The sequence below is a fragment of the Raphanus sativus genome, chromosome 1 (assembly GCF_000801105.2).
Source record: "Raphanus sativus cultivar WK10039 chromosome 1, ASM80110v3, whole genome shotgun sequence".
Taxonomy (NCBI): domain Eukaryota; kingdom Viridiplantae; phylum Streptophyta; class Magnoliopsida; order Brassicales; family Brassicaceae; genus Raphanus; species Raphanus sativus.
Window position 1 is genome coordinate 13009014 of NC_079511.1, and position 70158 is coordinate 13079171.

At 33.7% G+C, this 70158-nt stretch overlaps 10 protein-coding genes and 1 long non-coding RNA gene across 11 annotated transcripts in view; 5 read left to right on the forward strand and 6 right to left on the reverse strand.

Moving 5' to 3' along the window:
* Window positions 1–2113: 2113 nt before the first annotated feature.
* On the forward strand, window positions 2114–2937 carry LOC130496968 (prolyl 4-hydroxylase 5-like). The gene is made up of 4 exons (XM_056989738.1): window positions 2114–2143; window positions 2243–2403; window positions 2491–2679; window positions 2788–2937. The coding sequence occupies exons 1-4, from the start codon at window positions 2114–2116 to the stop codon at window positions 2858–2860; spliced, it is 453 nt and encodes a 150-aa protein (XP_056845718.1). The 3' UTR covers window positions 2861–2937.
* A 1439-nt stretch (window positions 2938–4376) lies between these two features.
* On the reverse strand, window positions 4377–5948 carry LOC130499851 (uncharacterized). Its single transcript, XR_008938717.1, has 3 exons — window positions 5464–5948; window positions 5329–5384; window positions 4377–4954 (listed from the first exon to the last, which is right to left on the reverse strand). It is a non-coding gene; the product is annotated as an uncharacterized LOC130499851 (long non-coding RNA).
* Window positions 5949–6240: 292 nt separating this feature from the next.
* LOC108835554 (protein DUF642 L-GALACTONO-1,4-LACTONE-RESPONSIVE GENE 2) lies at window positions 6241–9521 on the reverse strand. The gene is made up of 4 exons (XM_018608790.2): window positions 9369–9521; window positions 9218–9337; window positions 7206–7730; window positions 6241–6962 (listed from the first exon to the last, which is right to left on the reverse strand). Exons 2-4 carry the CDS (start codon window positions 9318–9320, stop codon window positions 6373–6375), a joined length of 1218 nt encoding a protein of 405 aa, XP_018464292.1. The 5' UTR covers window positions 9321–9337; window positions 9369–9521; the 3' UTR covers window positions 6241–6372.
* Window positions 9522–12192: 2671 nt separating this feature from the next.
* On the reverse strand, window positions 12193–12702 carry LOC108845829 (uncharacterized). Its single transcript, XM_056989742.1, has one exon. The coding sequence runs from the start codon at window positions 12700–12702 to the stop codon at window positions 12193–12195; it is 510 nt and encodes a 169-aa protein (XP_056845722.1).
* Window positions 12703–21709: 9007 nt separating this feature from the next.
* Window positions 21710–23233, forward strand: LOC108806425 (prefoldin subunit 6). Its single transcript, XM_018578544.2, has 5 exons — window positions 21710–21859; window positions 22015–22085; window positions 22163–22287; window positions 22644–22704; window positions 22970–23233. The coding sequence occupies exons 1-5, from the start codon at window positions 21781–21783 to the stop codon at window positions 23024–23026; spliced, it is 393 nt and encodes a 130-aa protein (XP_018434046.1). The 5' UTR covers window positions 21710–21780; the 3' UTR covers window positions 23027–23233.
* Window positions 23234–23264: 31 nt separating this feature from the next.
* On the reverse strand, window positions 23265–26347 carry LOC108806417 (mannosyl-oligosaccharide 1,2-alpha-mannosidase MNS3). The gene is made up of 6 exons (XM_018578530.2): window positions 26007–26347; window positions 24684–25603; window positions 24338–24599; window positions 24069–24266; window positions 23839–23987; window positions 23265–23752 (listed from the first exon to the last, which is right to left on the reverse strand). The coding sequence occupies exons 1-6, from the start codon at window positions 26082–26084 to the stop codon at window positions 23506–23508; spliced, it is 1854 nt and encodes a 617-aa protein (XP_018434032.2). The 5' UTR covers window positions 26085–26347; the 3' UTR covers window positions 23265–23505.
* Window positions 26348–29414: 3067 nt separating this feature from the next.
* On the forward strand, window positions 29415–32089 carry LOC108806408 (nuclear intron maturase 1, mitochondrial). Its single transcript, XM_018578519.2, has 2 exons — window positions 29415–29977; window positions 30106–32089. Exons 1-2 carry the CDS (start codon window positions 29501–29503, stop codon window positions 31756–31758), a joined length of 2130 nt encoding a protein of 709 aa, XP_018434021.2. The 5' UTR covers window positions 29415–29500; the 3' UTR covers window positions 31759–32089.
* A 15084-nt stretch (window positions 32090–47173) lies between these two features.
* On the forward strand, window positions 47174–49372 carry LOC108862841 (gibberellin 2-beta-dioxygenase 2). Its single transcript, XM_018637100.2, has 3 exons — window positions 47174–47673; window positions 47848–48190; window positions 48949–49372. The coding sequence occupies exons 1-3, from the start codon at window positions 47267–47269 to the stop codon at window positions 49216–49218; spliced, it is 1020 nt and encodes a 339-aa protein (XP_018492602.1). The 5' UTR covers window positions 47174–47266; the 3' UTR covers window positions 49219–49372.
* Window positions 49373–50189: 817 nt separating this feature from the next.
* On the forward strand, window positions 50190–51747 carry LOC108857137 (uncharacterized). The gene is made up of 2 exons (XM_018631076.2): window positions 50190–50606; window positions 50683–51747. The coding sequence occupies exons 1-2, from the start codon at window positions 50394–50396 to the stop codon at window positions 51700–51702; spliced, it is 1233 nt and encodes a 410-aa protein (XP_018486578.2). The 5' UTR covers window positions 50190–50393; the 3' UTR covers window positions 51703–51747.
* A 1752-nt stretch (window positions 51748–53499) lies between these two features.
* On the reverse strand, window positions 53500–55031 carry LOC108840307 (uncharacterized). The gene is made up of 5 exons (XM_018613144.2): window positions 54849–55031; window positions 54383–54532; window positions 54053–54292; window positions 53920–53979; window positions 53500–53842 (listed from the first exon to the last, which is right to left on the reverse strand). The coding sequence occupies exons 1-5, from the start codon at window positions 54957–54959 to the stop codon at window positions 53741–53743; spliced, it is 663 nt and encodes a 220-aa protein (XP_018468646.1). The 5' UTR covers window positions 54960–55031; the 3' UTR covers window positions 53500–53740.
* Window positions 55032–68589: 13558 nt separating this feature from the next.
* LOC108851722 (glucan endo-1,3-beta-glucosidase 11) overlaps window positions 68590–70158 on the reverse strand; it is a 2172-nt gene continuing 603 nt past the window's right edge. Inside the window, exons 3-4 of the mRNA XM_018625187.2 lie at window positions 69394–70114; window positions 68590–68932 (exon numbers count right to left, since the gene is read on the reverse strand). Coding sequence (XP_018480689.1) covers window positions 68846–68932; window positions 69394–70114 — 808 coding nt within the window. The 3' untranslated portion in view covers window positions 68590–68845. The remainder of the gene's footprint in view (window positions 68933–69393; window positions 70115–70158) is intronic.

Sequence of the window (70158 nt, forward strand, 5' to 3'; positions counted from 1 at the left end):
GATCTGCTACTTTGTTTGCCTCCCTCTTGGTCCACTGGAAAAAAACAAGCTCTTCAGATTGTTGTGCCACCGTTTTATCTTCCTTATCCAATCTCCAAAATGTAATGTTTTGTTTCTCTCGCTCTGAAACTGTTTGAAACTTCGAATGTTGGTGACAGGCCGGTGGTATTAGCAAATGTGACCTTCTCAGAATCTTATTTTATTTTATGTGCAGTATATATTGTTCATAGAATCATAGGAACCCAAATCATGAGCTCCACAAACGCAGTTGTCCACAGACCAATATTTTTTTTTTGGGACAACAGGTCATACACCAATGTATGCTCCTCAATCTTACTTTCTCATCCCTGTCCAGTCCACAGAAAGTTAGAAACTATTTTGTATATACCCAAGTTCGAACATATTTGTCAACGTCAACAATCTCTGTGGATAGTTTGATGAGTAAGAAGCTCGTTGCCTTTTTATCCAGACAAAAGATATGATGGCTCACAGATAGCTCTCTGTACTTTCATCTATTTAGTTTCTCTCTTAACTTCATAATAGTTAAAACACACGTTTTATTTTGGATTTGCTTCTAAGCAACCAAGAAGAAAAACTCAAACCCTTGACGACCCCAAAATAAACAAAGAACTAAAAAAAATCTCAAAAATACAACAAAAAACTTTGATTTCTTTGAAACAGAAAATAATCCGCATTTGTAATGATGGAGATAGAATATGTCAACCTATACAAATCCATGATGAACAAACCAATCATCAATAAAGAGAAACTCAAAATCTAATCAAAACATGGAGTGCTAAACAGAAGTTGCAATAACAAGACTCGTTTAATAAAAACTACAGGGTCAATGATACTCGATACCAAAAAAGACAGCTTTTACTTTTTGGTTGGTCGGAAAAAAAAAATCTTTATGGTGCAGATATCAAAAGAGAAGCCGAGAAACAAACAATGTGAACCAAAACAAAATTGCAACAAAACAAAGGGAAGTGGAAGATGATTGAATCAGAAAGAAGCTCATTTGAAAAGTCATTCAGACTGAGTATCCGGAAGATTCGGCATAACAGAGTTAATAAACTGCTGCACCATGAAACATTCCAAGGGATACAACAGACTGATCATAAGTACCTGCTATATCTCATCATCTTCATCATCTGTATACTCCCACAATTAACAAAACAAAGCTACACTAAACCCTAACTCTGATCTCTAAGTCTCTTATCCCCCGAAGTTACAGATCTAAATATCTTCAATGTTCATGAAAGCTAAGAATTGCAAAAAGAACGAGGGATCCTAATTTATTAGCTATAAGAATCTACTCACGAGATCGCCGTGAGCACTGCGGAATATACAGTTAGGAAGTGTATTTGTGAATCGGAGACGAAGGCGGCGGTGGAAAGAGATTTAATTGACGAGCGGACAAGGATATAAACCATATTCTATATACCAAACCAAACCGAAACGTTCGTGATCTCCGGTACGATTATTTAATTGACGTTGGTCACGTGTTATGTACTTCATCCGTTTCGAATTATTTGTCGAAATTTTTTGTTTTAAAATAAGTGTCGTTTTCGGTTTTCAATGCAAAATTTATTGACAATATTTTCTACTCAATTTTTTTATTGGTTGATATGTGATTAGGTGTATTGGTAATAGTATTTTTATTTTGGAAATATGTAAAATTAAAGGGGAAATTTTATTTTTACACTTTCTTTAGTACCATTATTCAACTTTACCACTAGTCAATGGACATTTTCAAAAATACCATATTTATGAATGGGTAAATGACTAAAGTAACCCTAACCTAAAATCTAACTTTCTTCCAAATCATCCTCTGATTCAATCCCTGTGCTTCTCGACTTCCTCCGGCGCCGTCGATGATGCCTCCTCTTCCTCCATTTACTCGTTTACTCGGGAGGACTCGCGAATCTCGTCGTGCTCGCCGACCAGCTCAAACTCAATCAACTTCTCGTACCGCTACGACGTTTTAACAGAGACGTGTCCATGATGAGTCCATGACCTCTCTGCATTACGCCGCATCGATTGCCTCTTAAGCAAGTGCAAGAGCATCGATTCACTGCGGAAAGCTCACACGATCTTAACTAGGAATGGACTCATGTCTGACATCTCTCGTGCAACAAAGCTCGTAAGTTTTGTATGGAGCCTTTGGGTATACTAAAGACGCACGCTTGGTGTTCGATCAAATTCCTGAACCAGATTTCTATTTATTGAAAGTCATGCTCAGCTGTTATCACCAGAACAGAACATAGAGAGTTTCGAAGTCGTAAAGTTTCAAGTTCTTCACTACCAAGTTGGGCAGAAGTATGAGCCTCACTATGATTATTTCTTAGATGAGTTCAACACCAAGAACGGTGGACAACGTATAGCTACTGTACTTATGTACCTGTAAGTAACCAAAACATAAAAAAAATTTACTCTGACAAATTTCTTTATGTTTTTTTTCTTAAATCTTCTTTTGGACAAATACTTTAGCTTGGATGTTGATGACGGTGGCGAGACAGTGTTCCCTGCTGCGAAAGGAAACATTAGTGCAGTCCAATGGTGGAACGAGCTATCGAAATGTGGGAAAGAAGGACTCTATGTTCTACCAAAGAAGAGAGATGCTTTACTTTTCTGGAACATGAGGCATGATGCTTCTCTAGACCCTTTCAATTTGAACGCTGAAGAGATTCAACCACCACAAAAAAAAAACTCGCTTTTTCTTTCACTTAGAGTAACAATAATATCAGTGTCTCTAAACTTCAATATCCTTTGTTTTTGATTTTCAGATGGATGTCCAGTGGTGAAAGGAAACAATTGGTCATCCACGAAATGGTTCCACGTCCACGAGTTCAAAGTCTAAGAAAAAGAATACTACAATCTGAGGAGAGGTAATCTCTTAAATCTTGAACTATTTATTAACATTGCATCAAGTCTTTATCTTCAACTTCTTTAATATATTTGTAGGTTTTCACGACAGCTCAAGTTTGTGTATTGTTGTATTTTCCCTTTTGAAGTGAGAGATCGTTACTTAGGAAAAGAGAGGCCGTTTGTGTTCATGAGGATACAATTTTCTACTTTTTTTTCTTCTACACTATTTGAGACTTTTGTACACTTTACATGTTCAATCTGAGTTATATAGCTTCAATAACAAAACAGTTTATAAAGTTTGTAAATCATTTATAAAGTTCATAAATCATTTATAAAGTTCATAAATCATTTATAAATGTTTATAAATTATTTGTAAGAGTTTATAAATCATTTATAAAACCTTATAAAGAAGTTTATAAAGTCTATAACCATTTATAAGTGTTTATAAGAAAATCAGTTAGAAGGTCTTTAAATCATTTATAAGAGTTTATAATCATTAGAAAGAATTATAAGATAATTTATATGGTTTTTAAAATAATTTATAAGGTTTATAATATAAAGGTTTATAAATATCTCCACTTAGACGATTTATAAGGGTTTAAAGAGGTAAAATAAATCAGTTTGAAGAACTCTAAATTATTTAAAAAAATTATAACCATTTTGAAAGTCTAATAAAAAAATTTATAAAAGCTTATAAAATATTTTACAAGGATAAATACATAATTTATAAGGCTTTATAAAACATTCATAAAGTTTATGAAAATAATTTATATCCTCTAGTCCTTTGCTTACTGTTGGCTGTACCAACCAGAAACACTTCCATCCACAAAAACCAATTTTTATTTAATGACCAGTCTATAAAGTGAGAAGAGACTTCACTCACAAAACTTGTAAGAATAACATTCAATTTTCAGGAGAGTTTCTCCATTCTATTATTAGAGTTATATAGGTTTAGAAATCAAGTAAAAGAGTCAATAACCATTTAAAAAGACTTATGAAATAATTTATAATGGTTTGTATAATACTTTTTAAGGGTTTATAAGGGTATGTAAATAATTTATAAGAATTTATAAAAATAATTATAAAGTTTATAAACCATTATAAAAAATTATAAAACAATTTATAAAGGTGTATAAAATTATTTGTAAGAGTATATAAACCATTTATAAAGGCATATAAAACAAGTTATAAAATCTATAAACCATTTATAAATGTTTATAAGAATATAAGGGCTATGTAGACTATTAATAAGGGTTTATAAAAACGTCATGAAAGCTTATATTCAATTTATAAATATGTATATAACTATTTATAAAGGTTTGTAAAACCATTTATAAAATTTATAAGAGCTTATAAAACCTTGTATCAACAATCTATAAAGTTTATAAAACACATATAAATATTTATATAACTATTTATAAAGGTTTGTAAAATCAAACATGTAACTAATCAATGCTTTTGAATGCAAGACACAGAAACATTCATACCTTACTATACCATTCCTTATGTGGTAATACTACTAATAATAGGTAATAACGATTTGTGAGTTTGATTGCAGTTTAGTGGAAACAATTTCGTAATCAAAATTATAATTACAATCTCAGAAATGGAACTTTAAAGAGACTTCTGAAAAACGAAATCTGTCTTCGGAACAGGAGGAACCGACACGTTGTTAACAACCGGAGAGTCAGATTTCTGCTCTAGCAGTGATAGACCTTGACCTTTGGCAGCTGAAGGATTCGGAGGTAGAGATTTAGACACGGCAGGAGATGTTTCCACTTCACAGTTTTCTACTGCAACTTCATCAACAGGCACAGCCGCACTTACAACATCTTCCTTTCCCTTATCTGTCTTCAGAACCGGAGATACCGACACGTTGTTAACCACCCGAGAGTCGGATTTCTGCTCTAACGGTGATAGAACTTGACCTTTGGCAGCTGAAGGATCCGATGGTGGAGATGGCTCCACCAATGAAGGGTCTGATGATGCAGTCAAGTCAGGAGATATTTCCACCTCGCTGTTTTCTACTGCAACTTCAACAACAGGCACAACCACACTTGCAATATCTTCCTTGCCTATCTGGCTTCTGCAATGTGCCACATGAGAAAAAAAAGTCAAAGGCCACATCGTTGTTCTTAAAATTGTAACTATTCAGATTAATCGTAACCAAAAGTTAAACGGCTACAAGCCTACGATCACTACTCTTCCCATCTACTAGTAGTATCATCACTATACGAGTACCTATTAGATTCTTAAAAAGGCAGAAAAAAAACTTTCCTTCGTCTTGTTAACAAGAGATCACTAAAGCCAATTCTCAAGCCGCTTTGCCTAGTAACAAGTCATACGAACTACAACTACGAAACTTTTGATCCCTTGTTTACAACGCATAGGCCATAACATAGACTACACTGAAGTGAACTTGTAGATTCCATCAAACTTATTAGTGTTAAAGAAGAATACCTTCACCTCTCTTACATCTTGATCATTTGGCTCCACTGGTGAATTTTCTCGAACATCTGGTAAATCCAAAACATCATCTCGTCAAGACACGAATAAGAAAATCAACAAAGAAGCTTCGAAAACAAACCATTTTACCTTCAACTTGATCATTAGCTAGTATTTCTCGTGTCGCCTCGTCATGTACATCCTCCATATCATCACCGATAGTCCCAATTGATTCTTTGTCTCTGAGTTGACTTAATCCGTCACACAGATCCTTCTCAGGTTTTTCTTTCTCGCTCTTGACTGTCTCCTGCTTGCAGCTCCGTTGACACGCGAATCGGACCACCGCAAAATGAGTCCGCAGCTAGATGATGAATCTCCGGAAGAGGAAGAGATGAGTCTCCTCCATGGCTTGATGGTTCGAGCGGGGGGGGGGGGGGGGGATTTGCCGGATGAACGCCGTACGGTCTACTTTTACCGTCGTTGATTTCAGCAGTAATTGGATTTGGTCAGCAGAGTGTCTTTGATATCGTCTGAATTGGTCACCGGAGAGTCTTTGATATCGTCTAAATTGGTCACCGGAGAATGGTCGGTCTCATCGAAATTTTTTTTCACCGGAGTGTCTGTGCGATCGATGAGATTTGGAGAAGAGGACGATAGATCATATGTATGTCTATAAAAGGGTATAATAGTCTTTTTCTCTTTAAATTTTAATGGTAAAGTTGGTTAGTGTATTTTTGAAAAATGGTATCATGAAAATGGTATTAGTGACAATTTCTCAAAATTGAATGTTTTATTAATCTGTGTGAATAAGTTTAAAACGACAAGTAATATAAAACGATAATATAAAACAGAGGGAGTAGATAATTATGCAAAAAGAGCTCAAAAAGCTTAGGTTGAGAAGCTTCTTATTTTACATTAGAAAGTTGATTTTGCATAAAGGATAAATAATTTCGAATTTCTGGTATGCTTAACCGGTTCGATAAACATACAAAATCCCAGAAGAATTCTTGGTTTTGCAATAACATAGGTGAAAAACCGGGAAATCTAAACCCTGAGTTACTAAACCAAACCGATAACCAGAAGAACAAAAACCGAAACTCCAAACCCAAAACCAGCTCCGATTTTCTTCGACCCGGAGAACCAAACTCTGACGTCATCGATCACAGGTCCGCATAGAGAGCTCATATCATCAGTCCTCGTGTTGTAATAAACGCTGTAGAACGCAACTCTGGTTCGATCAGCCTTGGCCGTGAAATTCAAACCGACCTTTTCGAAAGTGGAGTTTGCTTGCGCCATGTAATGAAAGTTCTGCGCCTGATCTCCTGCGAATGCCATTATAGCCAATGGTTCCTTGCATTTATCACCTGCATGGCCAAGGGAGAAGGACAATAAGTAAGGCTTATCCGCTTTGGTCTCGACCATTTGAGAAATAATCCCTTCTTTCCCTGAGAGAAGCTCCACGGCTCGTTTGCCCCCTGGAACCGAGAAGTGATCTGAGTCCACGAACCGGACCGCCCGGTTTGATTCAACATTCCAACCCGGAAGAGAGGAAATTTCTTCGTCGAGATTTGTTGGAAGTAAGACACCAAGTGACGTGTTCCTGAACATCCATGGACCTTCTTCAAAATCTCCGTTTATAACAGCATTATCTGCAAATGTTCAAGTCGGGGAGTTATTGATCAATTGCATAACTTAGAGATCCATAATTAAAGAACATATAACTTTGGGTCTATTTTGGTAAAACTGAACAGTTTTAGAATGTTATTTTGCTACATTATGGTAAAAATGAACAATTTAAAACTTAGGTGACAAAATAGTAAATATAGATAAATTAAGGATTAATTTTGGTAAAAAGAGAGTTTTTTTTTATCAAAGAAAGAAAGAGTTTTTACCTTTGGGTTTATCAGGAGTGAAGAGCTTCTTGATAGCAATGTCATCTATAATGGGCCCACAAGTGGGGTCATCCTCCATGCCAGGGTTCTTGAAAACCAACCGAACATGATCCTCTTCTGCTTCAAACGCCCACGCGTATGGGTCCCACCCCTGGACGTTGTACAGCGTCTGCAAATCCACGTCCCGTGACGCCAACGTGTCACCCTCGTTTGCGTTCACTGATGCCACCGACACGTTTATGGACTCGAGCTGGGCGCACGTGCGAGCGGCGCTGAACGTGACGGAGTAGACAGAACCTTTCTCCACCGTCAGTTCTTGGCTGATCTCTGCGTCGTTGCCTAATCGTACGGCGTGACGGCCTTGTGGGACGATCAGGATCATCCCCCCTTGTTTCTGACCGGAGTTGACTAGCTCCACAGTGCCGTTGGATTTCCAGCTTGGGATCTCGCTGGGTCCGTCAACTACTCCGTCGTCAGTGAAGCCACTTGACGGTGACGTTTCGAAGTCGCCGTTTATCACCAAACCTAGGTAACAATTTATTACAGATAAATCAATAGTTAACTCAATGTTAACATTTTAATATCTGATCAGTACTATAGACAAAATCTGGCAAAATGCCAAACTATCACGTTCAAGTTTGTTTTTAAGTAAGCTAGCTGTTTGAAAAGAGACATCTTCTTGTCTTTCTCAAATTGATAGTTGATTCGACATAACACTTTAATTTGCTTGAGAGTTGATAATAGGGACGTGAAAATAAGGAGACGACACTGAGGCTCGAGACGTCTTTATACGGGTCCGACCATGGGGCCCATACCGTCTCGCTAAATGCTATGACTTAGTGGGACCACACTTGGGTCTACCTATTTTCAAGACTCTTTTGACTATATTACCAACATTTTTTTATGTCTATGCTCTACAAACAGTTCCAAGTTACTTACAGGTATTCTATTTTAAATAATGAAAGCAGAGACAAATGTAACTTTCGGTGGGAAAAAAAAAGAAAGCGTGTTGAAAAACTCAAACAAGTGTTGCGTGACTTGGGTCACTTAGATGTCGTTTTGTGTAGGACTCTTTGTCGTTTCAGCACTACAACCCATAAAGACCATCTTTTATTAGGCGGGAACCTTTCACCTTTTTTTTTTTGTAACTAGGGAACCTTTCACCTTTTCCTTATTGATTTTGCCACTTTCTCTCATGTCCCTTTTTTCATTTTTACAACTTGAAGTAGTAGCATTCAAGAACTTAAAGACTTGTCTATCAATTTTACCTACAACCTAAAAAACATGTTAATCAACTACCTATGATAAATCATATCTTTAAAATTTTAAAATCATCATTCTCTCTCTCTCGGACACAAGAATCAAAGAGTTTCCAAGAGAATTTATTTGTGGATGTGAACTTGAGTAAAACTTGTAAGCATATGAGTTAAAGGCTTGATGGAAGCGTAAGGGCTTCTTTCTAATTTCTTTGCCATCGCCGAAAGCGTGAATGATTTACTTTATTCTTAATTGACAACTAGACCCAGAAACTTTCGTTTTTTTTCTAATGGGACGGGTTGATTGTAAATTGACAGATTTCCCCCAGGAGTACCTAGCTATATATTAATACTATTTGCTTAATGGTGATTCTTCTAGATAGAATGCAAGTTGTTTACAGCTTTTACTCGACATCATAAGTTCTACTCCAACTTTTAAATCCCAACCAGTACAAAAACTTTTACTTAAAGCTAAGCAACAGTGAAGTAAACTGGGGTAGAACCCTAAAGCATAAACTCAATCCAGATATTACTACAACTTTTAGTTCAGTATCTCTATTTTACTTAATACACTGAAAGCAATCTCTTTTAGTTAATATACTCTGTTTTGGGAACAGAGAGATGGATTGGATTTGAGAAATGACAAATCGAATCTATTAAGTTAAATGAAAAGACTATTATTAGGAAACCCATCAACGATGTTGAAAGAACCACCACACAAAAGTTGAAGAAATAAAAGAGAAGTGAAAAGCGTACCATCCTCTACCAGAGGAGCCTTGTCGGTGGCGACGGCGAGGGAGAGACTAAGCAGAAGCATGAAAATGGAACTCCATTTGCATCTATTGTTGTTCGGAGCCATTGTCTCTCCGTTTCTACCTCTTCTTCTTTTTTTTTTTGGTAAAACTACCTCTTCTTCTTTCTCACCAATGTTCTCTTTTTTATCTCCCACTTCTTTCTCTTTCTATAAGTGTGAAACGGGAAAGTGTGTTTCTGTATGTTCTTTTCGGGCAGCGAGCAAAGACAGGGAAGGGTAGTGTCCTTTTATCCAAGATTCCGCACTCGTTGTCTTTCTTTCCCATTATTTTTTAATTTCACATTTAATTTCCTTTATTCAAAACTACTTACAGATATTTAGACAAAACTCCATGCACGCATAACTAAGAAAAAAGTTAAAGAAAACGGTAAGAAATGTTTATTTCTTTCTTTTAATTCTTTTAGTATCTAAGTAAACATGGTTAATTAACTAATTGTTATAAATTTAAGAGACATGGTGGAGTCATGGAACTAAAGCTTGGATAATTTTATTCACATTTGCTTCTCTTTTATTCTCACTTTCTCACTGGATGTGTGTAAGATGTGAGATTAAAGTGATAGATAGACTTTACTTTTGATCCAACTCTATTTCCTTTAGGCTGTGGAGTGAATTATTAGTTTGAAAATAAATGTCTTTTGGAATCTTCACTTACCACTATTTTAGATTGATCTATGGAAAGATAAATAGGAATTCAAACGAAAGGCATTGTGAATTGATATAGAAACCCAAAACCAATATTTTCTTTTCAACCTAACAATATAAATAGTTAAAAGCTCTAAAACTAACCTCTATTGTTTTCTGTATATACTCTCTAGTCTCTAATTGCTGTTCAAAAAGGAAAAATACACTCTAATTAATCGATTCGATGCTTAACTCACTATGAGAGCCCACCCTAACCAGTGCCTAAGGAAATCCCAACCAGTTGGTAACCAAAAGAAAGAAGTTAATATATATATTTATAATTTGCATCGTATTAATGAAGAATGGCCGGGTTGTCCATCTGCCAAGCCTTTGGCTGCACAGCTTGGTCAGGACGGGTTAACCAACGAAAAACCCATACCTGGATCAGATCAAGTCTATCTATAACCCTAACGATTTCTAACTTCATAAATGATCAAAATTTTGTCCACTTGTAGATTCGAATATCAAACTACTAACATCTTTAGTCAAATAAAAATTGCTAGCATCTAAACAAATAAATCTTGCTTTAACCTTCTAAATATTAATCCTTTGATCACTTCTACAAATCTAATCATATATTACAACCAATCCTTAATTTCATCTGATTGATAATACTTTTTTCACTTATGATACTTAGTTCTCACTATATTATAATATCAATGTGAACGCACGTAAACAAGAGCATGTTTATTGCAGGGTTCTTACGATGGGGTTCGTAACGTAATATGAAAATCATCTCTTAATTTTAATTAAGAAAACCTAAAAGTTAAGAGACGGTTCTTATATTACGCTAAGAACCCCACCCTAAGAATCTAGCAATAAACATGGCCTAAGGTCCATTTCAAACCGATCACATTAGATTGATATTATATTATATTTAGTAAATCACATAACTTTCCTGATTTCAGTTTAAACATCAGAAAATTATTAGTTAGGACAACTTTTATCAGGTTTATTCTGCAAATTCAAGATTTGAATAAATCCAAACAATTGAGATATGAATAAATTTTTAAAGATTTGTTACAAGTTTTATAGGTTTCGAAGAAATGTCGAAATTTTTTAAGAAATCTTTTAAATTTTAAATATTTATTTAAAATAATATTTATTTTTTCAACAGTTAATCTCTATAATATTATTTGAGAAGTCAGTTTCCTATGTGTCGCGCTCACGTTAACTCTCACGATGGTTGATTACATGGATACCTTTAATGAATTTAAATTATTACAGTTAAATATTTTTATTGACTTTTATTTAGTTTCCTTTTTAAAATTTTCCAAATAACATATATAACAAAAAGGAAACATTTATAAAGTTTAAAAGCAAATTAAAAAACGAAAATATATGCCTATATAATATGATTTCATTAAAAAGGAAAGTTCAAAATAAGTAATATTCCATTTAAAAAAATAAAATAAAATGTAATAAAATACTTTATTTATATCTATATTTTCTTAGTTGGAAAACATATATTTGTATATAATGTGATTCCATAAAATAAAATTTCACATAGATAATCTTGATATTAAAAAAATAATTATTATTTATTTTAAACATAATTTTAAACAATACAATTTCAAAATAATAGAAATCTTTTTATATATCTATCTATTTTCTTAGATGATTACATAAAATAATTAAGTAACATAAACAAATATATTTTAATTGACTAAAGATAGTTTATAATTAGTATTATTGAAATGTTTTATTTATTTTCATTATGTTTACCTTTTTTTTTTTGATAAAATGTTAAATTTATTGATCATCATTGAAAAGAATGTTTTATGTACAAAAGAACTTTGATCCTATGTATGAGTTCTAAACCATAGTTGCATAAGACCTCTCAGGCGAGGCTTCTTTGTGTAACCCGTAGACATGATCTTATTTCTCACAGTTTTGTCGATGATTTTAGCCAGTTGACCATGTTGCTTAGGCTTCTTTAGATGCTTCTTATCATTGCGCTCCCTCCAAATCATGTAGACAGTAGTTTGAAAAATTAGCCTCAGAAGAATGTAGTTGAGGTAACCGAAACTATGCGTTGTAAGGTACTGCAGAGTGGTTTCCCAATCCGGATCAGGGGGCCTCCCCAACAAGGTGCCTACTGTTTCAATCCAAAGCATATAGGTATAAGGACAGGCAAAAAACAAATGGTCTCTTGATTCAAGAGGTTCCCCACAAAACAGACATCCTTGTGTTTGACCCCAAGCACGCATTCTAGCACCAGTCGAAATTCTATTCTTCACGCCAGCCAGGTTATAAATGCAAACCGCGGCACTCTATATGAGAACCAGACCACTTTACTCCAGTCTTGGGAAGGGTAATGAGTACGAATTCTGTGCCATGTCTCTGAAGTGGAGAAATGTTTGCAGAAATCAGTATCATTTTTGCGCCACAAAACAGCATCTTGCGCTTGTCTATTCTCTGGCAGAGGATGATCTTCCACCAAGCTGATGAGCTCTCGCATATCTCTGTCTCGACATCGTCTAAAACCCCATCCTGCCTCATTCCGCACGTCACAAATTAGAGCAGACCTAGCAATGCCGAGTTTGAAGGTCCCTGACTCTCCTGCAATATCAATCAATCTACCTCTCGGATGCCACATGTCCGTCCAAAAGCGTGTAGTCTGACCATTATGAACCTCTGTACTTAAGAACTGTTTTGCCGTTTCTCTCAGTTTCAGTAGCTTCCTCCAAACCCAAGAACCCAGACCAGTGTCTCTGATATCCCAAAAGGATTCACTTCGAATCATATACTTGATGTTAGGAGTTTTGAGGCTCCTAAGTCAAATGATAGTATAGTGGAAGATGTTGTCGAACCAGATTTGAGGGATTTAAAATCAGAGAGAATGCAAGTATTTGCATAATCTAAGTGCAACCAGTGATTTGATGAATTCTAAACTAATGATTAAAGCTAATGCAAAACAGTAAAATGATACTCTTAAGCTATTGGAAAGGAGAACTCATGGGTATAGGGATTTAGACCTTGGGTGATCAGGTTTCGATCTAAGGAATGCAAATGATAAATCAAACTATCAACCTTAAGCCTAGACACAATTCTAAGCAAGTTCTATGTCTAGATGAATGCTCATTTGCTAACATATCTCAAACATCAAATGTCTTTGGTTGAATAACATGCAAGCAATCATTACTAACAAGTCTATTAGCTATCTTAGCATCTTTAACAACAAATGTCTTTGGCAAAGTACACTAAAAGCCTAGGAGAGTTGACTCAGACATTTCATCAAACACATGTCGGGTGAGAAATGCCTAGAGATCACCCTTTGAGTGGCCTACTCAAATAATGCATTAAGATCACTCTACTAGCAAGGAACAAGTATGATCTATACCTAAAACATCCTAGAACTAGCCTAATCACCCTTAATCACCCTAACCCATGAATCCAAAAGGTGATTACTCACTAATCTCCATGATTCCTCTTAAACCCATGATGGATTTCAGATTAATCATGTAGAGAAATAGATGAGAGATCACAAGAACAATAACAAATCAAGTCAAAAAGATATGTTTTTCTTGAGAGAGTTTGTGTTCTTCAATAGATAAAAGATGTTTTTCTGTTTTTTTTACAAAAGTATCAATATGATCTTCAGAAAACCTAATGGTTCCCTTTTGAAATGTCTAAAATGCCCTTTTAAAACATCAAAATTCGGACAAGTAAATGATGTGACCCGGGTAGGAGTCGATGTTGACAACCCGAGTCAGCCAACCAGAGTCGCCTCGCCGTCCAGCTTCTTCTCCGTGCGCGCGGGTAAGGGAACCCGAGTCAGCCAACCCGAGTCGCCTCGCCGTCCAACTTCTGCTCCATGCGCCCGGGTAAGGTATCCCGGGCACTCCAACCCGAGTCGACCAATGGTGAGGCCTGCACCCGGGTAAGCTATCCCGGGTCATTCTACCCAGGTCCGACTCATCCAACTTCATGTGTGGCTTGACTAAACTCCATTCTTCACCCCAATTTGGATCACAAAGTTCCCAAACATCTCCAGTCAATCCATAAGACACTCCAGCACCTGATAAAGACATATGAATGCACTATGGATCCTAAAGATGCCTAATACCTAATCTACATGATCATTATGAACAAGAAATGATGGTTAAAACCATGAAAGTATGCAAGATATCAATACTGCTTCACCCAGTCAACCCAAAGAGAGTGAGTCTCACTGAATACTCGCCATATTAAATTTAAGGAGAAAACCAAATATACCTCATTTATACTTCTAACACCCAAACCTCCCTCCTTCATTGGCCTGCATACTTCTTTCCAGGCTACTTTCGCTTTTGATGTATCATTTGGTGAACCACTCCAAAGGAATGCGGAACACATGCTGTCTATTTCATCCTTACACGCTTTTGGCAAACAGAAAGCTGAACACCAGAAGTTTGTTGTGCTAGCTATAACTGACTTGATAAGCATAAGACGCCCTGCAAATGACAATGACTTACTAGTCCAATTCTGAAACCGAGCTTTAATTTTAGCTAACAAAGGCTCATAGTCATTTCTGGTCATTTTTTTGTTGTGAGCGGTAGACCCAGGTACTTGATAGGGAGGCCTGAAATGGATAACCCTGCAGAGACAGCTTTTGCTTCCAACCTTTCTTTGTCAATCCCAGCCGCAAAAACCGTTGATTTCGCTACATTGATGCAGAGACCTGATATCTGAGCATACTTCTCAAAGACCTCAAGAACACCTTCTAGCAACGCAGCTGAGCCATTAGTAAACACCATTATGTCATCTGCAAAGCTGAGATGAGTGAGCTTGAGGGACATGCAGAGTGGATGATAGCCAATGCGTCTGTTGAGGACAGCAGAGTTCAAGAGCTTGGAGAGGACGTTACTGGCTATAACAAACAGGTACGGGGAGAGAGAGCAGTCCTGCCTAATACCTCTGGAGCTGGAGAAGAACCCTTCAAGCTCTCCATTAACCGAGACTGAAAAGGAAGCCGTATCAACGCAGCGCATTATCCAAGTAATAAACAAAGCTGGGTAACCCATAGTACGAAGAACAGCCTCAATAAAAGACCATTGCACTGTGTCGAAAGCCTTTGAAATATCAAGCTTTATGGCTGAGCGTGATGAAATCCCTGGCTTGTGGTAATCTTTGACTAGTTATGTGGCAAGGAGGACGTTTTCTAGTAGGAGGCAACCCTTGATGAAAGCACATTGGTTCAACTCGATAGCAGAAGGAAGAGTTGCTTTGAGCCTTCTCGTGATGATTTTAGATATTACTTTGTAAACGACGTTACAGCACGCAATGGGCCTGTAGTCGGACGTACGCTCCGCTTCTGCTGTCTTAGGTATCAGAGAAAGCAGAGTAGCATTGGTGCTCTTTGGCATGAGCCCAAAAAGAAAGGACTGTACTGCCACAATAAGATCTTTCCCCACTACTGACCACACCGCTTTATAGAACTCAACCGGGTAACCATCAGGGCCAGGTGCCTTATTTGTCGGCATAGAGAACAAAATTCTCTTAATCTCCTCTCCCTGTACGGGACTGAATAACTCCATTGCCGCTTCCTGAGGACATCTGTAGTCAATCACATCCTGAAGATACTCAGGGGAGACTTCCTCTAGATTGTTTGGCTTCTCATTGAGGAAAGTATCAAAGTGTTTCACCGCTTCTGCCTTGATTTCGTTCAAATCTGTGAGAATCCTACCATCGCTAGTAATGATTCTTCGAATGGCATTCTTGGAGTTTCGTGCTTTACAAACGTTGTGGTAGAAGCAGTTATTCCCGTCTCCAAGTCCCAACCACTTAACTCTTGACTTCTGATAATATAGCTGCTCTTCGATACCAGAGATATGGTGCCGGTGTTCCCAAGCTGTCGATACTTCCTCAAAAGCTTCTGTTGTTGGGAAATCTGTAGCTGCAGTTTGTTTTAGACAGAGATCTTGGTAGGCCAAATTCACCCTTGACGGCAAGTCTCCAAACATGTCCATGTTGATCTCTCGGAGAGCACTTTTCAGATTCTTCAGCTTGCTGTGAAATAGCTTCAGAGCAGATCGTGAATGAAATAACGGTTCCTGAGAGTTCCAAATATTACCCACCACTTCCAGGAACTGAGGATGGTTTATCACATGGGTGAAAAACTTGAAAGGCTTCCGGTTCGTTGGAGCCGACAGGCGTAGCTGCGTCCACATTCTGAGGTGATCAATAACTCCTCCAGCTTCGAAAATAGCAAAAGACACTGGAAATCTCGTGAGCCATTGGCCATTTACCAAGACTCTATCCAGTTTTTTGCTTATCGGGTTGTTGGGCTGGCTATTTGTCCAGGTGAAAATTGATCCTACTTGTGCAAGATCATCCAATCCACAGTTACGAATAGCATCCTGAAAATCTCTCATTGCATAATTTTCTCTTCTCATATCCATACCACGTGAGTGCTCACTTGCTGCGAGGATAACATTAAAATCTCCATGGACTATCCAAGGGTAATCGCTTCCTACCATCGTTGTTGCAACCAGCTCCATCTCTCGCCACAGCAATTTCCGATCAGTAGCCTGATTTGACCCATACACAAAAGACGCCAGCATAATCTCTCCCGTACTCTTAATCCTGACCCAACAAGTGATCATTTGAGCACTTGAGATAGCTGGTAAAATTTCGACATCATTTGTCCAGCAGACCCATATCCTTCCTGATGGATGATAGTCATAATTATTTAGACAGTTCCAGCCAGGGAATGTAGCATCAAACACCTTCTGAAAATTCTCCTTCTTCACTTTTGTCTCCAATAGACAACCAAAAGATAATCTAGCAGCTTGAATCCAGTACCTCACTACTCTTTGTTTGCGTGGCTTATTGAACCCACGCATGTTCCAAGCAAAGATTGACGACATTATTTCCTCTTAGAGGAAACTTTCTTGTTTGTGCTCGCCTTGACTGCATGATTAAAACTTTTGTTATTGATCAATTGTATCCTGGTTTGCTTCCCTCTAACTTTCTGACTGCTTTCTTGACCTGCGGTTTGTTTCAGTGCTTTCTTGACCCGCGGTTTGTTTCATATATTTACTTAAGTATAATATCTTTCAATGACAACAAAAAATATCAATAAATTATATTTTACTTATATAATATAATTTCTCAAATACAATCACAATTTTTACTGTTTATTTTTAAGAGATATTAGAAAATGAAAAATATATTTTCACAGTAAACATCTTTTGATTAAATAATTACAAAATATTTTAAATTAAAATAACACGATATACTTTAATAAGGTAGATATATTATATTTTATAATTATTAAAATTATATGTTTTTAATATTAAATTGCTTTTAACTTTGATGTTTTTATGTTTGTGGAACTTAACATAACCATAATCAAAATACGAAAGCAAATCTAAATTCAGATTTTTAAGATTGTTTAAAATAAATTTCAGTTTACCATTCAATAAATCTAGGGCATAAAACTATTTAGAATTTATAAAATATTTTAATTGCTGTAAACATTGATATGTGCTCATGAGCTTCCAAAATATATCAGTTACTTATGTATGTAACTTCATATTGACATTGATAAATATGTGAAAATACATGCACATTAACCGATAAATAAAAATAATTTGATATGACTTAACTATAATAAAATTAATTGTATTTCAGTTTGAATTTAAAGAAATATATGCAACTTAATATACTCACAATATGAGTAACTCGACTAATCCAACCTATATCTAATAGCATTGATTAAACTACCATAATAATTAATTTTTTAAATACAAATTATAGGATGATTCAAAATATATTAACAATGAAAATAAAATATTAACCAATTGGTACAATTTATTTCTTTTGTAAAATTTATATATGTAGGCATGAGACTTCGTAATATCATCGTTATATTAATTTATTTAATTTGGAATCCGATCCTTTAGTTTATCTTTAATTTCATTCTAAGCACAATATATCTTAATTTATAAATAATCATCCTAAAATATATTTACATATATAAGACAACCAACCAACCAACCAACATAAATGCAAATAAAAAAAATTAATCAAAATTTTAATATATTTAGAATAAAAATATTATAATTGAATTCAAAAAAATAAATGCTAACCAATATATCCAAATGATAACTAAATCGATGGAAAAACAACAAAACTAACTATCTATAACATATCTAAAATCGTATGTCTAATTAAAGTAATATAATTTTATTAATATAAATTATGCATACAATTATAAATTAATATAAAATTAAAAGTAAATAGCAATTAATTATTATAGTATATTTACTTTATAAATATTTATATCCGTGCATGAGCACGGGAAAATCACCTAGTTTTTTTTTTAAATGCGAAGTAAATTTTTTGTTTTTTTTGAAAGTTCCAAATAGGATCATAAAAGATGTTACTAACAAAATCCATACTTTCAATAAGTTAGAATCTGAAAAACTTATACAAATGACATTTAATTAAAAAAAGAAAATTTATACAAATGTCTAATCTAATAAATTTATATTTATATGGAATTACTAAATGTTGATCTCTATAATATTATTTGAGAAGTCAGTTATCTATGTGTCGCACTCACGTTAACTCTTACGGTGGTTGTTTACAATGATATCCTTAATGAATTTTAAATATTACATAAAATTACTATATTAAAATTGATTTTCTTTTTTAATAATTTCTGTTAATTAGAATTTCCTTTTTACTTAACATATATAATCTCTATAATATTATTTGAGAAGTCAGTTATCTATGTGTCGCACTCACGTTAACTCTTACGTTAGTTGTTTACAATGATATCCTTAATGAATTTTAAATATTACATAAAATTACAATATTAAAATTGATTTTCTTTTTAATAATTTTCTGTTAATTAGAATTTCCTTTTTACTTAACATATATAACTAAAACATTTATAAATTAAAAAAAGAATTTACAATAATATAATATATTTATATATAATGTGATTTAATAAAAAAGGAAATGCAACAAAATATTTTTGATATTAAGAAAAATGTCATTATTACAGTGATAACATTATTGAATAAAGTTTATTATTAAAATATCATTATTAATATTTTAGTTATATTTTAATATTTGTTTCCAAATCACTTTTTATCAAAAGGAAATATATAAAAAGAAAATTTCTTTAATAAATATACAACACTTTTAAACATGTAATTTAATTAAAAATGAATAAATGTCCTTTTATATAACTAAAAATAGGAATCTAATATAAAAGACAATATCTTTAATATAAATCTATCAATATCATTTTTTATATAATAAAATGATTTCTACGTAAATCAAAAAGGAATAAAATGAAAGTAATAATATCTTTCATAGAAATGTTTTTTAAAATATATTTAAAACTATAATTTAAGAAAAATCATTATTTTATATATATCAAAGAATATACAATCAAAAAGGAAATATATTAAATTTATAAATATATAACAGTTTCTTTTGTGATTATAATGAATTCCCTTTAAAATCTCAAATTCATAAAATAATATAAATTATTTTCATAAATCACGTAGGTTAAATCAGTTTTGTTATAACATTAGAATTTTTTTTTTATGAAATGTGGAATTTATTGATCAAGTAGAAATAATAGGCATTTTCAAAAGACTAATCAAGCCTAAGAAAAAAATTTACAAAGTTGTAAAGAATTGTTGAAACTCAAAAACTCTAGGAGGTGAGTTTGGTCACGTTAATTAAAAACATTTTAAGGATATAATTTTTAAACCTTTTTTTTATTTAGAAATTTGGTCACGTTAATTAAAAACATGTTAAGGATATAATTTAAAAAACCTTATTTATAAAATTTTCACGTTACTTAAACATTATAATTACTACTAAATTTTATTTAATTACTTTTAATTTCTAAATTAATATTTTCTTATATAATTAAAAATTTCAACTAAATAATATATGGATTTTCATATCTTTATATTAATAATAAACTAAATCTTTAAGTTGGAACCATCAAAATAAATATTTCAATATCTAAGATTCTACTATATTCACAAAACAATTATGTTTCTCTGTAAAAACACACTCATATTATTTTTGGTATAGAAATTCATTCATTTTTGAACACATAAAAGATAAAAAAATATCATAATGTAAACTGTATAAATGTAAGAAGACTTCAAATAACTTAGTTAACTAAACATTTTATCTTTATCGAAAAATATTTATAACATGTAATAGAGCCTGCCTGCTAAAGCTTTAGTATTTGTAATGTTTCTGTCTAAATCGATATTTCATTTTCAATGTAGTGCATGCAATTTTTATTTAGTGTTGCCTTCATAACCAAATATGTTATTTAAAAGAATTTTTTCTATAACACTAGGTAGTTTTAGTTGAATTTATGTTTATGTGTAACTTTTAAATGTAAACTTAAATTTTAAATAATGGAATTTTAAACTGATTTTAAACAATAATTTTAAATTTTATTTGTTTATAAATTGTATAAGTGATTTTGATAATAAAACAAAATAAAATTAACAATTGAAATAACCATACAAACAATAAAAACTAACCACACCAGATTAAAATCAAACTAAAATTTTAAAAACAAATATCATAACAAAACTAAATATTATGCAAAATCAAGTATATTAAAACATGAAAATTCAAAAACTCACAAGTAACATGTTTAACTAAACCAATATAAAATATGAAACTAATTAAACAAAAAATAAATATTAATAGTTATTACAATTAAGGTTTAGCAAAAATATTATTTTCGCATGTATATGCGGGTTAACCACCTAGTATTATATAATAAGAGGAGTTATTTTTGGGTTCATCCTCTATGGTGAACATCTAGGTTCACTAACCAATAAGAATCAGTTATTTCATAATTGATATTAAAAATAAAATATTGTCAAATTATATTATATTTTTAAAATAAAAAGTAAAAATATAAATAAAAAATAATAGTAGTTACAAAAAATAAAATTTTAAAAATATTTTTAACATCATAAAAAAATACTAAACCCTAAACCATTGGGTATACCCTAAATCCTTGGATAATCTTAAACTATAAACCCTAAACCCTAGTATATGAAAAAAATTAATATTTAACACCGTCATTAAAATACTAAACTTTAAACTCTAATCTCCAAACCCTAAATCTTTGGATAAATCATAAACTATTGGATAATCTTAAACTCTAAATCAAAACACTAAATTAAAATAATAAACTTTTAATCATAATCCCTAAACTCTTTTTTAAGATTAAGGATTTAATACTTTTAAGATTTAGTGTTTAATATTTTTAATTTAGGTTTTATGATTTATTCAAAGGTTTAGGGTTTATTCAAGAGTTTAGGATTTAGGTTTAGTGTTTTGATGGCGGCTTTAAAATATTATAAAAAATCTTTTTTGTATATGTTAATGTTTTTATTTATTTTTTAATCTTTTTATTTTAAAAATATAATATAACTTATAATATTTTGTTTTATTTTCTAAAAGATATCGATTGTGAAATAATTGATTCCTATACTATAAGGGGTGAACCACAGAGTAAGAGTCCAAGAGGGAACTTGAAATATGAATGAGCTACACTTGAATCATTATTCCAATAAGAGATATCGAACACAAATGACGTATTTTATTAGTTTGGAAAGAATTGGTTTATCTGTTTCGATCTGGTTTAGAACGGATAGAGCCGAACCGAAATCAGTTAAGAAAGCATTGCATATTGGGCCACTAAAGGTCCAAGTAAATTCCACAGGCCTTTTAGCCCTTATTAGAAAATTAAGACTAACGCCTCAACGACACAGCGCTTCGTTCTTCTCTAACCACGGTGTTGAGTGAGGACTAGAAATCTCAAACGGCGAAGATGAGTTCATCTATGGCTCTTCGAGATTTGCAGAGAGACCTAGAGTCCAAGGCCAATGATCTCGCCAAAATCCAGAAAGGTAGACTCTTTTCACCTTTCCTCGATGAGTTCGCCTTTTTTTTTTTTAATTTATGGAGGCGAGAAACCCTAGTTTTCTGTGATGGAGATTCGAAAGGCGACAACTTTTTAGATTTGATTGGTTTCTAAGTTTGGTTGGTAATGTTCATATTTCAGATATCGCAAAAGATCACCAGCTGAGGAAGAAGTATACGATCCAACTTGGTGAGAACGAGCTCGTGCTTAAGGTATATATATGATTGGTCTCTTTGTTCCCTCATTTACGTTCAGTGTTCTGTCTACTTACTGTTCTGTTTTATTACAGGAGTTGGATTTGCTAGAAGAAGAAGCAAACGTCTACAAGTTGATTGGTCCAGTGCTTGTGAAACAGGATCTAGCAGAAGCTAATGCGAATGTTCGCAAACGTATTGAGTACATCTCTGCTGAGTTGTAAGTTTCTTTCTTATGTATGGGACTGAAGCAAATGAAAGTTTGGTCTTTGTTCATTCAGCATGAGCAATATATGTTCAGTAGTCGAAAATTAAAGCACCTATTGCATTGTTATCTCAACTTGATTTAATTATAAAAAGATAACTTTTAGTTCTAGGTAAGCTACTAGTGAATGCTGTTGTGAACTTAAAGTAACGATGATGATATCAGTAGCCAAAAGAGCAAGGGAATAGTGTGATAATATGGATATGTTTATATGCAGTGTAGCACTTCTGTAAAAGCATGTCTTTTATTGTTGATCAAGTGTTTTAACTATATAGCGTCATGAACTCAAGCATAATGTATACTGTTCGCAGGAAACGGGTTGATGCATCTATCCAAGATAATGAAGGACAACAGAACAGCAAGAGAGAAGCAGTAAGACATCCCTCTGATAGATTATATAACTATTTGAATTCCTTTCAGCATTACTAAGCTCTAAAGGCACACTCAAGTAGACGTTTTCTGGGTCAGATTATACCTGTCATCGAAGAAAAGACTTAAACTTAGTTCGCTCATGTGTCTTGTTGACTGTACTTAGCACCATATAAGAATCTGTTATTTGAGAGTTAAGGGAACACAAATGAAACTTGTTCCTTTACTGAAACTGGTGATGATGATCTAACTGTTTTAATTCTTGCAGATGATGAAGCTACAACAACGGTTACAATCTATCCAGGCAGGAAAAGCAAAGGCTTGATTGTCCAAGTCCTTCACTCGTGCACGCCCCTGTCATAGTGGTTTCATATTCAGTTATTGAGTGTTCGTGTGATTTCAGTTTTGTGGTGATTAATGTCTCTGTATCCCTCATCTTCTTTTGTTGACAACTGCACTTGAATGTGTGTAAACTTATACAAATCTTCTCGCCCTTTTTCAAATTATGAATTTGGAGATTTACACCACAGTATCTTTCGGTGTGCTTAATTTGATTTGTTACATATTTCAAATCGTTTATATAAAAAGAAAACTAAACGTAACTCATTTCAGTGGTGTCTGATTACAATTCATCTCAAAGAAAAGAGATGACTTATCTTACATGGTATGTTGCTGTTTTTTGTTCTCTCAACGATCCAACACTTTTCTGCAATTGGTACTCTATTTCTATGCATAACTTTTCTCCAAACATTGTCATCAATTTGTGTGTCTCTGTTTTTGAAGCAGTCTTCAAAAGAAAACCTTTCAGGTATGTTTTATTGGAAGTGGATGAGCCTCGGTGTTGAAAACAAACTTATCCAATGGAATCACCGAGTCATCTCCAAAGAGCAAGTATAAGTACTTCAACGTTTCACCAAGGAAAAAAGTCTCCATCTTATCTCTCCTACGAGGAGGCACTTCCGTTACATCATCCAATGATGTGTACCCACCTGTCTTCACCTTTGTGTACTTCTCAAACGCTTCAAAGATCTGCCAACCTTGATCTCTGTATCTGCAGTTTTTTTTTTGAAAATGTGTCAGCAAATAGTCCTCAAGAACGCATATTATGAGAGAAAATGCTACGAGTAGTTTTCATACTTTGTGTCTTTAGTGATACGGTAGAGGACAAAGAGTGATTCAACAGTTTCAGGGCGCAGTAGATTATGTCGATCAGCCTGGTGTATGATTATGTCTTTTGCATACATTGAACTCTTATTCCCACCTTCAAGACCATCCTCAGAGTATTCCTGCCAAGAAGTTGATAAAACAAAGAAGAGAAAAGATTAGGACTGATGTTTTGGAAAAAAGGTACAAGCAGCAAAACTTACCCCTGTGTGGAAGTAAGCAATTTCTGGAGCAAGGCCAGTGGCAGTTACTTCATACATCTCAAAGCATGCTTTCCCTAGCTCTTCTGCAAGTTTCAAATTCTCCAAATCCTCAAAGGATAAAAGATTTTCCGCCAAGGCCTTCTCCTTTGTGAGTCCCTTGGTAGCACCAAGAGCAAGAGTACCAGGCAAGAAGCAAACCTACACACACAAAATATTGAACGAATCATTCCTCATGAAAATGGCATAATCCTAGGACAATGGGGACTTACCAGATGATCCATTTTTGGACTGAACTCTCCCTTTGACCCATAAGGTAACTCTCCTACAAAGACAAGACCGTTTGGAACTGATTTGCGCACAAGTAAATGCCTGACTCCTTTCATGGCCTCAGTGTACATATCATGCAAATATGTGAAATTACTGTTCAGTTTCCCTCCTTGCTGAAGCCACACCTTGATTAAATACTCATAGTAGCTATCCCCACGAGACCCCAACCTGATATTCTCACCAACAAATTCACCTGATTGAGGGCTGCACCAGGTAGAAACAACATGTCAGATCACAAGAGCTCAGGAAAACAAAGTCAACAAGTTGAAAGAGAGAAAAAGCAATCACCTGATGTAGATTGGAACAAGACCTTCTGTCTTTGGAAGTGTTTTTATATGAGCTAAGACCTTCATTGCCTCAGTACTATACTTCGGATCACCAGAAACAGCACTGAGGTAATTAAACTCAAGCTGTACAGAAGCAACTTCTGCTGTACTGCTCATTCCTCCTGGAGCTGGATGAGCGGTTGAGTCACGCAATATGACATCACTATAGGGAACTGAAGTAGGGCTGGAGCTGAAAGCTGAGAGTAGACGGTCAGCCAAATCCTTAGCAACATTTAGATAGACAGCTGGTTTTGGTCCGTTATGCGTCATGTTCACCGTACCCTGGTCTCCTCCACTCAGATGGTATGCACTTAGAAGCCCACCCAAAACACGTATTGTAGTTTCGAACAGATTAACCTGATCCTTTTGACTAATCCTCTCCAAGAGATGAGCCTCCACCCACGCTCCTGCCTCAGAAACGATGTTATCATGACCCATTATCATGGCCGTGTCAAGAGCATCAACCACAGTGGCACCAAGTCCTCCTAACCCATCCACACCTCTCTGGCTGATAGGCATGAGCTCGTCATAACCCATTGCATACTTTCTGTAGCCAGACCATGCGTAGTCAAAGGCATCCTTCACGCTTTGCTGTCTAACTGCCCATTTTGGGTCAGTATTGGAGCCGTTACCTCTTAACTGTCCTTCGTCAGGTGATAAGCGAGGTGGAAGCCTAGGCGGCTTTCTCAAAAGCTTCCCGAGCCTAAGACCCCCAACAAAAGTGACCTTTCCTTTTTCATTAGGAGCAGAGTCATTTGGACCCTTACTCATAAACAGTAGACATCCTATTCCAAATATTAGTATTAGTATTAGGAACTTCCCAGTGCTGCAGCTTGCGTAGTTGCGTTTTGTGCTGAGAGTAAGCATGCTTTGTGAAAGAACCTGTAGGCCGAACAAAAGAGGAGACGTTGTAAGAAAATGTCAAAAGAGAGCCTAACACATTGAGTGAAGATTATGTAAAACTAGAGACTTGTACAAATAAAACATGAACTAAGAAGATCAAAATGAGAATGGCTTTTGGTCAGACCGTCAAAAGTAAAAAAGGAGAAGCTTTTTACTTTAAATACTTGTCACCAAAAGTAAAAAAGATTGATGCTTGGGACATGATATGTTTGAACTAAGTTCTCTATCTTAAGCATACAAACTCTTACATCACACTGAGTTTCCAAACTAACAGCTTTAGCTAATTCCTACAGACACTAAATCTTATCTATAAAAAAAAGTAAATAACAAAGAAGAGAACTTTGGGCAGAACCCACATCACACAAAAGATCAAAGTCCCAACCTTTAAAGGAGATCGGTGTCTAAACTTGGCATTGTCGTAGTTAACATCTTTCACCGAATACGGTAGAGATTTCGACATGCTCAGATCAGATCCCTCTTCAAAATTGAAGATCGGTTTAGGTGCTGGTTCGATGTGCCGTCGATCTGAGACGGAAGCTTAACCGGCCGGAGACCAAGATGCGATTTTTTTCGTCTGGATCGAAAAGGGGGTTCGCAGCAGCTAAAGGAGAAGTCTGTCTGAAATCTTACGGCAATGCCTTCTTGAGAAGCATTGACCCAACACTAGCTTCCAATGTCTTTCCCCTCCTGTTTGTTTTTTCTTCGGTAAACATTAATTACTTCGCTCCGTTTCTAATTAGGATTGACATGATTTTTGTTTAACGCATTTATTACTACTAGAATCTAATATCGTACTATTTCTTAACAACTAAATGTATATATTTACTAATATTAAAATTTATAAAATATTTGAAGTAATTATTGTAATTGTGTAAAGTTAGAAAATTATTGGTTACTGGATTTTAATTTCTTTATAAATAAAATAGTATGTGATTATATTTACAATATATCTTGCCAAAATAAAATGTTGTTTGTGTATTGATTTATATATACACTAATTATCATTATGTATTATTTAATTTTATAGAGTTAATATACATAAGATTTTTAGTTTTTTTAAAGAAGTTTATATCAAAAATACAAAGACATCAATCTAACAGATATTAACGCATTTACAAGTATCAAGTAAAATATGTTTTTATAGTTTTAACTATTATAAAAATTTAAATTCTATAGTCATTTCTGAAAAATACATTAATAATACGTTTCTAACGTTCATCGTAGAGTTTTGATTTGTGACACTAGTAATTATGTTATTCAACAGGAAGTTTATCTTGTTTGTCTGCTTGGTACTACAACATCCAAGTAGTAAGTAAACTCTAAAACAAAACATATAACACAAAATTTCACATAACGAGAATGTCTTGTTTGTATGCTTGTAGCTATTTCACAATCTGGATCAAAACTTGTATATTATTACACTGAATCTGTAGCCTATCTCTTCTCTCACCTAACTCTCCCTAGATCTCAACGCGTTTTCAAGTCCGCCTCTGACGTTCGGTAACGCGTGAGCGCACGTCCGGCACCGGAGGGCCGCCTCTTTCTCCCTTTCGTCTCGTCTGCTCTTTGCTGTTCGCTGAGTCTCGTCTCTGCTCCGATATGCTCGTGTTTCTGCGGTAGAGTGTCTTTCTGATGTGAAGCCGCGCGCGAGGCTCTCTAATCCGGCGTCGACCCTGTTACTGGTGGTTGCACGGCGAAGTTCTGTTGACGTTATTGCAACGGATAATCGATTTTTAGGGCTCTGTGGTGCTGTCGATTTTCCCTTTTTCGATTGCTCCCGGAGTCACCGTCGCAGAGGATGGTTATGGGGGTCCTTTCTTCGAGTATCCGGCTTGTCGGGGTTCTTGCAGGTGAGGTCTTTCGGTGAGGTCTCTCCGGTGTCGGCGCGACTCAGCTCTCTCTTCCCGCAGTCAGGTGAGCTATGGTGCTATCTCAGATCGGAGGTGGGTTTTGGGCAGAGATACGCAGGTGGTGATGGTGCCTCTGCTCAGTTTCGACTCGTGTGAATGGATGAGGCGTTTGTAGCAAGCTGGTCGTCTATGGCTGTTTGTGAACTCCTTGTTCGGACACCTCACTTCGGCTCCCATCCTTTCGGCTTCTTTTCTAGCTTCCTTGCTATGGCGTATGCTCATTGCTTGGTTTGGTCTCGAGGTTTCATTGTTTGGCCTTTCTTCATTGACACCGAAGCGTGGTTTTCACAGGTTGGTTTTGACTTTTGGTTTTCAAAGGTCACAGATGGCGAGGCGGTGCTCGGGATGTCATTCCCACCTCAGTGTCTCCGTCTGGTCTAGCCGCTTCACGGGACCACCTTGGCTCTTAAAGTTATGGTGGTAGTGAGCTTGACATTCCATATAGGTGATGAGACTGGTTAGTTTTGGAGCGTCAGTGGTTCTAGTCCGTTTTTTGTTCAGGTTGGTCAGCGGCAGTAGTGAGCGCTTGCTCGTTTTGGGTTCGTTTCAAGCGTTGTGTGGCGTTCTATACAAGCTGGCTTTGGTGACATTCGCAAGGCTCTGGTAAGTATTTGAAACTGCCCCTACAGTCGTCTTGAGCTTCATTGACAGAGAAAGTTACAAGCTTCGTGGAATTCATTGGGAACTAGTTACTTCGGAGACGTCGAGGAAAATCCCGGCATCCGAAGAAATAAAGAGAACCTCGCTTTCCCAAGAACTACGTCAAAGATTGAGAACGGTAACCGATATCAAGGAAAACCGAAAAACAAACTAGCGGATTGTGCCGGTTTTAGTGGGCGGGCAAAGCTAAGATTGTAATAAGTTGGATATGATAATTTTGTTCAAACCAAGCTTGTAACCAAACCTTGATTCCCGATTTCTCGGATTGATTAATATATAAAATTAAAAAAAACTTGTATATTACATAAACGGAACATATAACAAATCCAAACACGCTAGGACAATGATGATCGATAAAGTGTATCATCAATGAACACCGTAGGACTACTTTACTACCTTATACATGAATAAGACTCACGAAACCACCGTATATGGATACTACTATATGGTTCAGCATTGTATATTTGTGGTTAAATCCTAGTGGTAGGTTAAAATCGTCTATCCAAATTTTGATTAACATAAGTTGAAATAGACCCAAAAAATGTTCTCACCATAATTTATAATATTTGTGATTTACTTCATTGTTATTTTTTGAAAAAAATATGACTATCCGAAAAATTTACAGATATTTCCGAATATTTATGGATAATATTCATTCTGTTCAATAAAAAATAATCTAGAAAAAAACTATACAAGAGTGTTTTCAAAAAGTATTTTTTACATAATATAAAACAAAAAGTAAAGATTAGTGAAATTATATGTTCCATAATTTTTAAAGTTATTTTATATAACATAAAATTTTAGAAAAAATATAATTTTATATAGACTTTATATTCATTTCTTAATTTAATACTTTATAATTTATTTTATTAAATAATAATTATATGTTAAAGTAATAAATATATAAAACTATACATCTAAGATACTATATTTAATTATAGATATATATCTCTTTACATAGAAGTCATAACATAGTAAATATTCGAGTCTATTTTTTTAGTATTTGTGATTTACTTCATTTTTAATGGATATTAACTTTTAATATTTGATTTGTTTCAATGATTTATAGATATTTAGATTTTTCGGATAGAATCAAAATGAGTATCAAATTGAATAAAAATTAACTGATAAAATGACTAGCCTTATTTTAAGGCTTTTATATAGGGTGTAAATTTTAATTTCAAAACCTAAGCCTCGAATTGTTATTAACAGAAAATATTGGGGTGAAAGTAGGAACATATTTATTTACAAAACAAAAAAGAAAGTCTCTCATGATTCACGCGTCCGTCTTCAGATAGACAGAGAGATGAGAAGACTGACACATCATTTCACCCCCCTGAGGAATATCGTCGAACACTTAAACTGCAAAACCTTCCTCAAACCAATCTCATCTCTCCCAAACCCCAAACCCGAATCACGACAACCCTCACCGACCCAAGACCCGTACTCCCTCCTCAAGCAAGACCAGGTCGAAATCTGCCTCTCCCTCTGGGTCAAATCCTTCTCCTCACCTCCCACCTCCACCTTCTCCAACCTCACAGGCTTCCTCTCCAAATTCGACCTATGGATCCTCGCCTACCAGCGAACCTGCGCCCACGTTACCGGAACCTTCCCTCCCCGCAACGCCATCCACTCCAACTCCCTCCGCTCCCTCCTCTCCCTCCAGCAATCCGTCGCCCGCGGCCCAGGCGGCAAGTTCCGCTGGAACGACAAGATGAACCAGCTCGTTAGGAGCCCTAACGATAAAGTCTCACTCTCGGCGAACGCCGCGTCGAAAGGGAAGGTGAGATTATTAGAGTTAGTTAACCGATTACATTGGTTTAGACTTGGTTTAAATGTCTGTTACAATTTAACCGGACTCAGCTTTCCGTAACGGAAATAACAGAAAGTTAGTTACATATTCTTTAACAGGTGAGGAGGATGATGGAGGCTGAAGAACCGATTTTTCAGGACCGTGTGGTTCACGAGGTTCTTCTGATGGTTTTGGAGCCTTTCTTCGAAGCTAGGTTTTCGAGTAAGAGTCATGGGTTTAGACCTGGGAGGAACCCTCACACTGTGATTAGAACCGTTAGGAGTAACTTCGCTGGGTACTTGTGGTTCATTAAAGGTGATGTTAGTGAGGCTTTGGACCGTGTTGATGTCGGTGTGATGATGGGTTGTCTTCAGAAAGTTGTTAAAGATAGGAAAGTCCTAAACTTGATCGAGTCTTCTTTGAGAATGGGTGATGATGGTAAGAGAGTGACGCGGGTTGTTGAGGAGAATGGTAACGATGGGTTGGGAGCTAAGAGGAGGATTGAACGTGAGAAGAGGATGAGGACGAAGAGGAAGATTTTGAATGAGGACGAGCCAAAGCCTGATCCGTATTGGCTGAGGACTTTCTATAGTTTTGCTCCTAAGGAAGCTGCGAAGGTGCCTTCTTATGGATACTGTGGGATATTGAGTCCTTTGCTTGCTAATGTTTGTCTTGATGAGCTGGACCGGTTTATGGAGACGAAGATAGTTGAGTATTTTAGGCCTTGTAAAGATGATTCTATATGGAAGGAGTCTATTGAAGATGGTTGTCATAACCCGGCTTGGCCGGAGTTTGTTCCGTCTAGTGGGAAGGAGAAAACTAGGAAGATGGATTACATTAGGCATGGAGGCTATTTCTTGATTGGGATTAGAGGGCCTAGAGAGGATGCGGTGAAGATGAGGAAGGAAGTCATTGAGTTTTGTGATAGTGTTTTGGGTTTGAGATTGGATAATTCAAAGTTAGAGATTGAACATGTAAGCAGGGGGATTCAGTTTCTTGATCACATTATCTGCCGTAGAGTTATTTACCCTACTCTGCGTTACACTGGGAGTGGAGGCAGCGTTGTGAGCAAGAAGGGCGTTGGAACTTTGCTCTCTGTGTCTGCTAGTTTAGAGCAGTGTATCCGGAAATTTAGGCGGCTTGCTTTTGTTAAAGGAGACAAAGATCCGGAGCCTTTGCCTTGTAACCCAATGCTTTATTCAAGCCAGTCTCATAGTAACTCTCAGATGAATAAGTTTCTTGAAACAATGGCTGATTGGTACAAGTATGCAGACAATCGAAAGAAGGCTGTTGGGTTCTGTGCTTATGTGATTAGAAGCTCTTTGGCTAAACTATACGCTGCAAGGTATAGGCTTAAATCTCGTGCCAAAGTGTACAGCATAGCCACGCGGGATCTTAGCCGTCCATTAAGTGAGAGCAGCAATAATTCTGCACCTGAATACTCTGATCTTCTCAGGATGGGACTCGTTGATGCTATAGATGGAGTTCAGTTCTCTCGCATGTCTTTGATTCCGTCCTGTGACTATACTCCATTCCCCAGGAACTGGATCCCAGACCATGAGCAAGTTTTGCAGGAGTACATCAAGCTGCAAGACCCTAAATTCTTCTGTGAGTTGCATAGGTCGATAAAGCGCAACGGCCTGCCGTTGCCTCAGGATGAGATCTCAGAGGTTGTGTGGGATTTTAAGACTCTTGGTGCTTGGAGATCAAAGTGTGAGAGTAAAAGCAGAGAAACAGATGATGAGTTGAAGAAATTAGACTCACCACCATGATTATTTACCACGGCTTCTTTTAAAGAGTTGGTGGTTCCTGTCCCAAGGATCTTTGATACACCAGAGACAGACCAAGAGATAAAGAACATTACATGCGTCTTCTGGCACATTCAGCCACTGAATCGATTCTTATATGTTGACTGGGAAGTCACTGTTATACTGCAAGGCATGAAAGTTGAATCGGATAATTGAATCGAGAAACATGTTCATATGGAACAGTTGAATCGGCATGAAAAAGTATTATGAATCATGAATTTTTTTCTTCAACAACATTAAGAATACATCAACATGTTTTTTAAACCGTGTATTTAAATCCGGAATGAAAGTTGAATCGCTGTGTTCAAAAACAAAAACAAAAAGTGAAAGTTGAATCGGATAATTATTTGGGTCATCGATCAATATATTTTCAATTTGGTTGAATTTGGTTCATTAGATGACATTTTACAAGTTTTATTTTTGAGCAAACAAGTTTCAAAATATAATATGCAAGAAAATGCAAAAAAAATGATGATTACTGTAAAAATAATGCTTGGCAGTTGTAGAGAAAAGTCACATAAATCCTAACTAATTTCAAGAAAATTAAAACAAAATTACTAAAATACTTTTCATTAAAGAAAACATTAAAAATAAGTAAAATATCGTTGCTTGAAACTCAAATCCGTGATTTAAGAAAGAACTAAAACTACTTTTATTATCACAAGACTAAAGTAATCAATTGTTATATCTTCTGGAAGTAACTTAATATACCTGTATATATATGCAAAAAAAAAAAAACACTCTAAAACTAATTTTCGATTAACGTCCGAGTAGTTTCCAACTTTTTGTTAATAAGTTAGGTCCAAATTGACCGCCCAAATCACGCGTAATGTAATTTCGAATACTGGTTGTCATAAAAGAAAAACATTTTTGTATACACAGAATCACATCTTGGGCTGAATTATATGGGCCTAGTTACCTCCACACTTCTGGATTAGTGGACCCTTTTGTGAACGTTTTGACAACTTTTTTTAGTGTGGACGACTCAACTTCGATTCTCCTGGATTGTTTTTGACGTCATATAATTTATAAATAACGTCATGATAATGCTCTAATTGTAACATTACGACTAAGGTCCAGTCCAATATTTACGATTTATTTCGAAAAGTAAAAAATGTAGTTATGTTGGAATTATGCTTCTAATCTATTAATTTAGGGATTATCTACTATTTGAAGTTCTCATTTAAATTTTGGACTCTTTCATAGTTGTTTCTAGAATATATCATGCCTCCTATACAATGCAACCTACCAACTTAAATTAAACCAAATTTTAACCAACATAGATTAGTTAAACCTAACCAGTAACACTTTTATAATATTTTTGGTTAATCTCTTAATATAATTAGATCATATAAAACTGAACCACTCTTAAATCAACGAGTTCCATATCATTCCAGACATAAGAAAAAAAATATTCGACTCATTTACAACGTAAGCATACAAAGACCGTGTATGCTTATGCTCATTGATCTTCCAAAAACCAAATAATTGTGGCATAGACCAACATAGGCTCATGTTCGTATCACTAACTTTACTTCCATTTATTTATTCTTTACCTACATCATATCACAACAACATACACAGTTATGCAAGAACATGATTTTTTTTTGTTCAAACAACCAAAAAATGGTGGCATATGGTCAGTAGATTTTTTAAATATGTTTTTTTATATATTACATTTTACGAGACTATGTGTATAAGTTCTTTTTTTTTGAAAAATGACATAACTCATTTAAATTTTGGACTCTTTCATAGTTGTTTCTAGAATATATCATGCCTCCTATACAATGCAACCTACCAACTTAAATTAAACCAAATTTTAACCAACATAGATTAGTTAAACCTAACCAGTAACACTTTTATAATATTTTTGGTTAATCTCTTAATATAATTAGATCATATAAAACTGAACCACTCTTAAATCAACGAGTTCCATATCATTCCAGACATAAGAAAAAAAATATTCGACTCATTTACAACGTAAGCATACAAAGACCGTGTATGCTTATGCTCATTGATCTTCCAAAAACCAAATAATTGTGGTATAGACCAACACAGGCTCATGTTCGTATCACTAACTTTATTTCCATTTATTTACTCTTTACCTACATCATATCACAACAACATACACAGTTATGCAAGAACATGATTTTTTTTTGTTCAAACAACCAAAAAATAGTGGCATATGGTCAGTAGATTTTTTAAATATGTTTTTTATATATTACATTTTACGAGACTATGTGTATAAGTTTTTTTTTTTGAAAAATGACATAACTATGTGTATAAGTTAAAAGGTAAAAGGTGTGACAAGGTAAATTATTATACTAAAAATGAAAGAAGATTAAATACAAACTAATAACAAGTACAACACAAATTATAACACTATTAAATTCTATATATATTTAATAAAATATTATATATATGTCTAATATGTATATATATATATAAATATTACACAAAATATATATAATATTATATACACATGTTATATATACCATATATTATTAATTGAAATTTGACAAATTAATTTCCGCCCTTTTGGACGGGTCCTAATCTAGTTGGTGCTTAAAGAAATTCGTTTTGAAAATTTTAATTCACTTTGCCGTCCACAAAATACATTTGTTCGAACTTCTGAAATATATTGCCTACCAAATCAAGCATATTCTATAGTATAAATGATTAAGGGATATATAAGATGCCTCCAGAACAACCAACACAAAATCTTGTGTTTATTCCTCGAATCTAAAGATGGCCAACAAAAAATATAAAAGACAAGGCACATAATAAAATGAACATGCACATCCATTTGAATTAACGCGTACATATAAGGACTTTATTAAATATAATGTCGATGTGTAAATATAATATATTGTAGATAACATGATAATCACGTGAATTTATAAAATGGGACAGTGTGTCTGATGACTCAATTTCTGCATGGTAACATGTGCAAGGCTGTTAGAAAATGTAGTTTCAAAACAATAACTTTAACCAAATAAAGATCAAAACATTCATCTTCATATGTATATTTGAAATCAAAATCATGTAGTTGAAATACATTCTATACTAGGTAATAATCCGTGCCATGCACGGAGTGAATGAATTTAAATAGATTATAACTTTTAATCTATAAATATCATCAAGGTAAAAGTCATAATCACAAAATATTGCATTTCATATAATGAAAGATTGGACGAAATTTTATATATTTATAGAAGGAAAGCTTCTTCGCTTTTATATAAAATTGTGTTAATGGTTTTGTGTATTTGAAATATAGTTCGTTGAAGTGAATCTATAAGAATAATAAAAGTTTTATATAAAATTAGTTATTAATTTAAAAAAAACGAAACCTAGACAACAAAATAATTTCTAATATAAATTATGAATATAGGATAAAAGAAAACATATGCAATAGAATACTAAAATTTGAAAGAACATATAATAATGGAACTAAAAACTGAAAACCACAACTGTTGTGAAAAATTATAGCGAAAATGATTAATAAGGTAATGATGATTTGAGAAGAAGAGTGTGGTGATGAGATGTGCTATCAGCACCATATTTATATATGCCTTGAAAAGAGTCTAGGGTTAATCGAAATCAAGAAATCACCAGTCATAAATTCTTTATTTCACCAATTAATATTCAAAACTTGCGCTCCAGTGCATAGCTAAAAATTACATTAACAATTCTTGCTAATAAATTAACGCATATAAAATTTGGAATCTAACTTTCGTTTTGTATGCCCCTAATTGGCGAAACTAATGATATATTTAAATTCCTAAATAAATGAAGATTATAAATTGATTCAGAGATTAATACCAAAAATTTGAATTGATTTAAACGTTTTATCCCCATTTTGAAATATAAAAAACCAAAACTGTAAATTGATTATCAAAATAAATCAATCAATAATCAATAAAAATTATGACTCCATAAAACAATCACAAAATTATGACTCCATACCAAAATTGTGAATTCATTTAAACATTTTATTCCCGTTTTGAAATATAAGGATACCAAAACTGTAAATTGATTACCAAAATCAATCAATCAATAATCAATAAAAATTATGACTCCATAAAACAATCACAAATCTATGACTCCTTACCAAAATTGTGAATTGATTTAAACGTTTTATTCACGTTTTGAAATATAAGGAAACCAAAACTGTAAATTTATTACCAAAATCAATCAATCAATAATCAATAAAAATTATGACTCCATAAAACAATCACAAAAATTTAAAGACTGTGTAAATATCTTAGGTTTTCTTAAATCTGTGGCACAATTATAAGTCCACTAAATCAAATGTATGATAAAGTTTCATGTGTAATATAAAGTCAAATAGATGTATAAATACTTTTAGAAACTGGAAACAACATATACATGTATTTTTTGAACATACAACACATACATTTAAAAACTGAATAAGGTATTAGCACTATTGACTAATAATGTAAGTTTCTATAGCATTAAACATTGATAGTTACCAAATTGTATTATGACTAATATTGAAAGTAGAATGTAAAGAATGTGATAATTTGTGGATTATACTATAGTTTGTGTCGAATTTATCTAAATTTATTAAAAAAACGTGCAGTAAAACCAAAAAAAAGAAACACATGTTTCTTTATATCTTCTTTAAGAAAATATTGTTAATAGAAATCATGTATATATTCTATATGTTTTATCATAATATGTAGAAGATATATATGTTGTTTTATTATTATAACGAAAATATTCAAAAAGCATAACTCCACAAAACAATAGACAATAAAAACAATTATGTCTGATCTATAACAATGATACATGCTATGTTATTTAATAATTATGAAGCATAATGCATATTATTTGAAGCTACAATTTAATGACCAATGACAATATATGTAATTAGTCTAGTAAAAAGAGAACTTTTAACTATAGGATGTGAGGATGATTGTGGTGTTGCCACATTGAAAATGACAATTTGGTTAATAACACATGAGGGAAATGTTAGTTTACATTAGTGCTCATCAAATAATAAGAAAGGGATTTCAAAACAATATATTTTCATTAGATAGGGTGTGATGGGGGTAGTTTTTAGCATTCGGTTCAACTTTCGTATGAAATAAAGTTGATAAATTAGGGCTCGCAAAAGCATGTATGTACTTTTTATTTGCCAAAAAGGCGGAAACATTTACTTATCAACCAATCATACATTTACATATTATTTTTGTTAACAACATACGATAGATTTCCATAAATCAAACAGGCAATTTTATATCTATGTGCATGATATATGAGAGTTCTTATGAGCACTCTGTGTAAATTTACGCGTTCTTGTGTATTTTATGCGTTAAACATGTGTGATAGTGAATGTGCTACAGACATAATTTAGGTTTTGACATAGTTTTCAGCAATTTGAACAATTAGTTGCAAAAATACTTTATTTTGGCAAAGTTGCAAAAATTACTTTAGTTCATTGAAACATAACCAACCAATATTTCATTTCCCAATGAAAATTTTGAACTCGGTATGAGTATGCAAAAGTGAGAGATTGCATCTAATTTATAATTAGTCTCCCACCAATCCATTTGATGCTATACGATAGTTCTCGTGGAAAAATAGATAGTCGACCCGAATATATGATATTCTTTCAATGAACCATCTATATATGGTTCTCTCCATTTGATTTAATGTTGTTATGCTAAAAACGCTCGGAGATAAATTGGTCCATCTTTGATCCATGATTTCAAATATTTGGGCTTATTTGTATAGGAATTCTTACATTAAACAACAAAAAACACTTAACAAAAGTTAAACTAGATTTTTTACTTGCGCTTTAAAAGAGCAAATTTTTCTTTGAATTGTAAACAAAGATTGTCAATTAGTATTTATAAATTCTTGTACATGATTATGTTTACAAATTCATATTGTTATACATTATTATGTTACAAAGTCATATCAGAGAATTTATTTTAAATTATATAATTTATGAGTTAGTTTATTTTAGGAACAATTTAGGATTTAGTTTTTTATGGGAACAATTTATGACTTAGTTTATTTATGATTTTGTATGCACATTCCTCTCTCTCTCTCTCTCTCTCTCTCTCTCTCTCTCTCTCTCTCTCTCTCTCTCTCTCTCTCTCTCTCTCTCTCTCTCTCTCTCTCTCTCTCTCTCTCTCTCTGGCAAATTTTTCACCAGATCTGTGAAACCAAATTGAAATTGATCTCGAAATATATGTGCAGTTTGGTTTGGGTCTAGGAAAAAGTACATATTCAATATTCTTTTGGATCCGCAGGTCTCTTTTTGAGTCAATATCCTAACAAAGACCTGACCGAGTACCTGAAATATTTTGTATATATTAAGTATATTTGAGTATTTTAGCTTTTTTTGGTATTACGAATATGTTTTTAAAGTTTTCGGTTCAGGATTTCGATTTTAGTTTTGGGTTGACCCGAGTAAAATTTTCATTTTTTAAAAAACTATATATATATATTGGGTATTTGGATTTTTTTGTATTTTCCGGTTCCTTGGATCAGATTCCAGGAAACATTTTGGGTCTTTTTGGTATTTCAATGCTTTTAGTGTATTTACTTGGGGTTTTGGGTATTTTCCGTGTTTCAGTATTTTTTGGGGTTTTCAGGCACTTCAGGTATTTTCCGAGCCCTAAATACCTAAACTAATCCGGACCTATTATGTCTAAATATTTAGGACCCAAAATGAATCGTTTTTTACCCGATATGAAGATCCGATGCCAAGGCCATTCTCTCATTATATTTTGTGTGCATTATATAACAGTTACATTTGTTAAGCTGATGAGACTTAAAATTTACTGAAATATTTTTAACTAATTTAAATTAATAGTATAAATTTGTAAGGTTTTTAAAGTTTTCTTAAACAGCAAATTTTACTAAATAATTTGTATAAAAATATTTTAAATAAAATGTATAATGTTTTTAACAGATGGTTTGCTTTATTAAATTTGATTTTGTAAATATTTGGAAATATATAATGTAAGATAACATGGTTTAGTATGATGTATGGTATATGTTAATTTTTAAAGAGTTTCAAAATCTGTTAAAGTTGATAAAGTTATTGAATTAAATAGCATATCTACAATATACTATTTTGTTTAAAATATTTTGTAACAATATATACTATATCTTGGTTTTAAAAATAAAGTAAAAGTATAAGGATATTTATTAAATTTTGACTTTTTAAAAAATTTAGATACTTGTAGAAATAAGGTATATTCTTAGCAAATATACGAAAGAGCTTTATCATAATTTAAGACATGAGTATAGAAATAATGGAGTGTGTAATTACAAAGTTGGTGTATCAAACGACTGATATAGTTTATTTATATTGGAGAAGTGAGTCATGTATTGATTATGATTAATGAAACATATTTAGATAAGAATATAATAAAGTATATGTGGTATATCATTTTCGTATAGAAAAAGATATTTTCTAATAAAGAAAAGTATATACATATGTCGTATAACTTTGTTTATGTACAAAATAATGTGGCCTAATAAATAAAAGTATTACTAAATGTTTGTTCGAGAAATTTTAAGCTATGTGTTATTAGTTAAATATATGGTAGCATCAAAAATATTGTTAATTAATAAAAGAATCTAAAAATTTGTATAAGTAGATTTTTTCATATTGATTATCAATTAATAGTATAGATATAAAAAGAGTTTTGGTCAAACAATATTGAAGTAAAACAGTTTTGAAAAAAGAGTTTTGCTGTTGTTATAGTGTAACACTAAATATGGTGTGACACTGTAATAAAGAAGGAAATCACACCAAAATAGCGTTGCTTTTACCGTACGGTTGAAGAAAGAAATCACCAAATGTTGCATATAATAGTGTTATGCAGTACCATTAGACTTGACCTTAGCTAATATCATAGGTCAATTTCTGAATGCTTTCCATGTTCATAACTTCATAAATCAGCCGAAGATCATATCATATTCTTCTTCTTCTTCAAAAATATTTGTCCTCAAATCTTGCTTCCGAAGAAAAAAAAACTTAAACACACACTTCCCAAATGATTCAGCAGATTTGTTGAACAGAAATAACAACTTTTCTTTTTTTTTTTTTCTTATAGAAGATGGATATATGAGAATGGTGGATAACACAAGTAAATACCGTTTTCAGAGTAGCTCTAATATCAAATGACGAGAATCTCCCCAGAAATACAGTCTAAAATTGGTAAGGGATGAGCCTTGGACCGAATGAGTCCAAAATCAAGAATATATCAATGGACGTGAATCAAAAGGTCACACAGAAATTGCAGAATAACTTCTGATTTATCCAATAACAATCTCCCTTGGATATGACGCACCAAGTTTGATTGAGATAGATTGAATAATATTACACACCAACAATCAAAAAAAGTTTTTAACCAATGGACATATTACACACCATGATCAGATACATGTTTGATAATCACTCTCAAAGTTTCCAAAAATAAAAACTCAACTTATTTTATTTCTTAAGATTACAACTTATTTATAAGAAAATTAAACTTGTTGAAGAAACTAGTTATTTAATATATAAGAGATGATAAAATAAGTGCATGAAAGAAAGAGAAGGTTCTTGAAACAAGAATTCCTTGCATGTAAAGACATCCAACTACACTCTATTTTTCACTCTAAAATAGAGTTTAGAGTAAAAATGTTTCAATAGTACTCTATTTCTCATTGCATAATAGTATAAAAACGTTTACTCCAAATATAGAGTAACTTATTTATTTTTTGTTCATCACTCTTTTTTATTCTAAAATAGAGTACCATTAGAGCAAACTCCAACTCTATTATAGAGTTACTTTATTTTAAAGTAAAAAATAGAGTAAACTATTATGTTGGGCTTGTAACTTGATAAAAATTGGTTGGACATATTAGTTAACATTATGAATCAATTTAGGCATGGGACTTCGGATATTCGGGTCGGGTTCGATAAGATTCAATTGGGTTTGGGTCTTTTGAATGATTAAATTCTTTATCCAATAGGTAGTTTGTAGATTTTGGTTCGAGTTTTGGATAGGATACCACCTGTTTCGGATCAGTTCTGGGTACCCGTTTATTATGTAAATATATATATATATATATATACACCAAATAAAACGATTTGCATATAAATTGAAGTGGTCCATTAGTTACATATTTGCCCATTAAAACATCCAACCCGGATTCAAGTCTGTGAAATGTCAGTTTTATTAAAAAATCAATATTGGAATGATATATTTATTTACAATATAAAAGAATACATTGCAGTTGAAGTGGTGTAGTGGTAACATAGTTGCTACTTTACCTATCCAACCCAGATTCAAGTAGGGGTGATAACACTCTTTTTAATATTCTGGGTTTTAAGTTATTTATTTCGGTTTAAACGGGTATTGGATCAGATTTTTGATAATAACCAAAACTGAACCAATACCCACGGGTACTAGAAGCAAGGACTATGGTCATATCCGAAACTGAACCGAACCGGTCTATTTGAGGTCGGATCCAGTTTGGATAACTGTTCAGGTTAAAAGTTCCAGCTCGGTCAATTTTTGAATGTTTTCGATGTCTATAATTTCATAAATCAGCCGAAGATCACATCAAATATATATCTCTGATCCTTATTATTATTATTTTTAGAAAATATTATAGTCCTGCAAATATATACTTTTAAAAAATGGGACCGAAGGAACTTGGTGGTCTCCTTTGTCAAAAATAAGGACTTGGTGGTCTCAACTTTTAAGCAATAGGAACGTGTATCTAATTAGAGATTCATGCATTCTAATGCAAAAAAATATAGTCCAGAATAGTCAAGAATGAGCAAAGATTGTCATTGGTCTGAGTTATTTTCCTCCACAATTCTGTCGACAAATGGCAAGTTCCCAAAGGTACGGGACACTTGGGGAGTAAGGACCATTAGACGCATTCCAACCTTTTAAAGAATCTTTTTTACCTTTTTAAGAAACGATTTTACATATTATTAAGAAAAGTAATTCGGCAACCAGCTTATAGATGCTTGCTTTATTCAGTAACATATGCTATATAGTAGACATGGAATATTTTAGGTTGTGCAAAAATTTCAGAACGGAGCTTATATAATTTTATGCATTACGTATCGCTACAATATATCATCTAGAAACTGAATATGCTTAACAAAAAAGAAACTGAATATGCTTAACAAATTACATCATTGTTTTTTTGGAATCTATTAATGGATTATAGGATTACATAAAACGGGATATTCTTTGTTACACTGAATAGTTGTTCTCTTTTCAGTTTTCATTTATGATTTCTTTAGAAACTTTTCAGCATTTGAAGAAATGTGATGGCGACAATATGAGAATGACAATCACAAAGAACGAAGGAGAATAATAAGTCCACATCAATTGAACTTTATCATAATGCCACGACCCCCACCCCCCATCTCTTCACTTTCAATAAGTGTCACGGATATTTACAAATTCCCTTTTAATATCCTCTTATGTTTTTTTCTGATGATTCTCACACCGTATAAATTTTTCGATCAGAAGGAAAGTGTGACGGTATGTCTAACACAGATTTCTGAAAGAGTAACAATTCTAGCCGCATTTTTATACTCCAATCCTTTAAACATATGAATTTCATATGCTCCTGGTAGTCACACAAAAAGAAATCACTAAACTATGGAATACATTTATATTTTTTGGTATAAATAGAATACATATATATTATGGCTCGCTCAATAATATATGTCTTCATCACACTCGTTTTTTCTCTTACACCAAAATATGACTCGCTCAATAAAATCCTTAATTATTAGATATATGACTCGCTCAATAAATTTGCACTATACTACATCGATAAACTATGCAAACGGCGGCAAAGAATGGATATATATATTTCTGACAAAAAAAGAGTATATCACACTCGTTGTTGTCATAAAAATGAACCATTGTTTTTGATTTCGATAGTTTCTCCATTTCACCAATGACAATTTATAAGACAGGCTCTGAAGTCAAGAAGACACTAGATTGGACGCGAAAATATTTCCTTTATTCCTTTTTTTTTGAATTTTTTTCCTTTAACCTGTGAAAGAACAAAACCGAAGTAATTAAAAAATTGTGAATGCATCTTTCTCAGGTTAATCACTTATTTGCTAAATCTGTGAAATGACAGAATTGATTAAAGTTCATGCTCATCATAATGATATGGGATTAGACTTCAATTCTTCAGCCGACTTTTATTTATTCTCTTGTCATAACAGCCGACTTAATATTGCACTCTCTTCCCGCCCTTTTAAATAATTTCATAATCTTATATCCATTCCTTAAATGCCACCAAATAATTTGCTACCTCACCTTTCTAAAATGTGGCAAAAGAAAGTCCTTAAAATGTGTTGGCATCCCATAACATGTAATCAATCGAGCTTCATCTTTCAGGCCTTCTAACTCAGAGCTCTCTTAGTAGATGTCATTAATTTTGGTTTCAAAATCCTTTCCCTCCATTCGAAGGGCTCTCTATCAAGAGTAAACATAGTAAAAAAAAAAAGAGTAAACATAGTTCACTAACATGTTTCTTATATATAAAGTTAATGGACTCATTGGGTATTACATTTATTACGTGGTATTACTAATTAACATGTTTCTCAAATTTTTTATTTCGCATTCAAAGTATGTTATATTAACATGAGAAAAAATTAAAGTATGCAATCTTCAAAAAGCTCGCTTATAAATGAGAAACAATTATAGTGAGCAATCTTCAAAAAGCTTACTAACATGTCTTTTTCTTTTACAAAAAAAAATCTTAGTATTTGACTAAAGATTTTGCAAATTGCACATTTGCAATATCAAAATCATATTAAAATGAAGCTAAGTTAGGACCCTTTTTTTTTGTCGACGCTAAGTTAGGACCCTGCATTTGGTTTTTAAAATATAGGTGAATTTTATATTAAAAAATAAGAAAGGAGAGTGATAAGAAAGTGGGTTTATTTGTGAAATAACCACAAAGGAAAAATTAGATTTGTAGAGAGAGAGAGAGAGAGAGAGAGAGAGAGTGTAGAGAGAGATAGAAAAATAAAGTATGATAGAGAGAGAGAGAGAGTGATTTTGGATTGTCGAAACAATTCAAGACCCTTTTTTCTTTTTACACTTTACATCATTTTCTATTTCTTCTACATAATTATTCAATATCCACTCTATTTTTAGCTTATATAACAGTTGTGCTTAATAAAATTCAACACCTTATGTCATTATTTTATTTCATATTTTTATTTTTATAATTTTAAAACTACATAGTAATTATAAATTTTTATTTTCACTAACTTAAATGAAATAAAAATTAATATCTTAATTTATTTTATTTTTATATTTTAACTATTTTTATAAAAGAATACTAAAATTAATATTATTAAAATAAATAAACTTCCGAAGTGATGGGATAGGTTGGAAGTTTTGTTTTGAAATTTAAAATTGTTGATTTGAGTATTTGGAAAAAAATAATTAGTAGAATTTGGGGTATTAAAAATTATTAGTGGGATGTATTTTATAAAAAGAATTAAAATATCAAAATAATTGATTATAGTGAAAATTATGTTATTCAGTATTTAAATAAAATGAGAATAGTCTCTATTGATAGGTCATAAAAATTATGATTCTAGTATAGTTTTTAATATTTTAAAAAATATTTTATTAATTATGAAAGTAAATGAATTTCAATTATTGGTTGGAAGAAAATTGATAACCAATAAAATCTGACACGTGACAAAAAGCCCGACAAAAAAAAAATTCAACTAGTTGAATACTTTCAACCCGTTTAATCCACCTCTATTAATAGGTAAAAAAAATTAAGTACATATGTCCAAATGATTGCAAAAGATGGGTGCACCAATTTTTGGAATGCTATGAGGACGTGGAATTGAGTAGAGTGAGGACAAGAAATTTTTACTTATGCATTATTATTATTCAAATTTGGTCTAATTTTTTTTCTTTTTTTTCCATCTAATAATATTTTATTAAAAAGAACTCAGTCCAAACGGACCAAGCCCATAGAATAATACAAGCCCAACAAGATCCAACTACAACGAAGCAAGACCACTAGCCCGATATAGGGCAAACCAAACGGGCTTCCAGCCCACCCGAAATCCACACGGCAAGTCCAAACCATGCATCCATAGTCTAATCCAAGCCCACCCACGTGTTGCTTCCCAACGAAAACTCGAGACACGCGTCAGCTTTTCCTTGCATGAACCGACGGTGGAAAATTTCTCCGAAAACGACGAAACAACCTTGTTCCGCCGGAAATGCCGTCAACAAACCATCGCACCGTCGTTCCCTCTTCACACACCAAATCCAAATCAGAGAAACCTTGTCTCCGCTCACTTTGCCGACAAAACCCACCTCCAACAACTGTATTGAAGATATAGGGTTTTATCGGTGACTGAACTTCCGGATAAAAACACGCCGCAAACGAAACAGCGCTTCACCGAACCTCTTCCACGACATGCGTCTGCAACACATCCGTCTCCATTCAAATTTGGTCTAATATTTATGTACTATTCATATATCTGTGTTTATGATAAAAATAAAAGAAAATGAATGTGTAAACTAGCTGGCCTTAAGCCTCTTTGATGGGTAAGCTTTATTTTTCAACCTCAACATCCTTCCTCCTACGACTTCCCTGTATAATCTCATATTAACCTGCACGTGGAGGTATATTTGTCGGTTTTGACGAGAAATTCAATCATTTTCATCCATAAATCTCTCTCTATTGTTGGTCTTTTACTTTTGTTTGATTATTTGCCTTTAGAAAAGAAGAAGAGATACATTGAGAGATTCCGAAGGCAAAGAAGAGATAGATTTATTCACTTATCTAACTTTTGCAATCTCTATACAAAATCTCGAAAGCTTAGCTTTTCAACCCAAAAATATAATATAATTTATAAGGTCATTGCAATAGATTCATCCTTTTCTTGTTCTACATCTTTATTTTATACTATTTCAATTTTGATGAAAAAATTGTTGAGAACCCTCAATGAAGACAAAAACGCCTCTAACCTATAACACACCGTTATAGTCTAAAAACATTCAACATTGATTTTTCTTTCCAACCACAACACTAAATTTTACCTTAAAACTGTATTTTTGATTTATATATTATTAAGTTAAGACTTAAGAGATTGCTTATTACTTAATATATACAATAAATAAAATTTATTATGTAACTAGATAACAAGAAAATATATAACACTAAAATATTGGGGTTGTTAAAATAAATCAAAATAAACAATTTCAATATATGTAAGATATTAATTATTTCAGTAAAACAAATTAAAATAATTTAGTTCAATATATGTAATATGTTAATGTGTATAGTTACTTTACTGTTTTATATATATTTATTTTATCAAAAATATTTGTTTAAACTTAATATTTTATTAATAAGTAAATGAATAGAATTTAGTAACACACCGCATTTGGTATTATACTGTAATTTTACATTAAAATAGTATAGTTTTAGAGTTGAGTTAGAAATGTTTCAATGAGAAAATTACATTTAAATTGAGATGGCGTTTAGCATTGAGCTGAAGATGTCTTTTTTGAGCAACAGAAATTGATTATCTAAAAGGCCCAAAGGCCATTAGTTGTTTGCAGAAGCCGATACAAGATGGGCGAGATGGGCCTTAGCCAAAGAATCTGCCAGCCCATTAGAAAGCCTAGAGACATAAGAAATTTTGCAGAAAACAAAGGAGGAAGAGATCGAGTCGATGTCCGCCAAAACACCGTAGAGTTCTGTCGGTCGCCGGTTCGATTGGATCGCTGTGGTGAGTGCTTGAGCATCTGATCGTAGCCAGATTGGAGTGATTCCGATGGTTAGCATTGAGCTGAAGATGTCTAAGATTATTCTTTCTAGGATTTTATTTTGACCAAAATGCTCTAGGATTTTTTATATCTAGTAAAAGGTTGCTATCGTCGTTAAAAGAACTGCAGCTTTTTCTTACACAAACCATGACTTTACAATTTCAAAACGTGAAATTGTTGAGCTTTTTTATCAACAATTAATTAAGAAAAAACTTGACCCGTGATTCTTTTCTTTATTTGTTATCAGTTGATAAGCTTTATTAGTCAAATTAAACTAAAAAAAGAAACAGAACCCTAGTCACCATACCAATACGTTTTTCTCACTATGCCAACTTCGATTTCACCAACCCTAATTAGAAGATAAAAACAAAAATAGTGCGGAGATAGACTCGACATGCAAAACTAAAAAATGACTAAATTAAGGAATGAAAAAAATAATAATAGTAACATTTAAATAAAATAAAGTTCTTATATTATACACATATGAAATGCTTTTTCCCCGTCTCCCACAAGCCACTCCCTATAAATGCCAAGCAAATATAGTTCCATGATAGTTCCTAAACCAAAACAAACTCCTCCTTAAACCTCTGCTCCAATCTTCAACCATTTTTCTATCTCGCACCCACAATAAACCTAACATGGTGCTTCTATCACAGCCAGTCGCTTTAGACAACCACATATCCGCAATCCCAACATACAAACCAGTTCTCACATCCCAACCAATCCCCGTCGTGGACCTAACCGACCCAGAAGCCAAAACCTTAATCGTGAAAGCCTGTGAGGAGTTTGGTTTCTTCAAGGTTGTGAACCATGGAGTCCGACCTGGCCTCATGACCCGGTTAGAGCAGGAGGCTATCGACTTCTTCGCCTTGCCACAGACTCTTAAAAGCCAGTCCGGTCCACCTGAACCGTACGGTTATGGTAGTAAACGGATTGGACCAAACGGTGACGTGGGGTGGATTGAGTATATCCTCCTTAATGCTAACCCTCAGCTCTCGTCCCCCAAAACCTCCACCATTTTCCGTCAAACCTCACAAAATTTCCGGTAAAAGAATCTCAGAAACATTACTTTCATTAATAGACAAACTACCAGAGAACATAATTTTATTCAATAGACATAACATCACTCCTTTTTTGAACACTTAAAGTAGAAACAGGGGACTCTGTTTACACTATTTTTTTCGCCATAATATGACCCTTTTGAGCGAAACAAAAACAGAAAGGCGGTGGAGGAATACATGCACGAGTTGAAGGAAGTGTCGTGCAAGGTTTTGGAGATGGTGGCGGAAGGGTTAGGGATAGAGCCAAGGGACACACTGAGTAAGATGGTGAGAGATGAGAAGAGTGACTCTTGCTTGAGACTGAACCATTATCCGACGGCGGAGGAAGAGGAGGAGAACATGGTGAAAGTAGGGTTTGGGGAACACACAGACCCACAAATAATCTCAGTGCTAAGGTCGAATGACACGGCGGGTCTTCAAATATGTATGAAAGATGGAAGTTGGGTCGCTGTCCCCCCTGATCACTCTTCTTTTTTCATTAATGTTGGAGATGCTTTTCAGGTACATTTTTACTATCTTTTTTTTAATATACAAAAAAGAGAAATTACTATTTGATTTTTTTGGAACTTTAAATTACTATGATTAATACCAGGAATATTTAAGATTTGATGGCTGTGTTTGAGACATTCCTGCAGTTTAAATGGTGGTCTAAACTCATAAAAGTATTTTCAGATTTAACTTAACATACACATATTTATATTAAATTCACTGTTTTTTTCTTGTATAAGGTACGATTTTTATTTATTTTTTGCCTAAATTGGAATATCAATGTAGTGATTGAGATTGGTGTGAAGGGTAGAGAAAAATTCTCACATGCCATGTCTTCTCTCTCTCTTTCAAATTGTCTAAGAGAACATTTTAAAATCGATCATTCTTTCTTGGGTATAATAAGTCTAGAAAATCTATGTATATAATGCAGTATATTCTTTCGTAAGTCCATTTAAAAAAATGTATAGAAAAATTCTCACATGCCATGTCTTCTAGTCTCCTCTCTCTTTCAAACTGGTTTAAAGAATATTTTAAAATCGATCATTTTTATTGAGTATAAGTCTAGAAAATCTATGTATATAAAACACTTAGCCTCAGGTGACAATTACTATTTACATGATAGGCATGCATGCAGTATATTCTTTCGAAGTGCCATTTTGAAAAAGTATTCTTTTATCCTAATTAACTTTAAGGCGGACCTACAATATTTTCATAGTCTGATTGATTCCCACACAAGAACTATGGTTATTAAAGTTGCGCGGTGATTGTAGGTTATGACAAATGGAAGGTTCAAGAGTGTAAAACACAGAGTCTTAGCTGATACAAGGAGATCGAGAGTCTCGATGATATATTTTGGAGGACCGCCATTGAGCGAGAAGATAGCGCCATTGTCGAGTCTAGTCCCTAAGCAAGAGGATTGGCTTTACAAAGAATTCACTTGGTCTCAGTACAAATCTTCTGCTTACAAGTCTAAGCTTGGTGATTATAGGCTTGGTCTCTTTGAGAAACAACCTCTTCTCACTCATATCTCTAATGTATGAAACTAGTCACTATGATATCCTTATCATCCTTTGTATGATAAAAAGTCTCACTCTAATGTATGAAACTAGTCACTATGATCCTTATCATCCTTTGTATGATAAAAAGTCATAATTACAAAAAGAAAGAAATGGAAATTCTCTATCATTCATTTAACGTTTGATTCTATCTTTTTCTTTTTCAGTTTCTAAAGCTCAATTCTTTTATTTTTACTTTGGTGTCCAGGTATAACAAATCGGGTTCAAAACATACTCTCAAATTATCCATCTGTATGGATAGGCAGTAAGTATCTAACTCCAGCTAACTAGTGATATTCTAGTGGTCATTTCTTGGGACTTAGTACCTACACATTAGTCTTGAATTAGATTGCTCATATGAATTAAATTATTATTATTTGATCAGTCTGTTAAGTGATTAACATCGTGGGCTGTAACCGATGATCGGTCCACATCCTGGCATTAGTCAGAAGGCATTCCAAACTCGAATAAGCCGAAAATGTCCGGATCAGCCGATAGAATATATGAGAAAAGAAAATATCCAACTGTTAGAGATTAATGTGGGTCTTGGCCTGCAACATTCAAGTCCATTAAAAAAATGTATAACAAGTGAGTTGTTGCTATACCTAAATTTGCATTTCAAGAGAAACAAACAATATAAGTGTTCAACTTTACCTATGTCATCATGCAATGAAATTATGTATATATATATATATATATGTGTGTGTATATATATATCTATATATATATATCTATATATATATATATATATCTATATATATATATATATCTATATATATATATCTATATATATATATATATCTATATATATTATATCTATACTGCTTTTTTATGTATGATATTGTTAAAATGAAATTTAAAATAATCGAGTTTTTTTGTTTGACAAAATTTGATTGCACAGTAAAGCTAATTGTTACAAATTTATCTAGAAAATGATTTCACAAAATAATGAAAATTAACAATTGAGCCGTTAACCGTTTGTGATGACACAATTTTCTTTTATATATTAGAAATTGTGGCACACACTTGTTAAGAACGTGAATTACGTAAAACCAGAGGATAAAAGATTGTAATGCGATATACAATTTTCTTAATAACAAAAAACGAAAGAATAAGAACAAAGACAGAGAGAAAGAAGAACCGAACAAAAGGAATGAGAAATGGCGTATCGGAGAAGACAAGGGATCACAAGAGCTTCCACATTCAACGACGAGATCTATCATCAAACACCTGATCACGATTACGGTGATCTCAAAGGTCACTCCAATAACGGATCCTCCTTCAGATCATCTCAATCTTTCTCTTCTCATTCCTCCCTTGCCGCTCAAGCAATCCGCGCTTCCTCTTCTCTTAACCCTAATGCCAATCCCCAGGTCACATTCTCTCTCTCCCTCAATAACTTTTCCCGCAAGAAACATAAAAAAAAACTAAATCCGTAACTTTTTTCAGGTGCGAGGATTCACGGCTTACGAAGATGCAACCAAGAACGAGAGTCGTGGCTTCTGGGGAATCCTAGCTCAAAAAGCCAAATCAATCCTCGAAGACGAAGAGGAAGAGCAGCAGGGACGACAAAACGTCGTCGTCTCGGAGCCGCCCTCGAGTAATAATAATAATAATAATAATAATAACAATCCAACCATACGCAAAAGCATAGACAAGATCACGACGTCTCTGAATCAGATCGGGGACAGCTTCGAGAAAGCGTTCGAGGAAGGTCGTACGATGGTAGCTTCTCAAATCAGGCGTAAAGGATCAGACCTAATGGATATACCAGAGAATAATCACAACAATCAATCCTCCGGTTCGAACAGTCCATGGCAACCGTTAACGCAACCTAACCCACACGAGTCTCAGCTCAAAGCCTCTCGTGACGTGGCCATGGCTACAGCAGCCAAAGCCAAGCTCCTCTTACGCGAACTCAAAACGGTTAAAGCCGACCTAGCTTTCGCTAAACAGCGGTGCTCGCAGCTGGAAGAGGAGAACAAACGGTTAAGAGATAACCGGGAGAAGGGAACCAACAATCCAGCTGACGATGACCTAATCAGGCTCCAGCTCGAGACGTTGCTTGCTGAGAAAGCGAGATTAGCGCATGAGAACTCGATCTACGCGAGAGAGAACAGGTTCTTGAGAGAGATCGTTGAGTACCATCAGCTAACGATGCAGGATCTTGTTTATATCGATGAAGGTATCGAAGAAGTGGCTGAGGTGAATCCTTCGCTCACTAGAACGCTCTCGATGGCTTCGTTCGCTGCTTCTGAGTTGCCTGTGAACTCTTCTCCTTCTCCTTCTTCGTCTCCGGATTCGTCTTCTCGGCTTTCGGTTTCTACGGATGTTTATTATCCGGTGTTGGTTCAGCAGAGTTCGGCTAGTGATGTTGGTGGTGATGAGAGTCCTAGACCGGTTCGACCCCCTTCTTTGGGATACAAGGATGATGTGATCAAGAGACCATCGTCACAGATGTCTGTTTAGAAACCCAAGAGTTGGTTTACTTATTACCATTTTGATTCGTGTCTGCTTCGAAAGTCTTTGGTTGTTAACTTGATTCAATTTTTGGCCGTCGATTGTAATAGTTTCTTCTTGATTGATGAGCAATTCCAATGTAAATCTCTAAGGGGAGTTTTGATTATTTTTTTTTGGAACACAAAACTGAATAAAAATACTGTACAATGTGTACTTTTGGCAAAAAGAATGAGGACGACCACAACATAGCTTTCTTTTTAACCAAACGTAAAATCATATTCTAACCAATAACTATAAGCCAAGGTTTACAAACTTTTTTTTTTTTTTTTTTTTTTGTGTTAGGGTTTGCTCCAAAGGTTACAAACTTCTTCCTAGATATCAGCTGAGATTGTTGGTGAAGGTGCTTCGAGCCTCGGAGACAAGGTTACAGGTATCATCTTTCTATTCAAAGATGATACCTGACAAAGATGATACCTGTAGGCTGTAGCCTAAAACTATGTATGACAAGATAATCTTTTGATGCAATAGAATCTGGGATTATAGACAAGATTAGCGAGACTAGTCTAATCAGTAGAGAACTTGTTCTTTAACAGCTTCCAACTCGGCAGAAGAAAAAGGGGATTATGTGCCTCTTCTAGATTATCACATAATGTGCTGTAAAATCTTTGTCCTCCAGCCCATAGCTTAATGAGATCACCAAGCCATAATCTGTCAAGAGCTGGTAGCCATGTGAAAAAGTTTGTTTTAGTGCCGCGTAACATATACCCCACTATACTATTCCACACTTGGCTTAGTTAGTCACCTTGTTGCTCTTGATTTGGAATCAACTCCATCTCGAATAGTGCTCAAAATTGTGTTTCTATTTCCTCTTCTATCATACTTGAGCCGTTTCATTCTGTAGTTCCTTCTTCAACACATCATGCTTACAACCAAAGCTAGAGTTGTATTAGGAGAGATCCACATATCAATAAACCCTTTTGAGCCCGTGATATCAGGCCAGTTACCTAACGAAAACAATGTCATTTCTAAATTCAAGGCTGTTGAGTATTTTCTGAGGGATCCTCGAGAAGAAACAACAACCAATAGAAACTAGAAAGAAGAGAATTCAGCCTAGAAACAGAGGATGAAAATTGTCGATGTGTGAAGTAAGAAAAAAGAAATATAAGAACACACACAAACTTAACCAGTTCATTCCCGTTAATGAGGAAACTACGTTTTGCCAGATTAAGCGACTCGGAATTCATATCAATAGAAACCCCAAGTATCCCACATCAAACAGTCAAATGCATTATGCATACTCTGTCGTTTCTCATCTTAGAGAATTAGTAAGAGCCAAACAGTCTAACCCTCTCTCTCAACCTTCCCAGCTTCTCTTTATAGTGACTCTGCTTTAGCGCTTCCACGTGCCGACTCTTGGGATATGTCTCCATGTATCATGCCAAAGATGTACCCGTGCCACATAAGACTAGCAGCCAAAACACCTTGTTAACTGTACTAGAGAGCAAAAGGAAAGGCAACTTCCTCGTCATTTCCTCAGATTGCCGTTTGCTCAGATTTGTCCTTAAGATGGCTTTTTGCATAACCTTGGTTACACATACATCACCTTCGGTTAAGCTATAGTTTATCCTTGTTGGCATTTTTAAAATCGGCAATGCATGTAGATCAAGGTAACAGCACTCATATGCAGAATCCGTCAACACAGATATATGTTGCTCTGCGTCAGTCGACTACAATTCTCTCGCACCATTGAAGAACTTTGATGATACTATTCTTAAGCTAGTAGGTTCGAGAAAAAAAAACATCCATTCCAAAACCAAGAACAAGTTTGAATCATTTGCACGAGTGTATAACCAATTAGATCGATAATAAGACCTACTTGGAAATATTAAACAGTCTAAAATGCTCCAGAAATAGCAAAACCAAACATATGACTAAACTCGAAAAATAGATGTTTTCGTTTTACACCTTTCACTGATAGCCTAGATTCACACACGTGGATGACAGCAAAAGACACGACAATTGAATTGCCAACTGGTCACAAGGGGCTTCACAGACCCTTTAAAGAATCTCCAGCTTTGCCTGACCTAGCATCTGTCCAAGCTTTGGCTATCGTCTTCTTCATCTCTTCATCTCCTCCCTCGTACATGTTCTGCAAAGGAAACAAAACCATAAGCAAAACCCAATGAAAAGATATTTCAAACCTCACTGATAAGGAAAGAGGCAAACCTTCATCAAGTCCATGATTCCAGCCATTGGGTCTTTCTCTTTCTCAAGGCTAGGTTTGATCTGAACAAAACAAAATATCATTACCATTCGTTTCACCAGACAAAAAAAAAAGATAAAAAAAAGCTTTCTTTACCTTATCTTCTTTGTAGTGTATGTCCATCCAGTTTCCTCTCGAAGACTTGAACATTGTGATAACAATCCTCTTAGGCTTTACAAGCACTTTACACTTCTCGGGGACAATCTCTTTGTGCAACTTGGGGATTGCACATCGGTAGTTCTTCCCTTGGACATCATGAATCTTGACATCCAAAGACATGGGCTTGAACTCAGCTTCCACCTTGTTTTCATCAACACCTTCCAAAGATATGTACACCTTGAAAGACAATGCAGAGCAGCTCATCACATACCAGAAACAAAAAAAAAAACACTGAGTCTTGATTAGGATAAAACGTCACTGTTTTACCTTGACTTTTTCATTGTCTTGATCCCAGCTGAACGTTCCGAGAGTTACGTAGTTCAATGCAGGAGAAACCGGCTTAACCGAAGAAGAAACCGGTGCGGGAACCGGTTCGAGCTCTGGCTTTACATTTGAAGCGCTTGCCGACTCTCTCAGCTATCACAAAAAAAAAAAGATGACTTCTTTAAATTGTCAGACCATTTCTACCTCAATCCATGAGATTACTTTGAGATTACGACCTCTATGATTACTTTGGCTACAAAACTAACACATCGTCATAAACACAAGGGACAGATTCATGAGATTTCAACAGACACGACATAAACACAAGGGAGAGAGAGGATGCAATGGTGCTTCTCGGAACACTCAGATCATTACTGAGTCTAGAGATAATACGAAATACTGTTCTATCGAACAGGTATCTTAACCATCGAAGAAACACACGATTACGGCGAAATAAGGGTTTTGGTACCTTCTCCAAATTGCAAATCTCGGAACTGATGAGGTTGAGAACACGGGTTCTCTTGGCGATGTTCTGGAGTTGTCTGAGTTCTTCCAAATCAAGCCCGACTTCTTCAGCCATTGGTATAAATCTTTGAGTAGTCTTTTCAAGCTAACGAAACGTTAAAGAGTCTGTTCGGAGAAGGTTGCAGATTGAGAAAGTATAAATATAGAGACCAGTGAGAAGGGAACGAGAGTCTTGTGGAAAGTACTAGAAGAAGGCTTTGTTTTGTTATAGGGCTGAGAGGAATAAGCCTCATCAAACATTCAAACCCATTTTATTGTTATAGGGCTGGAGGCTCCGTTCTTTTCAAACCCATTTTATTACCTGGCTAAATTTTTTTATAAAATGTTAAATTTATTGATTTTTTTTTTATCCAAATAAAATCTAAAAACAGAACCTATGCTATTTTAAATGCTTGACTTTGCTCAATGCGAGCACTAAACCAAAGTTGCATCAACTCTATCAACCCTTTCTTTTCATAATAACGTGTAGAGATAATCTGTTATTTGATTGTCTTCTCAATTATTTTTGCATGTTGGTGTGTTGGTCGACTTCTTTGTAAATAATGTCTTTTATTTCTTTTGCGCCAAACATAATAGATAGTAACTTGCAATGCTAATTTTAGAAGAATAGAGGCAAGCCTATCATGTACTACGCCGAGTATACGAGCCAAAATCTGTGCCCAATCCGACGAAAGGGCTGGTCGAAGTAAGAAACCACAAACATGCAGCCAGAGGCCATAGATATATGGACATGCAAAAAATAAGTGATTTTTTGATTCATCTAGTTCACCAAAGAAAGGACATCTTTGTATTACTTCCCACACTCTCATCCGTGGAAAGCCTATCATTTACAGCCAACCAAGTTATAAAAGCATAGCAAGGCACTTCTTGTTTAAACCAAACTAGCTTGAACTAAGACACCTTGTTATGGTGAGTACGAATCATGTCCCAAGTATTATAAGCAGATAATTCCTTTCTATAATCCTCTTCTCCTCTTTTCCAATGCGCTACATCATCAGCATTTTGCGTCAGAACTAACGAAAACTCCTTCACTTTTGAAAGGACTTGTTTAATGTTTCTATCTCTAGCGGTATGAAATCTCCATTGATGACCAACGAAGACATCAACGATCTTTGCATTCCTCACAATACAAAGCTTTTGAGTTCTTCTTTCCCCAATGACCTCAGTTAATCTCCCCATATGTTGCCATAGATCAGTCCAAAACTCACAGATTTACCACTATGAACTTCCATACACATAAACTGTTTAGCTAAGGACCTCAATTGTACCAGCTTCTTCCATATCCATGATCCCACTGCTCCTGTTCTGACATCCCAGAAGAACTATCATCTTAATATAGTATTCTTTACCCACATAACCCAGAGTGAGTCTAAATTGTTGAAAAGCCGCCAAATCAGTTTGAGATCGAACACCACTGAAATATCTTGTATTCTTCTAACTCCTAGACCTCCTTCTTCCTTTGGTTTACAAACCTCTTCCAAAGCAACTTTAGTCTTTGATGATATATTAGGAGATACACTCCAAATAAAAGCTGAACACAAACTCTCAAACTCGTCAATGCAGCTTTGAGAGAAGCTGAATGCGGAACACCAAAAGTTAGTGAGACTTGCAATCATCGAGTTTGTCAATTGTAATCTTCTAGCAAGATGAGAGTGCTTTGCTTGTCCAGCTGAAGAACCTGGCACACATTTTCGCCACCAATGGCTCATAGTCACTCCTAGTCGTTGTTTTAGTCATAAGAGGCAAACCTAGATATTTAATGGGTAAGGATGAGATAGTAAGACCACTTGCTGCAGCTGCAATTTTAGTGACTGCCTTCCCTTTCTTACCGCAAATATTTTTGCGATGTTTATACATAGCCCCTATATTTGAGCGAAGTCCCTAAACAAAGCAAGCGTTCCTGTGAGTGAAATAGATGAGCCATCAGTGAAGACAACAATATCGTCCGCAAAACTCAGATGCGTCAGGTTGACAGTATATCACATGGATGGTACCCTATAGTTCCATCAAGTACAACTTTATTAAGAAGCTTGGAGAGGAAATTGATGACGATGACATACAAGTATGGCGATAAAGAACAGCCTCGGCGTATTCCCCTGGTACTTGAGAAAAAACCTCCAGCTTGCCATCGATAGAGACAGAGAACGCTGCAGTACGGATGCATTTCATGATCCAAGTTACAAACAGGTCAGGGATGTGTGTTGCACGCAACACAGCTTCAATAAACGACCACTTCACAGTATCAAAATCTTTTGATATGTCCAACTTGACGGCGGAGCGAGATGAGACCTGAGGCTTGTGATAATCCTTCACCAAATTTGTTTCCAAGAGAATATTTTCAAGCAGCAGCCTACCTTGAACAAAAGCACACATGTTCTTCTCAATAGCTCTTGGGAGAATGGCTTTAAGCCGATGGACCATGATTTTAGAGATGAGCTTATACACCAAATTGCAACAAACTATCGGTCTGAAATCACTCATTTTCTCTGCACTGGTAGTCTTTGGCACTAATGAGAGAAGAGTAGCATTAGTGCTTCGAGGCATCAAACCATACAAGAAGAAAGACTGGACAGCAACTACGAGATCCTTCCCCACGACTGTCCAAACCGCCTTATAATACTCCATAGGGTAAACATCTGGTCTGGGAGTTTTGTTTTCCGGCATAGAAAACAAAGCAGCTTGAATTTCGTCAGCTAAAACTGGACAAACTAAGAAAGTTGTGTCTTCATCATTACAGCGGTAGTCTAGCAAATACCTTTATGTATTCTGTGAAACATCTGCATCTCTGAGATTCCCTGATCCTGAAGAAAACCTTCATAGTATGACACTGCTTCCTCCTTGATATCAGCCAGCTCAGTTAGTACCCCCCATCTGAAGTAATTAGTCTGCAAAAGGTGTTCCTTGTGCTTCGGATTTGCCAAGTCTTATGGTAGAATTTTTTTTTTCTATCTCCTAAATCCAGCCATTGGACTCTAGATTTTGATAGAAGAATTGTTCTTCAATGCCAGATAAGTGATGCCAGTGCTTCCAAGCATCTGAATCTTTCTCAAACGTTGAAGTGTGTGGATTTGGCAGTGCGTTCTTTTGCTTTTCACATAGTTCATCAAAAGCCGCCTTTACCCTAGATGTAAGATCACCAAAAGATTCCATGTTTAACCCGAGAAACTCTAATTTCTACATCTTAAGTTTATCCTTGCAACTTCTTCAAAGCTGTCCAAGAATGGAAAAGAGGGCCAGTTGAGCTCCAAACTTGTCCGACCACTTCCAAAAACTGCTGATGGCTCACCACATGTGTAAAGAACTTGAAAGGTTTAAGGTTGCCCGGTAGGTTGTCTCGTAAGATAGTCACCATTCTAGAATGATCTGATCCCCTCCTACTTCAAACAGTGTATGTGATTGCCGGAAACTTGATATCCAGCAGCTATTCCCCATAGCTCATCCAGCTTCTTGCTAATAGGGTTCCTGTCCTGATTATTTGTCCATGTGAACTCTGGTCCAGTATAAGGAGATCAGCTAGATCACAGCTTCTGATAATTTCTTGGAACTCACGAATAGTTAAATTCTCTTCTGCAATATCAAGAAATCTGGAGTTTTTGTAGCTGACTTAGTAACATTGAAGTCACCGATAAACTAGGAAATAAAAATATCCTTAGTGTCTTTGAATCGCACCCAACCAGTAATCTTTTGCGCACTGACCACAACAGAAACCACATCAACATCAGCTGACAAGCAAACCCATATCCTCCCTAGCCTGTGATGGCTATTATTGTGCAGATACTGTTAACCTGGAAAAGTATGTGAGAAAATCTTTTGAGAACTCTCCTCCTGAGATCTTGTTTCCACCAAACATCCTAACCATAATTTTGCTTCCTTAATCTAATACCTACCAGCTTGTTGTTTGCACGTTTGATTGAAACCACACATGTTCCATGTGAATATTGACGTCATTTATTCATACGAAAAGAATTTTTCGTGTTTTGACTGTTCACAACTGCATTAACTAGTCATCTTGTATTCGCAATCAACGCATGTCCCCTCCTTTTTCCTCTTTGGCATACCTTACCCTGTCTTCCTTCTACCTACTTTATCTTCCACATTAATCTCCATCATTTCTTCTAGAGTTAGATGCTTAATATTTTCCTCCTCCAAAGTCTTTTCATCCTGTACAATTTCACCCTCCCCTCTAATGCCTTGGGATCTGAAAGCTGTTTGGTGAAGATGTTCGATGTTGATCCTGGCTACCCAACAAACATTTCGTAAAAATTTCTAAATATGTTTATTTGAAAACAAAAATGATTTTTATTTCAATATTTTATTTTTATATTAAAAAGAGTACAAATATGTTTCTATGTTTTAATGAAATCAATTTTGATCATTTTCTTCTTGTTTTTTGGTTATGAAAATATTTCTTAGCTTTGTTTTGAGAGATTTTTCATAAAAATTAAACTATTTATATGATAAAAATCTCACTGGAAAGGTGTCATTTGGATATTTAATAAGTTATTAAACAAGAATTGTTTTTTTTTATTCTTGTTCTTTTATTTTTAATCTTTTTAAAAACTTTCCACCGCAAAATTCTATGCATTTTATTCGTAGAAAACAAAAACTAATACTGACATTGTAGACCAAACTTGCACATGGGCCATTCTCATGGCTCCTCGAAAGTTTTTTTAAATTAATTTGGAATGTTATGAATCTATGAAAAAGTTTAGACTAATCTACAAAAAGAGGTACAGTCTACAATAGATCATTTCTTCATATATTCAACGAGGCTTAATGTATAACCTCGTATCTGCATAACCATAAGGTGAAGTGTAGCATAATGCCTTTGAATTAAGATTGCTTGGCTATCTGGAATTCGGAATCCACTCACCATTAAAGCAATATTTTATTAATTTGGAATGTTATGGATTTATGAAAAAGATTAGACTAATCTACAAAAAGAGGTACAGTCTACAATAGATCATTTCTTCATATATTCAAATGAGGCTTAATGTATAACCTCGTATCTGCATAACCAAAGGTGAAGTGTAGCATAATGCCTTTGAATTAAGATTGCTTGGCAATCTGGATTTCGGAATCCACTCACCATTAAATCAACATTTTGTGGTTAATCGAAAGCATTATTCCTTACACTTTCCACTTATCTAATAACCTTTCGCTTTACAATGTCTACCTGCTTACTAGTGATTATGATAACTAGGGATGTTAAAATAGGTTCTGTTCACGGGTTTTTAATGGATTTTTCAAGAAAAAAATGCTAATTTAGACCCATTTAATTTAATGGGTTTTAAATAGGTAATTTTGTTAAGACTCATTTTATAAATGGGGTTCTACTTAAAATTAGTGGGGATTCTATTAACCCATTTAACTTAATATACTTAATTAATTATCTTTTGTGAAAAATGTGATTAGGTGGTTTTGGAGGAAAATTTTATTTTATGGTCTCGGCGGAAAAACTCGATTTTTACAGTTTTGGCATAAAAACTAGATTTTACGGTTTTGGCGGAAAAACTCGATTTACGGTTTTGGAGGAAAAATTCGATATTACGGTTTTGATAGAAAACTCGGTTTTACGGTTTTGATAGAAAACTCGGTTTTACGGTTTTAGCGGGAAAACTCAGTTTTACGGTTTCGGCGGCAAAACTAGGTTTTGCAGTTTTGGCGAGAAAACATAGTTTTGCAGTTTTGGTGGGAAAACTTGGTTTTCATGATTTGCGGGAAGACATGATTTGACGGGAAACTCGGTTTTGCGGTTTTGGCTGACAAACTCGGTTTTACGGTTTTGGCGGAAAACTCAATTTTGCGATTTTTGCGAGAAACTCGATTTTTCGGCTTTGGCGGAAAAAATCGATTTTACGTTTTTGGCGGAAAACTTGATTTTGCAGTTTTGGCGAGAAAACTCGATTTTGCGGTTTTGGCGAGAAACTCGGTTTTACAGTTTTGACGGGAAAACTCGATTTTACGATTTTGACGGAAAACTTTGATTTTACGGTTTTTGCATTTCGATTAGGGTCGTATTCTATAGTTGGCGGAAAAATCGATTTTTACAGATTTGGCGGAAAACTCGATTTTGCAGTTTTGACGGGAAAACTCGGTTTTACAGTTTTGACAAAAACTCGATTTTTACAGTTTTGGTAAGAAAACTCGATTTTATGGTTTTGACGAGAAAAATTATTTTTACGGTTTTGGCAGAAAATTCGATTTTACGGATTTGGTGGAAATTCATGATTTTAAGTTTTTAGCAGGACAATTTGATTTAGGTTTATATAATAAAAGATCAGTTAATTTTTTTTTATTTGTTTTGTTTAATTTTTGTTAAAAGAGTATAAAGTTAGAATAATTAAAAATTAAATCAATAATAGTTTAAATAGGTCTAAATGGGTATATATAAATTTCGCGGATTCTAAATAGATACTTCTAATAGACCTATTTTTAAATGGGTCTACATAGGTATGAGTTCTAAATAGGATCGATCTTAAATGAGGTGGGTTTAAACGGAGCAGATTTTACCATTTTATTATCCCTAATGATAACGTTAGTTTTGGGAGATGGATCTGACCTCCCAATTTGACACACCAAGTTAACATTTCTTTGCATGCCATCGCCAATATAAAATGAAGGTGCCTATATTTGTACAGCGAAATAAACATTTTTTATTTCCTTAGACATATAACATATTTGATGCTTTTCTCTTATATTTTTTCTTTTAAAATAAAACCTAGTAAAAATAACGAAGATGATCACAAATATTTGGCCCTTAGGATCAATTCAAATGGGACATCAAAACACCAAATTTGATGTAATTTTATTTTCAAGGGAACACTAAAAATTATACCATCCCATTAAATTTGGTGTAGATTAAATAGTGTTACACCAAATTTGGTGTAACACTATTTATCACACCAAATATTTTTTATACATATTTTATTATGTTTCATTGAATAGTATAGTTCAATTATTATTAATCATTTCAAATTTGTAAGTAGACATAAATATATTGTATTATTTATATTTTAAAAATATTTTAAAATATTTTTAAATAGTTAAAATATTTTTATTTTATTTTCAAGTAAGAAAACACTATGTTATAAAAATAAAATATTATAGTACTTTTATATTTTATTTTATTTTAAAATAAAAATCACGAAATGATTATTATCATTTATTTTGTTTTAAGATATTGATTATACATTTATTTAAATTGTACTTAATACTATTAAATTTACCAAAATTTAAAATAAATTTTTATTTTCTATTTTTTTTTATTTTTTTTGTCGACAAAAAAATTATTTTATAATATAGTTAAACATGTATTACTAACCAATACAAAATTTATTAGAATATATATTGTTTTGTTATGTGTTTTTCATAATTAATGTTTTGTAATTTTTATTATAGTATTTTATATAAAATAAATACATGTATAATATTGTTAAACAAAAATATATAAATGAAAATAAGTTTAATAAACATATAATTATGAAAATTTAATAAACATAATATCAAAGAGCGATAAAACAATTCTTTATCAATTTTAAATAAAAAATATAGAAGTTATTAAAACAGAAAATATCAAATAATATATAATATTACATTTGGTGTAATATTAGGTGTCATGGTTGGAGATAACAAAAAAAAATTGATACCAAAACACCAAATTTGATGCAATTTCAACATCAGATTTGGTGTCATGGTTGGAGATGCTCGGGGAGAGACAACTGTAACCATTTTTATGGCTTGGTAAAATACTGACCCGACAACGAACGAGAGAAAAACAGAATATTGCGGGACCAGAAAATCTACGAGTTTCAATTGTTATATCCCGTTTATTAGGTTTAGCTTTTGTTTGGGATTCATTGTTACATATATATGTTCATGAACTAAAAACCCAACGATTTTATTCTTGCATTATGAAAAGAATAAAGCATACGATAATTGATATCATATGCCAAAAGTATCCATGTGCCAACACGGAGTTTGATTGACATCTTTATTTTGCATAACTAACATGAGCTTCAGTTGTCTCTATTAGGAATAATTCATACAATCATATATGCGAATCGACAAAAATTCTCCCTATCACTTTTGAAAACATTTGTGAATCGGATATTACCATAAAAGATGCGCATATCTGGCGTGATTTATCATAAGTTGTCACAAGATCAGTGTGATGCAAACTGCCAAATAGATATCTTATAACGTATGTGATCTTGTATACTTATGACTTGTGGATTGTAATAATATATGGATCTTTTATCATAAGTTTAAGTTGACCCTGCGCGGATATGTAATTTCAGTTTTTATTCGTATAAAATGTTATATCTGTAATATATAATTGTGTATAATTTTTATGTTTTGAAATCCGACTCGGGTTCGAGATCAAACCGGTAAATCCGGTGATCAATATCTATTATATAATTGTTGTAAGTAATTTGTATGTTGAAATCCGATTTGGATTTGAGGCTAAACCGATAAATCTGGTGATCAATATATATAATCCAGTTTGAATTTTGAGAAAAAAATATTATACAAAAATCTGATACCGTAAAAAATCGTTAAAACTTAGAATCTAACTATTGGTAACAGAATTTTCATGATCTTTGAAAATTTTGAGAATCCATTATTATTGGTTCTTGGATTTCAAAAATCTTAATAGAATCCATTGTTATTGGTTTAAAAAATTTCAAAATTCATTCAAATTCCTTGTTATTCAAAAAATCTTGTTATTGTTGATTTTCTAATTCTAAACAAACTTATCGTTATTGGGAGATGAATTCTATTTATTTTTTTTCATAAGAGTCAACTTTCAAAATATCATATGTATTCATGTGATTTTCAAAATCCATGTGATAACTCTTTTAATTCATTACACCTTAAATCCAAAATATTTGTTCAAACTTATAATTTATTACATTTTATATACCTTTACATTTTTGAATATATAATTATTATTATATTGTTTTATCATTTTGAATATATAATTATATTTATAAATATTAAAATTTTGAAAAGAAAAATTGAAAATAGTTTGAAAATTTATTTTCACATTTCAAAAAGAATTTTCTTAAAAATTGAAAAATCCATGTTTTTTTAATAAGTTCGAATTTAAAACATATAATTCAAAATTATTTTTAAAAAATATTTTTATTGTTTCTTTATTACTCTTTGTATATCTGTACGGAAATTTGTCTTTTTAATGAAAACTCTTTTGATAAGCCTAATTGATGAAAATCTACATCAATCTAAAGAAATTATAATCAAATTTGATAAGTCAATGTATATACAACTTTCACAATTCACATAATTTTTAAAATCTATTAACTCTTAAAATTCACAAACTCTATACAAATTCATCTCCCAATAAGGCCCCCTACATGTTTAATCACTAGTTGACCCACCCAGAATTTTACAAATCAAGTGATGAAGATTGCATTTGGAAACAAAATATAGATAATTTGGATGTTTATTATTCAGAATATATCTCATTTAGTATAAAAGCATCCTAATTGTAACATGGTAAAATTTATTTGGAAACATATTAGTTGATTTAGTAATATTAAATATTTTACATCTTTTTATGTTTTAAATTCTATTTTATATGTATAATTAATATTCTACATTGATATTCTGTTTGGATTCAGAATTAGTTGATTTGGTCTATATAGATGGTTTGAATTTTTTACATAGAGAATTAATATATATGTATATATCTCAGTAATGTTTACAATAATATATGTGTCTGGTAAATTTTATATTGGAAGTGATTGGTTAGGCTTTATCTCTTTGCTTTAGCTTTATTTAATTTTAAATCATTAAACTTTACCAATCATGTTGTAACTTTATTTTTTGTAGTTAAAGCCTACGTTAAGTTTCTATAATTTTTTTATCAATCGTGATTTAACTTTATTTTTAAAGCTTCAACAAAAAAAATTAAAGCAATTGTTTTCTTATGTGTTTTAGGTTAAAAACCTAAAACTTTATTTTATAGGCTGTAGAAACTATAAAATTAACAAAAACTATCTATAATATCAAAAAATAGAAAATAATAATTAAAACATCTATAAATATTTTATTTAATTTTGGGTTTTTTTAAATTATTGAAATATTATAAAATAACATAATTATTATTTACATATCATATTTTAAATAACAGTAAACTTTGATAATATATAAAAATATTAATATAAATTATTTTATTGATAAAAATTAATTATCTTATATATACATTACATATTTTATTTTAAAATATCTACATCTATAATTTATAGCTATAACAAATTTAACTACATCAAAAGTCTCTGCCAAAAAATCTACAGTAACAATTTTACAGTTACAACCAATTTACCTACATCTAAAATTTTACAGCTAAATTTTTAGAACCTCAATCAAACCAATCATCACCACTATATGTTACTTATACTAATTATATCAGCTACATTTTAGAAATGTATATCTTGATTGGTTTATTAAAAAAGTTGTACACTGCTCGAATTCTAAGTTCATTTGATTTATTATAGAAGTGAATCGGTTATGTTTTTAGTTCAAATTTATTTTAAGAAACCCCATTAATTGTTGACAAAAAAAAGAAATACATTAGTCTAATTGGAAAAAAACATGCATTAAAATAAAAAGTTCAATTTAATTTCCAATAGCATGTCAATGTAAATAACTGTGAAAGTTAAAAGGCTATTTTAAATGGTAGTTTTCTTTTAATAATATAGATATATGTATGTTTTTAACAGGGCTCTACTTGCGGTTTTCCACAAATTTCCTCTATATTCGATTAACAAGGCTCCTTAAAAGTTATTATTGGAATTTTGAAATGAAAACTCAATATAACCGGTGAAGTTAAACCGTGATGGAATATACGAACACATCAAGGAATATAAAAACTTGTTTCAGTTATAATAAACATGTTGGGGAAGAAAACATAACACAATTGAATCCGGAGAAGAAAAGAAGAGAATAAACAAGTTAATAAAAAGAGAGAAAGCTCCTTTGAAAAGGGAAAGCCAACGCCGGTGACTATTGTCAAAATGCTGACGACTAAAGAAGTAAAGACATGGTCATGGAATAAAGTTGGGACCGTCCATATCTTACATGCTTCCTAATAAAATAAGTTCTTGGTTGATTTATTTTATAATATCAACTTCTTCCTTTTTCTTCCCTTAGTCTTTTACCGTCTAATATAGGTAAGATTAATCCTTAAATTGATGGATATATAAGGCTGGACGTAAAACCTCGATCTGAAAAACTGAACTAAATCCGATCCACAAAAAAATAGTACAGAATCCGAACCAAAATTTTAGTATTTACAAAATTAGAATCGAATCTGATCCAAATCGAAATATTATGGATACCAAAATATATCCGAATTAAATTAACATACTTAAATATATTAGATATTTTTAGATTTAATATCCAAAAATATATAAGATATTTTAAAGTTGTCCAAATATTTAAAATATATATAAATAATTCAAATAGTTAAATAATATTAAAAACCAAAAACTTATATATATATAAATATAAATATTTGTTTTTCCGTTTATATATTTAAGCCAAACCAAATTTTAATGTTAAATTTAGGAATTTTGGAATATGTTATTCAAACTTATATTCTATATTTTATGTATTATTTCTATTTTTAGATTTTGAAAAAATTAAAGTATAAATGAATTTAATCCATTTAAAAATCATTTAAACGGATTATTCAAATCCAAACCAAACCCAAACAAAAATTTATAAATATCTAAATAGGATTGAAATCTTCAAATCCCAAAATTCGAAGTTCGAATATATTAGAATTTAGTCCTAATGGGTAACTAACGTCCACCCGTATATATTTGAACTTTGAATTGACGATATTCGTGGTAAAAAAAATTGATGATATTAAGAAAGATATTCATGCATGTGTGTGTAAAAGCAGATAATATACTAAAAAAACTCGTATAAATGAAAAAGGAAGGCAGCGTATAATCTAAGGTTGATGCCTTGATGGATTCCACGTCTAAAATACAAAAGAGTAAAGAGCATTGACCTCCTTCAGTTAACCAACCAATAGAATACATATATGAAATATATTGATTAAATTTATATTGTTATTCTGTAAACTGATAATTTTTTTTTGATAACCGCGAAGATCCGGCGACTGAAATTAATAAAATCAATTGACTATCCTATAAAACCCACTGAATTTCATGTATTTTGCAATTTAACGTTAGCTTATGTGACCAACGCGAGTCGAACCCAAGTGACTTCTATTATTGGAGCCGGAACTCCCTAAAATAATCACTACTGGATCAACGCGAATTGGTATTTTAGAATTTTCACATTTTTATATACGAATCAAATCTTTAATACTGAAAATTTATGGTCATATTTGTCCGCCTCTACCCTAACCTTTACAATAGCATAAACGAACAACCAATAGATCATTCCGATAAATCGCTTAATTATGGAAATTTAAAAATTGTATGCAGACAATGAAACTAATCAACACGTCTATAAAATCTACCAAGTGCAGAGGAATGGTAGAAGCTCTACCTTCTCTCTAAGTTAAGAGAGAGAGAGAGAGTCTTCGTGGTGGTTCCTCTCGGTGGTGATGTCTCTGGCACATGGTGATCTTCTCGACGTGGTGTAGCCGACTCTGACTCTGGGGAGAAGCAGCTTCTTCAGCAGCGGTTCCGCCGGCTTTGATTCCGGAAGGTGATGGCTTCTTCAGTACCATCCTTGCCGGTTCTGTTTTCCCTCTGTTCGGAAGGGTGCGACTTTGGTCCCGCTTCCTTTTTGTTTTATGAGATCACGTCTATAAAATCTACCAAGTGCAGAGGAATGGTAGAAGCTCTACCTTCTCTCTAAGTTAAGAGAGAGAGAGAGAGTCTTCGTGGTGGTTCCTCTCGGTGGTGATGTCTCTGGCACATGGTGATCTTCTCGACGTGGTGTAGCCGACTCTGACTCTGGGGAGAAGCAGCTTCTTCAGCAGCGGTTCCGCCGGCTTTGATTCCGGAAGGTGATGGCTTCTTCAGTACCATCCTTGCCGGTTCTGTTTTCCCTCTGTTCGGAAGGGTGCGACTTTGGTCCCGCTTCCTTTTTGTTTTATGAGATCGAGTTTTGGTGTCTTCGCTGGTTGGATGCGTTTTCAGGAGGCCTGATGTACGCTATCTGACAGGAAGACGTGGGTGTGGATTTGTTGATCGCCAGCGGTGATATGTCTTAACCAGATGAGATTGGAAGCTTTCTGGTGAAATCTTTAGGTGATACGGTGGGTGCGGTGATTTGTCGACGGTGAGACCCGGCGGAATATCAGTCGTTCCGTTTTCTCCGGCGAAAATCTTGACCTTGGATGGAGACGTGGTGTTTGGCTGACGCGTGGCTCGTGTGACCGGTGGTGTTAGCACATAGACGGTCTGCAGAGGAGATCTGGGCGCGTGACATAGTTGACACCGCGTCGTCTTTGGTTGGGCTTAAGGCCCATTTTTTGTTTGCTCTTCATATCGGGTTTCTGTTGTAATCGAGCCTGGTACGCCTTTTTGTATCGGTTTGGGCTGGGTCCTTTTGGGCCAGACTTTTAATAATATTCTTATAGCTGGCAAAAAAAAAAAAACTAATCAACACGTCTATTAATAAGAAAATATATATATATATATATATATATATATATATATATATATTGTTTTCTAAATAATATATAGTTATATAATATGAACATTCGTCAGTGTTTTATACATTGGATTCTCTTTGCAGATTGCAGAACTGCCTCCCCTTCTCAAGTTAATTAATCAATCGCTCGGAACAAATTTTCTATTGTTTTCTTCAAAGAATAATTTGAGACACTTTTGGAAATAATATGATTCTTCTCGTTGAAAATGAACCGCATTAGTGGACTCTTTCTCTCTCTATTTACACGCAGAAGCTCTCTCGATTTTGTTTCTGCTTCTAGTACGGTCTTCTAATAATCATGTGAATGCCCAGCAAATAAACGCATGTCAAGTATATCAACCGTTGTTTTCCTTCCTTTATAGCCTGTTTAATTAATAACAATTCAATAAGTAATAAATTTTTTTGAGTAGAATAAGTAATAATTAAGCCCACTCATTTTCAATTAATTAATGTTAGGAATTAGAACCAAACGGTGCGATAATCATAAATATCACATGATTCACACATCAGTGGTAAGACTAATCATATTGCTCCAATCAAAAATAAACGAAACTTTATCATTGTTTATTAAAAATATGTTTGTTAAAATTATTTTCTAGAAAAGCCGAACTTTCCAAGTATTAAACGTCACGAATACAAGGGAAAATGTCACAATTTTCTTCTTTTTAATAACACGTCACACTTTGTATTACTTATGTATGTTTCTCGATGAAAGCCATTTTCTAGGGGATTAAAATGTGATGTTTAAAGACCAAAATAAAAAGAAATATATTGCTAGGGATCTACTAGAAAGAGAGTAACTAAAGTCCAGCGTTGGTACATACCGTGGAGGCAGAGGAGGTGATGGACATAAAAGAATTAGTTGAAGTAGATGATTGTGATGATGTTGATGATGATAGTAAACCTACATTGTAAGCCATGCTCTCATCAGGCTGATACAGTCCATAGTTTCTCTCAGAGGTTGGTCCTGGTTTAAGGTCTTCATTAAAGAGAGCAAAGAGATAAACATCAAGCCTCATGTTTGGTCTCAATGGCGTTCCTTCACCATGAAGTTGTCGCTTTAAAAGATTCTTATTATAAACTGCCGCGTTGGCCACGGTGGCCCCAATCTCATCTCCGTCGCCTTTAGACGGCCAACCAGTCTCCGAGACCCCAACCTCGATATCTTTAAAGCCAAGCCTTGCCATGGCGAAGATCACAGCGTCTACTTGAGCGTAGAGCATGTTGTCGTAGTGATACTTGGTGTAGGGGTCAACCATCCCAGCGTTAGGGTTAAAGAGTACATAGTCTAGTGGGATCTTTGTTGGAGAATCCTTGTAAGCGAAGTAAGGGTAAGCATTGATCCAAAAGGGAGATTTCGTGCTACGCAAGAAATTTAGGAGCTGCGTCATTACACCGGCGATTTGCGGCCTAAAACTTCCGGCGGAGGGAGGGTAAGATTCTTGAAGGACTGATAGTGAATTTGGAGTCGATACTTGAATGTACTTGTCTAGTCCAGTTTGGACCAGAGCAGCATGAATGCTCGTCATTGCAGGAACAAGATACCTACATAGCAAAAACAAGGGGAATAATACGTCAAGATTTGAAAA

Excerpts from the sequence above, each read along its gene's own strand:
- LOC108857137 (XM_018631076.2), top strand. The coding sequence starts at position 50,394 with ATGGCGTATCGGAGAAGACAAGGGATCACAAGAGCTTCCACATTCAAC. Across the intron at positions 50,607-50,682 it reads ACCCTAATGCCAATCCCCAG|GTGCGAGGATTCACGGCTTA; the intron begins GTCACATTCTCT and ends AACTTTTTTCAG.
- LOC108806425 (XM_018578544.2), top strand. The coding sequence starts at position 21,781 with ATGAGTTCATCTATGGCTCTTCGAGATTTGCAGAGAGACCTAGAGTCC. Across the intron at positions 22,288-22,643 it reads GAGTACATCTCTGCTGAGTT|GAAACGGGTTGATGCATCTA; the intron begins GTAAGTTTCTTT and ends TACTGTTCGCAG. Across the intron at positions 22,705-22,969 it reads AGAACAGCAAGAGAGAAGCA|ATGATGAAGCTACAACAACG; the intron begins GTAAGACATCCC and ends TAATTCTTGCAG.
- LOC108806408 (XM_018578519.2), top strand. The coding sequence starts at position 29,501 with ATGAGAAGACTGACACATCATTTCACCCCCCTGAGGAATATCGTCGAA. Across the intron at positions 29,978-30,105 it reads ACGCCGCGTCGAAAGGGAAG|GTGAGGAGGATGATGGAGGC; the intron begins GTGAGATTATTA and ends ATTCTTTAACAG.
- LOC108840307 (XM_018613144.2), bottom strand. The coding sequence starts at position 54,959 with ATGGCTGAAGAAGTCGGGCTTGATTTGGAAGAACTCAGACAACTCCAG. Across the intron at positions 53,980-54,052 it reads TACACTACAAAGAAGATAAG|ATCAAACCTAGCCTTGAGAA; the intron begins GTAAAGAAAGCT and ends TGTTTTGTTCAG. Across the intron at positions 53,843-53,919 it reads GAATCATGGACTTGATGAAG|AACATGTACGAGGGAGGAGA; the intron begins GTTTGCCTCTTT and ends TTTCCTTTGCAG.
- LOC108845829 (XM_056989742.1), bottom strand. The coding sequence starts at position 12,702 with ATGATTCGAAGTGAATCCTTTTGGGATATCAGAGACACTGGTCTGGGT.
- LOC108806417 (XM_018578530.2), bottom strand. The coding sequence starts at position 26,084 with ATGTCGAAATCTCTACCGTATTCGGTGAAAGATGTTAACTACGACAAT. Across the intron at positions 25,604-26,006 it reads GACACCGATCTCCTTTAAAG|GTTCTTTCACAAAGCATGCT; the intron begins GTTGGGACTTTG and ends TTCGGCCTACAG. Across the intron at positions 23,753-23,838 it reads CGTATCACTAAAGACACAAA|ATACAGAGATCAAGGTTGGC; the intron begins GTATGAAAACTA and ends AAAAAACTGCAG.
- LOC130496968 (XM_056989738.1), top strand. The coding sequence starts at position 2,114 with ATGTCTGACATCTCTCGTGCAACAAAGCTC. Across the intron at positions 2,144-2,242 it reads TCTCTCGTGCAACAAAGCTC|CTGTTATCACCAGAACAGAA; the intron begins GTAAGTTTTGTA and ends AGTCATGCTCAG. Across the intron at positions 2,404-2,490 it reads GCTACTGTACTTATGTACCT|CTTGGATGTTGATGACGGTG; the intron begins GTAAGTAACCAA and ends CAAATACTTTAG.
- LOC108862841 (XM_018637100.2), top strand. The coding sequence starts at position 47,267 with ATGGTGCTTCTATCACAGCCAGTCGCTTTAGACAACCACATATCCGCA. Across the intron at positions 47,674-47,847 it reads CAAACCTCACAAAATTTCCG|AAAGGCGGTGGAGGAATACA; the intron begins GTAAAAGAATCT and ends AAACAAAAACAG. Across the intron at positions 48,191-48,948 it reads ATGTTGGAGATGCTTTTCAG|GTTATGACAAATGGAAGGTT; the intron begins GTACATTTTTAC and ends CGGTGATTGTAG.
- LOC108835554 (XM_018608790.2), bottom strand. The coding sequence starts at position 9,320 with ATGGCTCCGAACAACAATAGATGCAAATGGAGTTCCATTTTCATGCTT. Across the intron at positions 7,731-9,217 it reads GGCTCCTCTGGTAGAGGATG|GTTTGGTGATAAACGGCGAC; the intron begins GTACGCTTTTCA and ends ATTGTTACCTAG. Across the intron at positions 6,963-7,205 it reads CACTCCTGATAAACCCAAAG|ATAATGCTGTTATAAACGGA; the intron begins GTAAAAACTCTT and ends GAACATTTGCAG.